Here is a 70601-nt window from a genome sequence, read left to right as displayed (position 1 = left end):
CACTGTCCCCCTACCTTGGGAACCTGGGGACACTGGTGGGGGGAGGGATGCTGGAATACTGTATGACTGAAGTCCAATCATGAACATCTTTGTAAGGGTCTATCGCACAGTGATTCAATTAAAAAGTTAAAGGGGCTGGAGCAATAGCACAGCGGGTAGGGCGTTTGCCTTGCATGCAGCAAACCCGGGTTTGATTCCCAGCATCACATACGGTCCCTCGAGCACCGCCAGGGGTAATTCTTGAGTGTAGAGCCAGAGCCAGGAGTGATCCCTGTGCAACGCCGGGTGTGACCCAAAAAGCAAAAAAAAAAAAAAAAAAGTTAAAAAAAACAACACACGCATCATATCATGACCTCAGATACAAACAAACAAAACGAAACAAAAAGCCTCATAAAAACAACAAGCTGTAATTGGAAGAGAATCTCTGTGTAGATCTCTGAGGCACAGGGACACCAATGCTCGGCCCTCTGGCCCCGTGACCTACACGTCCAACACTGGAGCTGGAGAAAAGAAACTCTCAGGTGCAGAGTCTAAGTGGGAGTCAGGTGCCGTCCTGGACACCTGCCTTGACCTTGCTGTAGACACATATTAGATCTCAGGCACCACAGTAACAGCCCCTGGCAGATGGTGCATCTTGGTGGCCTCTTGTGATGTGGAGAGCAGGGGAGGGCTGAAGGAAGGGGACTCACTGGAACTACGTGCAAGGCAACTATTCTACAGAGCTACATCCCTTTGGCTCTTGATGACATCTCTCTCTCTCTCAGTGTGTCTCTGTGTCTGTCTGCTCGCTCTCTCCCTCTCCCTCTCTCTCTCCCTCTCCCTCTCCCTCTCTCCCTCTCCCTCTCCCTCTCCCTCTCCCTCTCCCTCTCCCTCTCCCTCTCCCTCTCCCTCTCCCTCTCTCCCTCTCCCTCTCCCTCTCCCTCTCCTTCTCCCTCTCCTTCTCTCTCTCTCTCCCTCTCCCTCTCCCTCTCCCTCTCTCTCTCTCTCTCTCTCTCTCTCTCTCTCTCTCTCTCTCTCTCTCTCTCTCTCTCTCTCCCTCCCCCCACCTCTTGCTTGTTGTTTTTTGAGCTACACCTGTTTGTTCTCAGGTCTTACTCCTGGCCTCCTGGCTCTGCACTCAGGATCACTCCTGGCATGACTCAGGAATCATATAGGGTGCTAGGGATTAACTCCAGTCCTCTGTATACAAGGCCAGCACCTTACCCACTCTACCATTGCTCTAGCCCATTGGGGTGACCTCTCTTTATTTTCTTTGATTTCTGAACCATAGCAGCAGTGCTCAGAAATTCCTCCTGGCTATGCAGGCAGGAATCATTTCTGGTGAGCTCTGGGGACCATATGGGATGCTGGGGAGAGAACCTGGGTTCCATGTGTGCAGGGCAAGCACCCTGCCCACTGTACTATCTCTCCAGCCCACTGGTGACCTCTCTTAACTGGTGGGCCACATATTGATTTTTCAGTCTCCTTAGTAATGGACCCTGAGGACAGATTCCTGAGACAAGCTCCACCCACCCTTAGCAAACAGCTGGGCTAGTGGGGGGTAGAGAGGCAATCATCAAGATGTTTATTCTTGGTAGACAGATCTTACCTCTGTGGTTTCTAGCTGCACACTATGACCAGAAAACTTCCTGAAGATCTCCTAAAGCATAGTCAGTCAAGGGCCCCCACTTCTTGCTATGTTCCTTGTGACCCCCAAACTGTGTGATCTGTCATCAGCTGGTACTAAGACCCTGGTCTCTTTTATCCCCTCCCTTTTATTGCAATGCTGGTCCTTAAACATACAAGGCAAGTCTTACTGGTGGATGGCATTGCTAATACTGGCAAGTATTTGCTTTACTGCGAGTCCTTTTACAGGCCCCTGCCCCTGACCCCTCCCAGCCCCCACTCTTCTTAAACCCACTATGGAACAAGTTCTCCAGCCATTGCTCAGACCGGCAGGACTGAAGAAGACTGGTGGCTGCTGGGCACTGACAACCTCAAACTCCCAGACACTGCCCAGGCCCTCTCAATCAGGTCACACAGATGCTCCCAAATACTCACCACCTCACCCTCTCTCCTGGAGCACTGGACATAATAGGGAGATGAAAGAACTCACCCACCCTGATGGGCCAAGACAACAGCCTGAAAAGAACTCCCTGCTACAATGGAGCCACGCAAACCATCTGAAGAGGGTCCAGAGCAATAGCCAAGGATGCTCACTGAAACAAGATCAGTGGAAGAGAGCGTGAACAAAAGGGAGAAAAGCCTACCAGAAATCATTGGGACGCCTCAGAGGGGGCAGGGGAGAGCCCTCCCCATCCTAAGGGACCCAGCCCCGGCAGCTGACCTCCACAATACAACCGCTGCCAAGCTCCAGGCCACACCCCCACATGCTTGGGCCAACCCTCACATATGAGTGAACATATTCCCGGACCCTGCAGCTGCTTTCACAGCCGCGCAACACCTCATAAGACACTCCCTACCCGTTCTCCATAATTATCACACCACATTTGATGGGCTTCAGATAGTAGGCAACAAATCATAGAGGGAAATACATATATATGTATACGCATAAATACATATTTTCAGCTATATATACCAAAGCTCACATCACCCAAACTTTAACAACATGTTAGTGATATCATAAAGAATGTCTTAATAGCTCCTGCCAAAATAGAATAATATTCACACTGTTTCCTATATGAACACTTTTTTGTAAGCATGTTCAGCAGTTCTTCATAACAGGCAATACAAAATATATTCTCACAGTTTGCTTTGGGACAGGGATTGGGGTTTGTGATGGAAACATCCTGAATTTGGTGTGGTAAGGTGTAATGGTGGTGGGATTGGTGTTTGAATATTAAATGTAATGAAATGTTTTGAATTAACTTATAAAATTAAAAAAATATTTTTAAAAAGTCAGGAAAAAAATGAAATCATAGAGCTGAACTTTGGAAAATGCAGCAGAATGAAAAAAACTGGAAACCAAATGGTAAAGCAGCAGAAACCATCTGAAAAAACAAGCAAAATAGAAAAAATAATTCAAAACAATAAAGATATACAGGCAGGGCCAGAGCCATAGCACATCAGTTAAGGTACTTATCTTGCATGTAGCCTACCTGAGTTCAATCCCTGGCACCACATACGGTCCCCCGAGCACAGCCAGGAGTAATTCCCAAGTGCTGAGTCAGGAGTAAGCCCTGAGAAACACCTGGTGTGACCAAAAACGTTAAAATATATTAATATGGGGGCTGGAGTGATAGTACAGTAGGTAGGACATTTGCTTTGCACACAGCCAACCTGGGTTTTACTCCTGGCATCCCATATGGTCCCCCAAGCACCACCAGGAGTAATTCCTGAGTGCAGAGCCAGGAGTAACCCCTGAGCATCACTTGGTGTGATGCAAAAAGAAAAAAAATTAATATGAGGGCAGCAAGTAGCCTCTGCTACAGGGACTGACAGTGTTGACAATGAGATGCACCGAGGTCTCTCCACAACTGTCCACTGGCCTTGAGCTCTGGGTCTCCTTCAGCGAGGTCATCACGGCCAGGCCCCATTGGATTACACAGCCCACTCTCATTCCTACCTGTTTCAGAAAGTAGACACCGCCTGGGAAGAATTTATCATGCAGGGTTACTTTATGGAAGGGAATCCCTCCTACCTCCCTACCTCCCCCCCACCACTATTACACAAGCTAAACTCTAGGCTGGGTGGCGGAGTGGGTGGATAGTGGGTGGATTTCTGGCGGGCCAGCAGGTTCAGGAAGAGGTCCCACAACTCACACTGTCTCCACGACTCCCCCCTCTCTGCAGTGGACTGGCTGTGCTATTACCTGTTCCTGAGCCAGGCCAGGGTGGTCGCCAGCCAGGTAAACAGCAAGCAGTCTTATTTGGGCGACTAAGGAGCAATTTCCCACCAGATTATCTGACCCTCAGAAGGCCAAAACCAACACCAGCAGATTCCAGAGGCTGCGTCCCACCCATGTCTGGGCTACTCATCCCAGTGGAGCTGGCAGTGGCGCCCTGGCTGGGCCTCAGCCCTCCACTCCTGTTTTCTCTGAGCAGGACAGGGAGTACGTGTGAAGCAGGCTTTTAGACAATCAGGCTTCTCCATCCTCACACTCTTGACCTCTGAGGCTAAGTAGTTCTTTGTCATGGGGGCTGCTCTGTTTACTGTAGGAAGTTTGGTGATCTGTGACCTCTCCACGTCAGCAGCACCAATCCCTTCCCTCAATCTGCCAGATGTTTAGGACTGGGGAAGGTTGGGACAAGCCTACTTCAGAACTACCCGCATAGATTGTAGAGATCTGATCTACCAAAGGAAGAACCCAGGATGGAGAGATAGAGTATTGGGCAGAGATGGGAAAGGTAGGTAAAAAAAGAACAACAAAAAAAAACTCAGGTAAAATCAACAGAGAGAAGCAGGGCTAGGGGTGGCTTGAAGGGCTGGAGCACAACAATTGCATGCTGGAGTCCTGGGTTCAATTCTTGGCATCGCCCGGTGCCCAGAGTACCACCAGGAGATCACTGAGCTGGGAGTGAACCCTGAGCATTGCCAGGTGTGGTTCCTCCCACACCCTCTGCCCAAAAAAACGAAAGAGAGAGAGATAAGCAGATTTAGAGATAGAATGAGGGACAGACCCCAGAAGCAGAGCAGGGCAAACAGGAGAACCGACACCAAGGATTGTACTGGAGGTTGGACCAGTATTGTGAACATTGGGGGCTCACAGGAGTTGAACTGGGGACAAGGGGCCTTTTCAGAACTCAGATATTATGGTCAATTTAAGGGCCTGCTAACTCTACTGTCTAGAGGCCAGACCACAGAGCAGAGTTTATAGGGGTCAAGCTTTTCCCAGATCTTTGGCCAAGCTGCTTCCTTAGCAGGGTCAGAATTTGGATGTGGGATCTCCTTAAAGTTTCAGGGAATCTCATTTTTCACCTCCAGAGAATTGGACCTCAGTAAAGAGAAGCATGGAAAACAAACTGCTTTCAGTCTACTCTCTCCTAAAACCCCACTACGGTGACCATGACACGGCATAGCACACAAATAAAAGAAGAATAAAGTTACAGAATTGTCAGCACAACTCTAGAAGTTGAAAAGGGATGGATAGCTGGAAAGGCATGGAAAAAGCTGCACCTCAACTTCTTGGGGTGCCGAATGGGAGAGTGGGCAGAATAAGAGAAACAAAAAGTGAAATTTTGTTTCTATCTAAAGCGATATACATATTCAGTGCAATTCATCAAGCTCCCAATGGCATTCTTCAATTAATTAGAATAGACGTTATTAAAATCCATATGGAACCATAAATGACTCAAAATAAACCAAAGCAGTTCTGAGAAGGTGGGAGTGGGGGAGAAAATTAAGACAGTGGAGACGTCACAGCCCCCAAATCCAAACTATACTACAAAGCTATAGTAGTCAAAACAGTATGGTACTGGACTGGAAAATGGATGCTGAGATCTGTTGAATAGAATTGAGAACCCAGAAACAAATCCTCACATATATGGACTGTAAATTTACAACAAATGGAGACAAAAGCAGAATATAGGTAAAGGAAATTCCCTTTAATAAATAGTGCTCAGGAAACTGGATAGCCACGTGTGAAAGAATAAAACCATTCATTTCATGCACACCATGCACAAAAGTTAAACAAAAATGAATTAAAGATTTGGATGATAGACCTGAAATCATAAAATACATAGAAAAAATAAACACAAGCAGATTGATATTGGCTTCAGTGATGTTTTTGGGAGATTTGACATTAAGGGAAACAAAATCCAAAATAAACAAATGGTATTGTATCAAACTACATGACTTCTTCAGAGCTGGGGATATGGCTCGGTGATAAAGTACATGCCCTGCATGCATGAGGTCTGGGTTTCATCCCTGGGACTGCAAAAACAAAGCAAAAAATTTTAAACACCTATGCTCAGAAATCAAGTTTAAGCCTATAATTAAAACAAAAAGGTATCCTACTAAATAGGAGAAAACATTTGCATATCATACATTCAATGAAGGGCTAATATTCAAATGCATATAAAATTAGTAAAACTCAATAAATAGGAAGGGCTGGAGCAAGTATAGCAGGTAGGGTGTTTGCCTTGCACGCAGCCGACCTGGGTTTGATTCCCGGTATCCCATATGGTCCCCCGAGCACCTCCAGGAATAATTTCTGAATGCGGAGCCAGGAGTAGCCCCTGAAACTCACTGGGTGTGACAAAAAAGCCAAACTAACAACTGACTAAATAAGAAAACTAAATAAGAAAACAGAAGCTGGATAATTCTCTCAGGAGAGAGCATAAAACGACTTGCCATAGCCATGCCGCCAGACCCCGAGCCAGGCTGTTTCATTATGAGCACCCCTGGGGGGGCAGGGGAGGCCCCTTCCCGCCCCAAGGGACCCAGATCCCACAGCCAAAACCCTCCAGGACTCAACAGCCACCATGCTCATGGCCACTCTCCAGACACTCAGGCCCAGCCCCACCCATGAGTGAACCTATTCCTGGTTCTCGTACCTCACAATACTCATGTTCCAAGAGTAGTGCACTACACTTGATGGGGTTTAAAGTAGAAAACAGCCAATCTAGAGGGAAATATACTTTTACACACACACACACACACACACACACACACACACACACACACACGCATGCATACAAGGTTCAATCTTTAACAAGATGTGAGTGATCTCTTATTGAAGGGCTTAATGGTCCCTGGGTGAAATACAACAATCTTCACACACTTTGCTCTAATGAAACCTATTTGGAGCATTTTCAGTGGTTTATTCATAACAAACTATACAAAATAAATTATTTCAGTTTTGCTTTGGGGTTGGGGTTTGGGATGGAAACACCAAAATATGGTGGTGGGAAGGTGTAATGGTGGTGGAATTGGTGCTGGAATATTAAATATAATAAAATATTGTGAACTACTTTATAAAAATAAAATTAAATTAAAAAAATAAAAGAAAGGAAAACAGGCTGGGGGGGTGTAGTTCAGTGGTAGAGCACTTGCTCTGGGTTGAATTTTTTTTTTGCTTTTTTGGGTCACACCCAGCAATGCACAGGGGTCACTTCTGGCTCTGCACTCAGGAATTAACCCTGGCGGTGTTCAGGAGACCATATGGGGTGCTGGGAATCGAACCTGGGTCGGCCACGTGCAAGGCAAATGCCCTTGGGTTGAATCTTTGACAAGAAAAAAAGAAGGAAAAAGGAAGGAAAGAAGGAAGGAAGGAAGGAAGGAAGGAAGGAAGGAAGGAAGGAAGGAAGGAAGGAAGGAAGGAAGGAAGGAAGGAAGGAAGGAAGGAAGGAAGGAAGGAAGGAAGGAAGACCAACCACCAAAACATGAAAAGAGGTTGAAATGATAGTACAGTGGGGAGGACGTTTGACTTGCACACGGCTGATCTAGTTTGATCCCCACCATCCCATATGTCCCCTGAGCACCACCAGAAATTATTTCTGAGCACAGGCCAGGAGTAACCCCTGAGCATTACAGGGTTCCCCGCCCCTTCTACCACCACCAAAAAAAAAAATCCCTCAATATCATAGATTATCAGGAAAATGCAAAACAAAATAGCAAAGAGATACTACCTCTCATTAGTAAGAATAGCTTATCTTAAAATGATAGGAGGGCCAGAGAGATGGTACAGAAGCAAGATGCTGCTTTGCATCTAGCCAGCCCAGGTTCAATCCCAGGCATCCCATATGGTCCTCTGAGCATCACCAGGAGTGACTCCAAAGTCAGGAATAATTCCCGAGCCAAGTGTGGTCCAAACCTCAAACAAAACAACTAAACAACACCCCTCCCCGACCCCTGCAAAAAAAAAAAAAAAAAAAAGAAGTCAGGAAACAAATTGTGTGACTAGAAAAGATCTTAATTCACTTTTGGCAGAAATGGATCCAGCTCAATAGAAATAGTATGAAAATTTCTCAAAATATTAAAAATAGATCTGGCAAAACCAAAGTAAAACCCAAAGAGCTATTATGCATGCATTATCTGATGGAGGTCCAGGTCCTTGTGATGGAAGTCCCAACATAGATCTACAATTCTACTTTTTTTCAGAATTATTCTTTTACTTTTTATTTCATATCTACAATTTATTTATTAAATTTTTCATCTGGAAAATGGATGTTATCATCTTAAGTTTTTTATTTTTTAAATTAATTTATTTTTAATTAGTGAATCACCGTGAGGGTACAGTTACAGATTTACACATTATCGTGCTCGTGTTTCCCTCATACAATGTTCGAAAACCCATCCCTCCACCAGTGCCCATTCTCCACCATGAATAAACCCAGTATCCCTTCCACCTCCATATCCCATCTCCCCCCACCCCACCCTGCCTCTGTGGCAGGGTATTCCCTTTTGTTCTCTCTCTCCAATTGGGTGTTGTGGTTTGCAATAGGGATTTGAGTGGCCATTGAGTTAAGTCTCTAGTCTACTTTCAGCACACATCTCCCTTTCCGGGCGTGGTCTCCAACCACATTTTACTTGGTGTTCCCTTCTCTACCTGAGCTGCCTTTTCCCCAGAATGTGAGGCCAGCTTCCAAGCCATGAAGCCAACCTCCTGTTACTTATTTCTACTATTCTTGGGTGTTAGTCTCCTACGCTGTTATTCTATATTCCACAGATGAGTACAACCTTTCTATGTCTGTCTCTCTCTTTCTGACTCATTTCACTTAGCACGATACTTTCCATGTTGATCCACTTATATGCAAAGTTCATGACTTCATTTTTTCTAACAGCTGCATAGTATTCCATTGTACAGATATATCAAAGTTTCTTTAACCAGTCATCTGTTCTCGGGTACTTGGGTTACAATTCTACTTTTAGGTATCTATGCAAATACGAATTCAAAAAGATCTACACACTCCTATGTTTATTGCAGCAATAATCAAAATTTGGAAACAACCCAAGTACCCAATGACATGAGTGGGTAATGTTGTTATTATTGACATTCACAATGTAATGCAACTCGGCTACAAGAGGAGACAAAAACCTTGCCGTTTGTAACATGTATGGGATGGGAGGAGGTGAAGTTAAGTGAAATAATTCTGAAGGAAAAACACAAATACTGCATGTTTTTACTCATACTTGAGTAAAAATTTCAAAGCAAGAAAACAGGCAAGACAAATGAAAACAAATCCTTAAATTCTGACCACAGAACTGAGGTTACCAAAGAGGGAGAAAGAAGAAAGAAAATGAGAGGGGGCAAGAGTTCAGAGTGCTTAAAATAGCAGAATATCCTTACCTTTAGGACCTGTAGGTAGAGTATTCATGACACAGTGCCTTGAATGCAGAAAGCAACAACATCTGACGATGGTGCCAAGCACAGTCCTGGCAGCTCTGCTATTTGGGACCCTCGCACTGCTAACAGCGTGGGGTTGCTGTGGAGTATGCGTGTGTACTGCAACAACAGTATGTGACCCAATGAGGACTGCAGCTCAGGTGTGTGAGCAGGGCCAGGGAGCCTTGTGGCTCCAAGGGCTGGAATGCACTACATGCTGGAGATCTACATTCGAACCCTAGCACCATTGTACCCCTGAGAACAGACTCGAAAAACTGTACCAGGAGTAGCCACTAGCACTGTAGGGCATGGGCCCAGAAAGCAAAACAAAAATCTTTTAAGGAGATCAGGATATTACTCAGCAGCAGAGCTTTGACTTGTCTGTGAGAATCCCCACGACCATGTACATGAAAGATGTGAGCACTGCTTCCACATGCACCTGCCTGTCTGAGCAAACAGAGAGCCCCAGGAAACTATGTCCAGAATGCATGAGAACACCACTAAAGACTGCCCTTAGTGGGAGCATGCACCAGTCCCCAACTACATAGTTTGCTCCACAGGAGCGAAGAGATAGCTCAAAGGGCTAAGTGCCATTGGTTCTTGCCAAGTTTGCTTCCCTGGGTGGAGCAAACTGATATTTTTTTTTATTTTAATTTTTTGGGTCACACCCACCTGTGCGGAGGGCTTACTCCTGACTCTGCTAAGAGATCACTGCCGGCAGTGCGTGGAGTCATGGAGTAAGCCTGGCCTGGCCACGTGCAAAGCAAGCTCTCTGCCCTCTGTTCTTTCTCTTCCCATCTTTGATTTCCTTTTGTCCTGATGTTTCCCTTCACCCACTTCAGGAAACTACCTTGATTCTTCTCTTGGCAAGAATCTTGCCCTTTACTTGTTTGTTCACAGCATGCCAATAAGTTGCTGGTGAACATGGTAGAGTTTTTGCCCTGGTCACATCTGGCCTTCTTTTTTGAACCAAATTCATTCTTCTATGTCTAAAACACGCCTTTATTGTCGACCCACATGCATGTGGCCATGGAACAATGACATGTTTCTTCTCCCTGCTCTTTGTGTGGTCATCTGGAAGATTTCCAAGAAGTCTTATCTCCAAATGTGCCTTCTAGAAAGTCTAAATTTGTGGGCATGGCACACACACACACACACACACACACACACACACACACACACACATATTGGGGAGGGTGGTGGGAATGTATATGGTGGTGCTCAGGGCTTACTGCTGATTCTGTGCTCATTGGTCACTCCTGGAGTTGTGCTCAGGTGCTTATGTTTGTGAGTTTCAGTGAAGCTTGGGCACCCAGGACATGAGAGCTGCCTCCTCAGGCTGGTCAGTGGCGAGGGTTCAGCACTCTAGATTACTAGGAGATCTGCTCAGGGGAAGGGTTCCATCCAGGGTATATTGCTTTCTCCTTTTCTCAGCTGGTAATTCATTTAAACAATCATCGTGAATTTATTTCTTATAACGGGGCCTCCTCGGAGGGGATGGGCTCCAGCTTCCCTCCCCACCCCGAGCAGAACTCCCGGCGGTCGAAGACCTCCGGAACCTAGCCACAGCCATGCTAAAGGCCCCTCTCCACACGTTCGGATGAGCCTCACGCATGAAGAAACCAGCAGAGGAACCCAGGTGTGTGGAACCCGGAGCTGAGACCTCCAAGCCTGCCTGATTGGGACTGGGCCTCCTCTGCCCAGATTTCCCATCTCCCAGTAGCTAGGAGGTCACACCCAGGGACTGCCGCTGGCACTGCGTAATCCTGCCAACGACCAACATCCAGAGACTTAAAATCCAACTCCTGTAAGCTCCCAGATATCTCATAGCCTACTTCTCCCTCTGGGAGAAATTGGCAAACTACTGGGAGTTTCCTGCCTACTTGGGAGAGCCTGGCAAGGTCCCCATGGTGTATTAATATGCCAAAACCAGTAACAAGCTGGGTCTCATTCCCCTGATCCTGAAAGAGCCTCCAATATGGCATCGTTGGAAGGACAAGTAGAGAGAGGCTTCTAAAATCTCAGGGCTTGGATGAATGGAGATGTTAATAAGACCGCTCAAGAAATTCAACAATCAACGGGATGATGATGATGATGATGATGATGATGATGATGATGATGATGATGATGATGATGATGAACGTTTCCAGTCATTTTGTATGAACACAGTAAGAGATATATTAAGCTTATAGGTTGGCTCTTCCTGGGGACATCTCACCATATATTCCAGGCCACAGTCCTCAGGTCAGTTTAGTCTTTCCTAATCCCAGCAGGGGTCTTATTTAGTTACTTTTTGAGTCATGACAGAATTTGTTCCATGACCGTGCTCTTAACTTATTATACTTCTTATGGCACTTAGCTTGTCCCTTTCCAATGCCAAGGTAGCTTACAGCTTACTATGGGTCTACCCTTGTCCTTTGTTGGGATCCTCCTTTTGGGGATGTTAGGAAGTGCAACTGAGTCTTAAGTCAAGTAAATATGATGGCTTCTAAATTATTTATTAGTCCTAAATAATATTTAGGAGTAAATATTATTTGGAGTCAATTAACTTCCATGTTACAAAGGCATAGCATCAACTGCCTTCCTGTGTCTATACAAAAATAACGTTGTTAAACCATACAAATGACATAAAGGAAAGAGAAAAACATTATAGGATTATTAGTGCTTGATGGAATTGTGTGTGCCTCAGGAGCACTGTTGTGGGAGTAATATATGCTTATGCTCCGTGTGGAGGAGCAAGGACAATCCAATGTTATCCAACAGATGTGGTGTCATGGATTTGAATCCAGGTTGGCTACATTCTAGGCAAATGCCTTAACCCCTATACTATTTCACCCAAGCCATATATTATAATCTTATTAAACAGTGCAAAACTGGATGTAGGGGAATGTAAACAAACATATCTCCACCCTTCAGTATATTTTCAATTCTTTTAACAAAAAGTTAGAAAAAGAAGCAAAATGTAAACAAGGGGCTAAAGAGAGAGCTCAGTGCATGCTTTGCATGCTGGGAATTTGATTACTCCCTGGCACCAATGCATGGTCTCTAGAGCACCACAGAAAACCATGAGCACTGAGCTCTGAGTATCTCCCAAGCATCTCTGAAGGTAACATAAAAAAGCAAGATAGGTGAAATTCTTTTTGATTGGTGTGATTAAAGATAAAGTTTAGAAAAATCCCCTAGAAAGTAGGCTAGAAGACAAAAAAATAAAGATTAGAAAAATCTGAGAATGCATCTAAGAGGCCTAACTCAGCGACATTACATAATGCTCACAGAAAGAAGCCAGAGGTCATGAGCTTCCAGATTGAAGAGAAGCTCTGAACACCCAGCACAGTGAATGTGAAAATACACCACCCAATGCATGGTGACAGAAAAGGATCCTAAAATGTATCCAGGAGCTGAAGTGGCAGTACAGTAGGTAGGGCATTCGCCTGGCATGTGGCTGACCTGGGTGTGATCCCCAGCATTCCATATGGTCCCCTAATTTGTGAAGTGTACAGTCAGAAATAATCCCTGAGCATCTCCAGGTGTGACCCCCAAAATAAAAATAAATAAAATAAAACTTTTCCAGAGACAAAAAACAGAATTCATTGCCCTGAGTCATGATTTGCATGCAGGAAGCCCAGATTTGATCCCTATTAACACAGTCTTTTGAGCACCGCCAGGAGTAGTCCCAAGCACTGCCAGATGTGGCCCTGAGAACTTATTAATTAATCTTAAATATTTTCAAAGGGAAAGGGCATAAAATGGGTCACATACGAAGGCCCATAAATTAGAGGCTGGGATGTGATTCAAGAGGCAGAGTGCCTAGCCTGTGAAAGGTCCTGAGTTCAATCACCATCCAACCAGGAAGCACCTAGATCCCTGAGAATCTGTGTCTGATCCCTATTAAAAAAAAAAAGTTCAAGAGTTAGAATAACACTGAAAGTCCCCATGATCACACAGTGAATTCACACAAGAAGACAAATGGGGGAAAAGCTCTCAAAAATTCTTAAAAAAAAAAAAATTTTCAAAATTCTTAAGTGAAAAAAAAAATTCAATCTAAAATTGGATACCCAGCCAAACTATCAATCAAACTTGAAGGTAGAATAAAGATATTTTTAGTATCAAAGTTCTCATCTTACCTTCCTTGCACCATTTTTTGAAGAGCTTTGGAGGAAGTGCCTCATCAAGGGAGGAAATAAGGGGGCTGGAGCGATAGCACAGCGGGTAGGGCATTTGCCTTGCACGAGGCCAACCCAAGTTCGATTCCCAACATCCCATATGGTCTCCAGAGCACTGTCAGGAGTGATTCCTGAGTGCAGAGCCAGGAGTAACCCCTGTACATCGCCGGGTGTGACCCAAAAAGGAAAAAAAAAAAAGGAGGAAGTAAACTAAGAAATACTCTTGGACTTACAAAATAGGGTCTCCAGTGGGATTCCCTTACAAATGAAGGAACACTTCAAGATGCTGCCCATGAGTCGGCCTCTAGCCAGTAACAGAGAGGTGGTCAGTTCTGAAAGCAATGTCAACCAAAAAAGGGGGGAGGGTGACAGGCAGATTACTCTTCTGAATAGAGTGTTACAATCATAATAGGGAGCTTGGAAGTTAATTGGTAATAGAAGCATACAAAACAAGAAATTTTTAAGATGGAAATAAAAAAAGCTATTTCCTAAGTATGTATCCAATAACATTTACAAAATTATAGAAATTAAAACGCTAAAGGGGATCCATCTATAAATTGAGTTTGATCCAAATCTGAGAGGTAGGAAGTCTCTAGGTTTCAGGGCAGAATGGCAGTAACTGATTCTTTGATAGTACAGAGATCATCTACAGTAACTCAAGTGGGTTTATTCAAATCATCAAACAATAAAACTAGCTTCAGAGAGAGGTAGAAAGTCTAATGGAACTTGCCTCTAGGAGCCAGGGCGAGGGAGAAGGGGAAAGAGAAAGACTGCTACCAGTTACAGTCTGGGTAACACTTTTTGAGAGTATTCACAAATGGATATAACTTTACCAAAAATAAAAATTAAAAGAGAAAATGGAAAACCCAGGTCACTCAGGGCAGGGCCGTGCCCAATCAGAACTGGGGGTCACTCTTGGTGTCATTGCCTGGCAGTGGTCTACGTCAGCTCCTCCGGTCATGGTCAGAGGGAGTCTTTTTGGAGGAACGTTATCCTGTCTACCCCCATGACTCATAGGTTCCCATTGTTTGCACACCCTCGTCTCTCCCCCACCATGGGGACCTATGAGCTGGTGGGGGGGCGGGGGGGCGGGACTGAAGGAATTTTCTTGTGCTCTTTGTTTGCTGTGCCCAGGGGCATCCCCAGGGGCACAGGCTTCCTTGCCAGAGACCAGGTGTCAGGCATGGGGCACTGGTTATGACGAGAAGGGAAAAAAACAATCTTAAAATACCCCTTTTAACCATTGTGGAAACTCAGAATCATGTGGTTGAGCAGGATATTTGATTTCATCTTGCCAGGGTCTCTGAGAAGCAGACACCTACCTCACGCCTGAACACTTTGAAGACAGGGAACTCAGTCCCTCAATGGGACGCTGTTGGGGTTGGGGACAATGTGAGGGGGATGGGGCTGGGGAGGAGCATAGGGCACAAGGCACAACCTATGCATGTGCAGGACTCCAGTTTGATCCACAGCATCGGCTAACGGTCCCTCAGAGCACCAGTATGTGAGCCTGGAGGCCCTGCGCGCTGCCATGTGTGGCCCTCTAGGCAGCGCTCTAGGGCCAAGCGCCACTAGGGTAGCTCTGGACATCCCCCGCACCTCAGGGCTCAAGCATGTCGCACCCTTGGGCCTTTAGCATTGAACTCTCCAGATTGGTTGTCCAAATATCTCAGGAAGGCAGCCCCTCGGTCCCAGAACACTGCTTGGGAGGCCCCCTCACCACCCAAAACACCAATACACCCAAAGTGAGGGAAGTGTGTGTCATGGGTGCTAACAGGCTTTTGTCTGGGCTGCTCCCCACACAAATTGGTTCAGGCCCTTTGTCAAAGAAACCATTAGTTACAAAAGGTCAACATGAGGATACAGCACTCAGGTAACTGAGTCATACTCAGCTCTTTCTCTCTGCCTCTCCTGTGTTATGTCTGCTGGCCTCTGCTTCTCTCTGCATTTTCTTCTTCTCCCTCTGCAGTGGTTCGTGTAGGATCCGGAGTGCCTATCTCTGCTCCCAACTTCCATGGCTTCATGGCTCAGCTGCCCACAGTTCCTGGCTCAGTGTCTTAACAGTCTCATTTCAAATGCCGAGCCAGGCCATCTCACCAGTCCACCTCGGATTGTTTTCCTCTCCTACTCAGTTTGACTGGCTCTGTCAAGTTGGGTCCCAATATTAAAAGGCAGCCCCTGTGGCTGTCCCATCTTTAGGAAGGCCAGGAGAGAGGGGAAGCTCTTGACCGTCTCCACTACACTCCTCGTGCTTCTCCCACTCCCACTCTACATTGATCCCAGGATGCCTTCAGCAAGTGCTGACCAAGCATCTTCAGAGAGAATACTAGGAGTTAAAGGTCAAGGAGTCAGCTCCCATGTCTGAGTCTGGGTAAGACGCCACTTGGTGAACCTCAGTTACCATCTCTGTAAGGGTGACAGGGGACTAAGAGTTAACTAGATTGGAGGTTCTTAATCTTGAGAGAGCAATGGAATCATCTAGGGAATTTTAAAATAGATTTAATTGCTGACCCCAGCCACCCCCTCCCCACCATCCACTGTGAAGATGTTTATTTCATGGGTTGGAGTAGGACCTGGATGACAGCATTTGAAAAGGCTCTGGTGGTCATAATACATAGCCAGGGTTGAGAATCACTGGATTCAAATGAATCACTAGACTATCACTAATAGTCAGTGACTAGGCCTTATAATAGGTTCTCAAGAGAGTTTCCTTGAAAGAAGGATTTTTGTCAGCAACAGCTTTTTTGTTTCTTTTTGGGTCATACCCAAGAATGTTCAGGGCTACTCCTGGCTCAGTGCTTGGGAGTTGCTCATGATCATACTCAGGGGACTATATAGTGCCAAGGATCAACCGGGGCTTCCAGCATGCAAAACCTGCACTTCGGCCCTTTGAGCTGCCTCTTTGGCTCACAGGAGAAACCTTTGCTTTTTATAATTGAGAGGTAGATTTGGAGGTGCTGGGAGCTTTCGTTGGATGTAAATGAAGAGTGTGTTCCAAATCAGGAGCAGGAAGATGCTGGGAAGATGGGACATTGCCAATTAAGAAGGAATCTCAGAGTGACTCTTTGAAGATGGATCAAGCTGATTTATCTGACTCTATTGCAACTCAGGGTCCGAAAAATGCCCTTTGGTAGGATGAGAGCTTGGGGATCTGAAGTCCTGAACTGATGCTCCTTCTCATCAGCTCTGTGACCTCAGGCAAGTTCATGAACCAACAGATCTTCATAAGCAAAACAGGAATGCATAGTTTGCCTTCACGGGGCTGTTGGGAAGATTAAGAGAGACAAGAGACTGGAAAACAAAAGATGAATGTAGAGTCATTCTAACTAGGTTCAATCCAAGTAAATCCCGGGTAAATCACTGTGGAAAGTCTGCCCCCAGGAGCAGGAGAGGGCAGGCATCACATTGTCAGAATCTGACCCGGACAGTGACAGCAGTCCAGTCATCTAGAATGAGTCATTTTCAAGTGTTCCCTGAGGTGAAAGAAATGACATTTACATGAAGTCAGGCCAGATACCTGCATGCTAGCTTCTTTATTGTTTTCTTATTAGTTATTATTTTGTGGTGCCTTTCATCTCTGGAGATGCCAAACTTATGGTGTGTGTGAGTGAAATTTGTCTGTTTCCTTTAAGAAAAATCATATTCCATATTATATGGAATATACCTAATATTTAGCACCTAACATTTAGTATTTGACTTGGTATTTTTACCAAAAGCCCCTCCTGGGTTTTTTATAAAAATAAATGTCTTTATTTATTATTGAATAACTGTGAGATAGTTACAAATTTTCATGATTTTCAGTCATACAATGATCGAGCACCCATCCCTCTACCAGTGTGCATTTTCCACCACCACTGTTCCCAGTATCCCTCCCGCCATCCCCACCCCCTGCCTCTGTGGCAAGAACCTTCCTTCTTACTCTCTACTTTGGGGCATTATGGTTTGAGAAGGACCGTACTCATTTGTGGAATATAAAGTAACATAATATGAGACTAACACCCAAGGACAGCAAAGATAAGGGCCAGGAGGACTGCTCTACGGTTTGGAAGCCAACCTCACTTGCTGGGGAAAAGGCAGTTGGGATGGAGTACTGGGACTCTGAGAACCCCAGCGAAAGCTGGACGTCCCTCTGCACGGCCAGCGAGGATGCTTCCACTGCTGTCAGGCAGGATCACACTCTCTGCCAGAAGGTGCCACCTGCCTCCAGTACAGCCCCTTCTGGGGGACCCAGATAAGGCATCTGCTCCTTGGGGGGCGAGAAGCCCCCACCCTGCCGTGCTCACCCTGTGTGAGTTCCACTTCCATTGCTCATCACCAGCGTGCGCACAGGGCGCATGCATGGAAGAGAGCAGAGCATGTGCCCCACAAGTCAGGCAGTGCCTGGCCCCAAGCAAATGCCTGGAGAGAGTCACAGTTGGTAGGACAGCTGCATGTGAGTGAAAGCCAGCGCAGGCTTGTGACCTGCAGGACACTGGGACATGCCACTGATGCTGGGGTTAAGTACTGGACATCTGTGGCACCCACCTCTTTGGGTGGGGAGGGGGGTTGGGCCACACCGAGCTGTGCTCAGGGATCACGCCATGCCCTACCTGCTGTACTCCTGGGCATCCACTTCCGACAGGTCATGGACATCCTCATGGAGTCCTGTCCTCTCCTGTACAGTAGGTGGGAACTTTCTGGAAGACCTTAAACTCTCGCCTCTGTTGACTGATGTCAGGCGAAGGTGCCTCTGTGTCAGGCAGCGTTTGTGCTCAGCAATCTGACCCTAGCAGCCTTAGTCTGGATCCCAGCCACTCCATTGCCCTAGTACAAATACCTGACAGTGTAGGCCAGAGGGTCGCTCCTGTAATTATAAAGACAGAGTAGATGGGGACTTGGCAGAGGCCCCTACACACTCCCGGACAGGAATTTGAGTGCCCAGCACCCCAGCTGAAACGTCTTCCATGCTCACAAAGGCTCCCTTTCCGCCTCCGAGCATGACGCAGGGAGCTTCCTGGGGTGGCTGGGGACAGGTATGTGTAACTGCCCACCTGTTGCTATCACTTACCCTGGGATCAGGTACCTGCTACTGGTTTGAAGGGTCCAGAAGAGGACAGGTGACAACCTGAATATCCTCAATGCTGCCCAGTTACTGCCAGCTGCTTTCCAAGGAGGACCAACCTGGCTTTCCCCTACCCCCAAGGCCCACCGGTCAGTGCAGCGCCAATGCAGATCAAAGTTTCACACTTTCTCTGCGGGAGGGAAAATTCCTCATTTGTAGGGTTCGCCATATCCACGGGTGATGCAGACACCCACTCTGGCCAATTCTGAGCTGCCAGACGCAGAGTCTGGGTGAGAAAGCAAACACACTTCACAGACTGTTTCCTCTTTGCCCATAGTAGCTGCCGACGACCGCCAAGGCATGGCGAGTAGCAACGTGGAAAGCGGAGAGAAAGCTGCAGGGCTGCAAGTGCCCGTGGCCTTTGGTCCTGACAAAGTTCACTGCAGGTTAACATCATTTCATTTCTCACGCAACCAGTTTGCGAAATTCTGAAACTTGAACCATGGTTGCTCGGGAGCTGGTCTGTGCTTGTCTCCAACCCAGGGTGAGACCCTTTTCCAGAGCGAGTGGACTCTTGGGGAGAGGGGTTGGTGGGGGCAGAGAGGGGTTGTGCTGGTGGCGCTCAGGGTTACTCCTGGCTGGCTTGGGGGAGCGAACCCAAGTAAGCCGAGTACAAGGCAAACACCCACCACCTCATGGACAGCAGGAGTCCCCCAGGAGCTGACTCTAGAGCGTGAGGAGCCCGTGGGCAGAACGTCAGTGAGCCCAGAGCTGGGCGGGTGATTGCTCACTTTCCTTCCTCCTCAGTCATCACAATCAAGTGTCCCGGCTGACCCTGAGTCTCCGCAAACACAGGCCACTGGAACTGGACCCCTGTGGTGTCAACAGTCAGAGAGCAGCTTGGACAGCCAGGCCCACACGTGAAGGGGTCACAGGCAAACACAGGCAGGGAGGCTCAACAGAGAAGTCGAGGCAGAGGGGCCTGGCCTCAGGCCTCAGAACCTGCCCATTTGGGGTTCTACCTCAGATCGGCTGAGTCAGAGCCTCCTGAGGCAGTGCCCAGGAATGCCCTGGGGATTATGTGGATCACCACAGGGCAGAAACTCCTTTACTTCCTGGGTGTTACAGCTGAGGGTGGCAGGGAGCTGCCTGTCGGGGTCAAGAGCCGGGTCCAAAAGTGACCGGCACAGTTCTGGGCCCTGGACCCCAGGTCCAGGTAATGAGTGGGCTGACCCCCCAGTGTGGGGGGGGGGGGGGGGGTCCACGGCAGCCTGCTCCAAATCACAAGAGCTGGAGTGCCCTGAAGGGCAGACATGGCTTCTCAGCTTCGTGGCTGAGGGGCGAAGACCTCAAGCTTGCCAGTACCATTCACAAAGATTCTAGAGATGCCCACAGGGAAAGAACTTCAAAGCTGTGGATCTTGGCAAGAAAATACCCAGCAGAGGGCTCTGGGCACAACTCTGCCACTTGAAGGACTTGGAGAGGTAGTGCACGTGGCTGAGTGCATACTTCCAGGAAGGACTGAGTTCGATCCACTGCACCCTACGGTCCCCTGAACAGCCAGGGGCTGAGTGAAAACCAGGGGGGAAAATAGCTCTTTGAAGCAGAGCCAGGGGTAACCCTGAGCATTGCTGAGTGTGGCCCTAATACAAATACAAATAATGAATAACACATACACAGAAATTACCCTCCCTTTCTTGTTTTGGGCCACATGCAGCTGTGTGCAAGGCTTGTAAGCTGGGGAACCATGAGGTGCCAGGGATGGAACCGGGGCAGCCACATGCAGGCAATCACCCTACCTGCTGTTCTATCTCTCCACCCTCTACCTTTTTCCTCTTTCATGTCTCTCTGCCTCCATCCTGCCCTCCTCTCCTTCCTCATTTTTCCTGAATGAAATTTTCTTAAAGGGAGAAAAGAGAAAAGATGTCTTAGTTCTTGGGGTGGTGGATGGCAGCCACTCCCAGCCACACGCCAGGGGCAGACAGTCCCGAGCCCCTCCTCTCCTGGGCCCGGGTAGCCCTTGGCTCTCCTCCTCTGAACTTCTCTCGAGCCCAGCAGATGGTTGCTCAGCTGCTGGCAGGCCCAGCCGGTGTGATCAGCTGCCCCCAAACTGGAGTCCTAGAACAGTATCTCTCAAGCATGTGCTTGCATTCCAGAGCGTGGGGGCTGGCCGGGCTGGGCAGCACAGGCCTAGTGGGGCTGGAATGTTCCAGACTGGCCTCAGCCTCATCACTTTCTCCTCCATAGAACGAGCAAGCTCTTCCCAGCCTGGATTTCCACGGACCCGGGGCTGGACAAGAGCCCAGGTCACTTCCAGAGGATCCGCTGATCGAAGTCTGGGTGGGGCTGCGGGTCGGACACTTGCCTTGCCCGCAGCACACCGAGGCTCAATCCCCGGCACCCCATATGGTCTCCTGAGTCCCACCAGGAGAGATCCTTGAGCACTTCTGGGCGTGGCCCTGAGGTCAAAGATACCACACCTCCTGCTGAGGGGGGCGGGTAGGTGCAGAGAGCTCTCCTGCCAGGAGCATGTTAGAAAGGCCAACACCTGTGGATGGATGTCCAGCCCCAGGCCCAGGCCCAGGAGGGAGCTAACGGGCACATACAGGCCTCTTGGCAGGATGGGGGACAATCCTGGGGGTACTGACAGGGTCTGTGGGCATGAGCTCCGCTTTATCACACTCTCCTCTCCCCCCCACAGCCTAACCCCTTCCTTTCTGTGACTTCCTTTAACCCTTCGAGTTCTGGGTCTTCGTTGTGGGCCTTGCTGTCCAGGGGAAGCAAGGAGACACTGGCGCTCAGCGTTTCCTTGTTTGAAAGAATGAAAACCAGCACCACCATGAACTGGCACTATAAAATACGGCACCTGGCTCGCAGTAGGGTGAGTAATCCCCGAGGAATGGCCATGACGTGACTCGGTAAACAGGGAGCCTGGAATGGCCCCAGCAGTCCCCAGGAGGCTGGGGGAAGGTGGGGGCTGCTCAGGGAACCCAGGTGCTGTGGACGGGAGAGGTGAGGACAGAAGGGAAACCAGGTGAGTGGAGACGCTGCCGTGGCCGCTCAGGTGACTGACCAGGCCGCCAGGACGCAGCAGCCCCAGGCTCTGTTGAGAATCGCTCTCGGGAGGGCCCAGGAGCAGGGCTCATCTGCACTGCCCTGTGGAAAGGACTCTGGTGTCCTCCACACAAGGCCCGGGCAGGGCCACTGCGCCCTCACGACACCTCCACACAGGGCAGCGCCAAGCAGCCTCCCGCACAGGCACTGCACGGAGCCCAGGAGCCCACTGCGACCTTGGCCCTGAGAGCAGTGACTGACAGGGCTCGCAGGTGACACTGTTAGGATACTCGCATGCGTGCCTGCTGGGGTCGCCCCCGTTTAGCTGGGATACTCACTGGGGTCACACCGGACAGCAGAGCTGCCAGAACCTACTCAGTGCATGGGGTGGGCACTAGGAACTGAACTCACCACTTCATGGCCACTGATATCCACTTTTATTGTTATTGTTTTGGGGGCCATGCCCAGTGGTGCTCAGGGATCATATGGGATGCCTGGGACTGAATTCCCATCAACGGTGTGCGCTATCACTCCAGCTCCTGGAGAGATAGCTCCATCAGACTATGCAGTTCCGAGGGCGTGCCTCACCCCATCTGGTGCTTACAGAGGGCACAGTGAGGAATGTGGAAGCAAGCAGGAGAGCTGTTTGGCTGCTACCAGGTTTGTGGAAACCTCTTAGTTGCCTCAGCTCCCTCCGTGGTAAAATGAGGCAGGCTCACAGTAACTGCTGAATATGAAAAGACCTCAAGAGGAAGAGACAGTGCTGTCAGACTTCTGGGGGAACTGGCATGGACATCAGTCCTAAGACACTGGGGAAAAGGACCAGAAATATAAGCAAGGGGAACCAGTTTACTTTCATCATTTTCCTGATTTCCACGTACCCAGAACAGTGGGAATATAGCCTGGGACAAGCTGGGTGCCCTCTCGTGAGCTCATGGAAGACACAGGCATCCTGGGGGTGGGTGGGGAGCAGTAGGGAGCCCCCTGGCAGGAGGGCGCGTGGCCTCAGAGCCAGCCTTCCCAGGCCGCTCTCTAGACCTGGCCGAGGAACCGGCTTTCTGCCACATCCCTGCCAGGGCCGCGCCTCCTCTCCCAGATACTCCTCTGCTCCCACGCAGGCCCTAGACGCTCCCTCCCACCTCCCACGCCAGCTCCCATTGCCCCCACGTCCGGTCTAGAACCCAGGTCTGTCCGGGGTACCGGAGGAAAGCTCCTCGTCTGCTCCGTAACTGCAAGTTTCTTCACTCTCCCAGAGCAGCAGGGGGTGGGGTGCTTGGTCGCAACGTGAGAAATGGGTCGGTGCCAGCGAAAAGGCAGAACTCCATGGCCTCTGCGTCCCCACCCTCAGTCCCGGGCTAAGAGGGGCTAGTTTCCCACAGGGGGCTCCCTAGTGATTCAGCAGTCCCCCACTTACACCCTGGACTGTTCCAGGGCCTGGGTGGGGGGGCATCTCCCATACTCCCAGGTAGTGTTCAGGGGGCCCGTGGGAACACAGGATGTGCTCAAGGTCGTGATGCTGGGACTGCCTCAACGGTGTCTGGGGGTCTCCAAGGCCAAACTGAGCCATGCCTGGGGCACGTGTGGCACTGTCTGTGTGTCACCACGTGCCCTGCCCCTGCACTCTCCAACCCTCAACAGATCCTTCTGTGCTTCCCTTGGCCCGGTGCCCACTCCTTGAGCCCAGGCCTGCTCCTCCAGGCCTCTCCACCTCGCCATCCCGGCCCACGTGGGGGTCTGGACGAGCCACCTCCTCACCATGGTGGGGGGATTTTCTCAGGACCAGGAACACGTATGTGAATCCAGCCTGTTCACTGCCATCTCCCAAGAATCGCCTGTGCTTTCTGCCCGTATGGTGGGGTGCCACACCTACATGGGCGCCAACAGCCTGAGGGACAGGCCTTCCCCACCCCACTCCCACCTGTCAACCTGTCACCTGCTCCACAGGGACCCGGATGTGCCCACCCTCGGCTGTGCCCAACCACCTCCCCCAGACGTTCTGCCGCCCTCAGGCCTCCCCACAGCAGCACGCAGCAGGCTAGGCTCAGGTCTCTCATGTTTTATTGTAAAAATGTCAAAATAAATTACAAGGGCTCCGCGGCCAGAGGGGCATACAGTGTGTGCAGTTGCAGGGCCTCGGGGCAGGGGGCGGCAGAGGTATCCAGATGAGGGGGACGGCTCACCTCCTGCCCCGCATCTGAGGCGTGCCCACCCCACACTGTGTGGGGACCTAACCTTGTCCGAGGCCACCGAGGAAGGCCAGCTCTAGGAGGGCAACTGCAGGGCACCCCCCAAACCGTGGGGCCCTGCCTCACAGGGAAACAGCAGTTCACTCAGAAGTCACAACCAAACGGAGGCCGGGCAGGGCCAGCGTCCATCTCCGAGAAGCCGAGAGCTCAGCTGCGGTGAGTTCTGCCGGCCGCTGTGCGTGGCTCCACGTTGTCGTCTGCTCCGGCTGCGGACACACACCTCCACCTCCCTCTGCACTGTCTCTCCCTCCCACCTGGACACCAGGAACCAGGCGCCCCGCACAGCCAGCACCCCGTGGGAGGCCTGGCCGCCCGCACTCCCAGGGCCTGGCCCTGCCCGTCGCCCCTTCCTGAATGTGACACCGCCGGCCATGGGGGACCTGTCTGGGACAAGGTCCCAGGACCTTCAGGTTGGCTCAGACTGAGGAACCACGGCACCACTTGGTCACCCCAATCTCAGGCCTGTCTCGCCCCCGAGGACGGGGCTCAGGGAAGGGCCCATCAGCGGTTCCCGAGGCAGGCACTCCCACCTCACGCCCGCCCGCTAACACTGGTGAACCCAGGGGCCTGACTGCAGGTGGGTGACCACTGCCAGCCCACGAGTCTTTGAACCGTCTGCAGCGTGAGCTGAGCTCTGAACAGGGACCCCCTTTCCCACCAAGGGCCCCCATGCAGCTGGAGGAGAGTTCAAACTAGGGGGCCACGGAGGGTGTGGACGGTGAAGCAGGCCCCGGTCCCCCACCCCACATTCCAGGGCTATTCTCCCCATTCCCTGAACAGAACCAGGAGCCCTATCGTGGGTGGGCACCCAGAACGACAGGGACAACAAGAGCCCTCGGAGGCGGGCGGGGGGCCGGCCCCACCTCACGTGCCCTTGGGCCCGCCGGCCTGGTGGTACTCGTTCAGCAGCTGCTCGTAAGGCACGGAGAACTCCGACTCGGTGCTGGTGAAGGTGGACTCGTCCGAGGAGGGGAACTCCCCCAGGTTCAGGGGCGCCTCGGCCCCTGTCCCCTCGGCGGGCCTCTGCTCTCCTGCCAGGGGGTCCTCCAGGGAGGACTTGGAGGTCTCCTCATCTGAGAGGCCGGCCTCGCGCGCGGAGCTGGTGGCGCTCTGGGAGATGAGCGGGTCGTAGTCCTGGGCATCCCACACCTCGCCCTCCTCGCTGATGCGGTCCAGCTGGCCCGAGAGCCCCTCAGGGGCGGCGGGCTCGTCCCCAGGAGGGCTCTCCCCAACATCCTCACCGGGGGGCCGGGACACGTGGCCTTTGCTCCTCAGGGTCTGGGACACCTCCTCCAGGCTGGGTGCCCGGCTCTTGGAGTACATCACCAACGGGGCCAGGGAGGCGGGCACGCCGGGCAGCACGGGCCCCGGCGAGCCCAGGGCCGGCCCTGGGACCCTCTCTCCCGCCCCGCTCGTCTTCATGGCCTTCTTCCCGATCTGCTTGATCAGGTCATTGTAGGTCTCCTCCTTCTTGGAGAGGAAGCTCAGGATGTTGTTCTCCTTGGCCACTGGGCCCCCCGCCATCTGCAGGGCCTTCTTGGAGTGGGGGGAGCCCTCGAAGGACTCCTTCCGCCGCCGCCGCCGCTTCTTAATGGCCTTGTGCACCTCCACAAACATGCTCACCTTCCAGTTGACAAAGAGGGACAGCCAGGCCAGCCCCAGGTAGATCCAGAGCTCCACAAAGTAGCGGTACAGGGCGTGGTAGTTGGCGCTGGGGTTCACGCCTGCAGAGAGGGCAGTCAGAGCTGCGCCAGGGCAGGGGAGGGGAGGGACCCCAGGCAGCCCCTCTCCCGCCTCCTGCCCTCTGCATCCCCCGCCGGCCAGAGGCAGGAGGGCGCTAGGGACGAGGCTGCTCCTGTGACGGGTGCCAGGGTCCCGACCATGGAGCTGTTCCTGCTCCCCACAGCGCCTGCTGTCTGCTGCCTGCGTGCCGCACTCCTTGGGGTCTGTGAAACTAGGGCGGGGCCTGCTGACTTGGTGACAGGGACGGACTTGCTGGTTTGACACGAATGAGGCTGGTGTTTGGGTCCGAATGTGCAGGGTCAGGGGAAAGAACCTGAGCTGCCTTTTCTCTCTCCTGGAAGCTCTGCTCTACCTCACTGCCCCTCAGCCTCCCCCCAGCCCTTCAGTCGGCTCCTCCTATATTCTGCCAGGCTCGACTCACTGGGTGCCCCATCCTGGGAGGAAAGGAAGGAAGGAGAGAGGGAGTGAGGGAAGAAAGGGAGGGAGGGAGGGAGGGAGGGAGGGAGGAAGGAAGGAAGGGGAGGGACGGAAGGAGAAGAGGGGAGAGGAGGGGAGGGGAGGGGACGGGGGAGGGGAAAGGAGGGGAGGGTCATCTTTTCAGGTGTCCATCCCGAAGGCACCAAGACTCCTAGGCACGCACTGCAGCCCCCGGCCCCTAGCCCCGACTTTCCTGCCTCCCGCCAGTGACGGCCTATCTCACTACCTCACTTTTCTGGCCTTTTCACAGGCCAGTTTCCTGCCGCAAAGCCTGATGGTGAGGGCGGCGCCCTGCTGGGGCCAGGAGGGGGCTGGGCCTGCCTCTCCTCAGCCTGCTGCAGGCCCAGCAAGGCCAGTGGGGGGCGCTCAGGCCCATCTCCTCTGCCTCCCTCAGGGGAGAGCCCTGAGCCGGCCACCGCCAGCTGGCAGGGCAGCAGAGGGAGGGGACAGCACCGGACGCCAGACAGACACGAGAGTTCTGCCCAGTGCCACGGGCCGGCCAGAAGGAGCAGAGGCGGGTGCAGGGCTGGGGAGAAGGCGATGGCCAGGCAGACAGGAGGGCCCGGGCGGAGAGGGAGGGAAGAGAGAAGGGGAAATGCGCGTACAGGAGGCCCACTGCTGACCCTCAGGCCCGATTCCTTTCCTGCGCTGCTGTGGATTTGGGGCCACACGGTCTGTGCGTGGGAAACCCAGGAGCCAGGAGGACGAGCTGTGCTTCCCAAATGCCCCCATGCGCTCGGCCCCTTGAGCCACTGAGCCTGGTCCTGCATTCCTTTCCTGGCAGCAGCGGAGAGGGGACTGTTGTGGGCTACACCCGGCAGTGCTCAGAGGGCTGGACGGATGCGGGCCGCATGCAAGGCAAAGGCTCCCCCACTGCACCCTCTCCCCAGCCCCCGGCCACACAGGAGCAAGACCAAGGGAGCAGCGAGGAGAAAAGGGGGGCTGGGGGAGGACGCACCGGCCACGAAGTCCCCGAAGCCGATGGTGGAGATGGTGATGAAGGAATAGTAGAGGCCCTCGATGTAGCCCCAGTCCTCGGTGACCATGAAGACGAAGGGCGGGATGACCAGGTGCACCAGCACGCCCCACACGATGAAGATGGCCGTGCATGTGATCTGCGCCTTCCGCTGGGGGACACGGCAGTCAGTGAGACCCCCCGGAAGGCTGTCCCGCCGCCCCCCACCCCGCTGCTCTTCCCCGCCCCTACCAGGCTGACGCCTCTCCTGGTGAGGAACTGGCCCAGCCTCTTGGCTCTTCCCCCGAAGAACTTGCCCAGGGCACTGATCCAGGTCAGGCACAGAGGCACGCCAAAGAGGCCGTAGAAGACGCAGAAGAGACGGCCAGCCGGGGTCTTGGGGGCCACGTTGCCATAGCCTGAGGAAGAAGACGGGGGTCAGGACCTGAGTCCGCTGCCGCCTGGGGGCAACGAGAGCAGCCTGAGATGCTGGTCTCTGGGCAGGACCCGCTGTCCAGCCCCGAGGCTCCCTGAAGGGAGGACAGTCGCCCATCCCCCAGCTTGGGAGGAGCCCTGAGAGCCCACCGCCCACCCCGCCCCACGCGCTCTGCCCCTGAGAGCCTACTGCCCCCCGCCCCCACGCGCTCTGCCCCTGAGTGCCTACTGCTCCCCCGCCCCCACACACTCTGCCCTGGCGGCCAGCATGAGCACTGGGCTGGCTCCCACTTGGCTTTGTGGGTTTTCCTGGTTTGGGCCTGTGCGGCACGGATGGAACCCAGAGCCTTACCAGGCGAGGTGGGGGCCGTGCCCCTCAGCCGCCCCTCCCCCCGAAGCCTCCCTCCTAGAGCCTGCCCACCCCCAAGGCCCAACGCCCTGGCTGCCGGCCTCCAGCGCCCCTGTGGGAGAGCACCCTCCTGCCGAACCCACTCTGCGACCTTTCTGCTCTTAGCCCCTGCTCCCCTGTGACCCGGGCTGTGTGGCAGGGGTATACAACCCAGAAGCCACGAGGCTGCTTCAAACACATCCTTCACGACCTCTCTGACCTCTCCCTCCCGCTGCGTGGACCCCTCTGGGGCCTGGTTCGGAGCCTGTGAGGAGCGTGACTACCTCACCGAGGGCCGGGCGGCTGGTCAGGCAGCCCAGCCAAGCAGGACCGAGCCTGGCTTAGTGAGCAAACACGTGTCTGTCCGGCTGCTCACCAGGCTGTGTCGTTCCTGCTCCAGGAGCCCGAGGGACAGGATTTCTGGGAGACGGTCTGTGCCCACAGCCTACCAACCACAGGGCTACTGAACACCAGGACGCCCTAAGGACACACTCTGGCAACTTCCATTTATTTGGAAGAGGTGGCGGGGGGGGGGGGTGCTTGGGTGAGCTCACGTGGTACTCGGGACCACCTGGTGCTAGATCAAAGCGAGCGTGCCCCTCACCCTGTCTCTGTAGCTGGGCTCCGTGGAGGCTGGGAGGACGAGGCTGACAGCCCCGAAGACTCACCGATGGTGGTGATGACTGTGGCTGCGAAGATCATGGCATTGGGCCAGTTCCAGTTGTTGAAGGTCTGGTTCCCGGTGATGGCCACGCCCTGCTCGGCAGCATCTGACACTACCTGGAGACAACCCGTCACAGTGGTCAGGCTCACTGACGGCTAAGTGACGGCACAAAGTTAAACTGAGGCATAGGCAGGGATCAGCGCCACCGCCCTGTGAGCCTAGGGTCACGAGTACAAGTCCCTGGTGTCCCACATGTGCCGGTATGACCCAGCCGGGGCTGCTGTCTGGGATTCCGGATGCCACAATCTGTTTCAGGCTGGGCCACAGTGAAGTGTGGGAGCACCACAAAGAACATGCCTCATACTGCCCCCCACACACTCCACAGCTACGAGGGGCAGCTGTGGCGGGAAGTGTGGCTGAGCCACTGGGAGACGTGCAGCGGCCACGAGCGCTGGGCGTGTGGGCTACAGCCCCGGCGGATACAGCAGTGATGAGGTGGGGTGGGTGGGGAGCAAAGCACGCCGATTCCTTACAGGCCTCCCACCACTCATCTCTGCTATAAGGCGGTGCTTGAGAGCCTCCACTTTACAGATGCCGAAGCAGTGTTCCGGGCAGACGAGGACGGTCAAGCCCCTCGCCCACCTTCACTCCCCTCTCACCTGGAGAGTCCGTCACAGTCATGGCTGGGCCCTGCCCCAGCTCCTGATAGGGCAGGATGGAATGGGGTCCAGGAAGCAGAGCGCCTAACAAGCCCGTCAAGGTCGCCGTGGTCCAGGCGCACGCAAGGCCCACTAGTGGCCAGCTCTGAAGCAGACCACCAGAACCCGCAGCTGACCGGAAACGCTCCGCTCCACAGGGCTGTCGCAAAGGCCCTGAAGGCTGCTGGCCTCTCCCACTAAGCTCTCCGGGGTCCCGAGAGGGTCTGCGCACTCGCTGTGTCCTTGTCCTGGCCGAGCCTCAGCTCTGCGCAAGGTCAAGGTCTGCACCAAGAGCAATGAGGTCATCAGCCCAGGCTGGGCTACGGTCCCCAGGCAGACTCAGAATCCTACAGTCGCACGAGCTCCCAGCACAGCAGCCAGCAGGTGAGAGGTCACCATCCAGGGAGGCCGGAAGAGACCTTATCTCTCCAGGAACTCTGGGAGCTGCACAACCTGTTCCCGCCTGACCAGCTGCCGCCTCCCCAGACACCCTTTGACTCTACGACTGTCCACCCCCTGCTAGGGACATATCACAAGACCTGCCTGAAACCTGGGGTCCCAGGCCTGTACCCCAGGAGGGTCTCAGGAAGGACCATTATACGCGACTCAGTCAAATTCCCTGCAAAACTCCAGCCCAAAGGACTCGGCACCTGCTTTGCAGGGCAGATGCCTGGGTCTGATCCCAGCACTGCCAGGTGTGGCTCAAAATCTAAAGGACACAACAACAAAGGAAGTCCTCGGGCTGGAGTGCCAGTCCGGGGGACAGGGGTGAGGCACTTGCCTATGCACATGGCTGAGCTCAGCTGGAATCCTGGCACTGCATATGGTGCTCGAGCACCGTCGGGCATACACAGAGCCAGAGCAAGCTGGGTAGACCAAACTGCCCCCGTCCCCCGCCATGCCAAGAACTAACTAAAGCCAAAGAGCCAGCACAGGGGTTAAGGTGCTGGCCTTGCCTGAGGCTGACCCGAGTTCAATCCCCGGAACCATGCCAGGAGCCAGCCCTCAGCACCGCAGTGTGGCCCCCAAACCCAAACTAAGTAAGTGCCAAGTACTGAGGGAATAGAGCGAGGGCTGAATCAGGGGGAAGGAGACCTGCCTCCGTCTGGCAGGCGGGCGGGGAGGGAGGAACGACGGGGTAAGCGAGTCTGTAGTGCCGGAGAGGTTCCCAGGGTGCCACACGTCCACATGGGTCTCTGCCCGCCACCCTCTTGGGCGGAATCCCAGGGACAGTCAGGCGCTCAGGCCAGAGAGAGCATTTGAAACCACCGTCAAAGCCCACCCACACTCCCCAACTCCGCACTGGCAGCGGAGAACAAGGCGGCACCGGGGTTTGCGTGCAGAAGCCCAGCGTGGGGAGGCGCCGGCACGCCGTCCAGCGGGAGCCCCGGCTGGTGGGGGCAGCCCTGCGGGTCTCTGGAACGGCCTGATGGACTGTCTCACGGTGTCCCCGCGCAGAGGAGGTGGCTCCAGACCGACCTCTAACTGGCGCATCTGCGGAGGAAGTGGGGAACGGGCGCTGGCGGCCACCGCACGGGCTCCTCAGTGACCAGTCATGCTCGGCTGAGTGAAACTCCCTCTCCACAGGGCTTGCAAAACCTTCCAGTCTGGTGGAATGCAGCAAATCTAGATTTCAACCCAGCGACTGAACAGATGGGCTTGGAGATATTCGTGTGGACAAGACAGAGAAATGTGGGGTGGAGCTGGGACTAATTTGGGTCCATTTAGTAAAGGCCCATAAACAACCCAGAGTATTGATGTTTATCAGCCTGGCTTGAGGTCCCCATTATCATGCCAAAGGCCTCTGGCCTGTCAATAACTTAATCAACAACACAAGGATGTGGACTGCCATCCAATCTGAGACGCACAAATGGGGGGCAAGAACGGGGTGGGACAGCTAACAGCTGACAGGCACGCACGGCAGACGGGGACTCCAACTCATCTGGACGGCGACAAGGGACCCTGGGCGGTGAGGAAGGGCTGCAGGGAAGTGTCCCTGGGTCTCGCTGGACCACGATGCCATCAACACTGGGGAAGCTGCTAGGAGAAAAGTAAATACAATCTCAGGCAAGTCAGCACCTCAGCGTTCCAGGGCGGGGTGGCGACGGCCCATTGTTCTCTGCATTGCTCCACCTGGGAGTGGACCGCACAGGACAGGGTGCTGGGGGCAGGAGGGAACTGCCCCGAGCCCGGCCCCCTTGGCAGCGATCCACTTCTCACTTCTGGGTTCTCCTGCACTCACAGGGGCCGCCAGGGAGGCTGGATGGAGAAGGAAGACTACTCCAGTGCTCCGGAACAAGGTCCTGTATGTCCCCGGCACTGCCCAGGACAGAGTCGTCCTGCTCCTGTCCTCACAGATGGGAGAGGCCGTGTGTACTCCTAGACAGTGGGCAGTTCCAGCTGCCAGGGAGCGGAACTGACCGTGTCAAGGACCAAGTGGTCTGGCGATCACGGAGCAGGGGCTGGAGGGACCCCCAACCGCAGAGCTGGCCGATGGGGAGCTCTGCCAGGGAGGCTGCGGGGCCAGTGCACATGCTCCGACCCACAGCCCAGCACCCCGCGGCCCCCGAACAAACAAATGAAGTCATCAGAAAGGACGGGCACCCTGCCCTCCACGGCCAATGGAGGGCCCAGAGATAGGCCTGTATTCTGGCCCGGCTACCAGAGAGCGGTATTCCAGCCTTCCCCGTGGCATCCACGGTCCCCCCGGACAGGCAGGCAAAGGGGGGCAGTGGGAGAGCCCAGAGGCCCCCAGAGGCTGGAAGCCCCAAGGGCTGACGTGGCAGGAGAGGAGAAGCACCTCTGTCAGAAAGACCCCTGTGAGCAGCCGAACCTCAGAGCTGCACAGCTCTGCAGATGGCTCCGGGTCGCCAGGGCTCCCCGCACTGCTGCTCCTGGCTGCGGGTGGGCGGGCACATGCACACAGCTAGGGGACACTGAGCACGCACTGCACAGAGGAGTGCTTGGGCAGGGGGACGCGGCCCCTGAGACTAGGCTGCATGGGGCCACTCCAACTCCCACCTCTAGCTGGGCTCCGCCTGACCCCCTCAGTGCGGGTTCCAGTCAGGCCCCATTGTTCTGAGGTTGTGGAGGGGCCAGGCCAACACCCCAAGACAAGGCGTCCCATCCTCGGGGTTAGAGAAACAGCTTCCCAGGAGGAGGCGGCCCCCGCTCACTCCCAGGACTCTTTAACTTGGCTCCCAGCTTTATCCAAGATAATATTTTGGTTGTGCACATCCCCTGGCTAGCGGGATCCTGCACCCAGCCCTGGCCCAGGGCCCCTCACCTCCCACCCTCACTCACGCAGCCTGTGCGGCCTAGGCTCGAGCATCATGCTGGACGTGCTGTGCCCCTCGCTCCTGCCCCCAGCATATGGTTCTGCTGCCAAGGGGCCAGAACCTCTCCCACCTTGCAGATGAAGACGTAGGTCTAAGAGGGGGTCTGGGAGCTGGGTCTGGTCAGCACCTTGGAGCGAGAGACCCAGGAGGAGCCCCGTCCCTACCCACCCCCGGGACCACAGGAAGGAGGGTGTGCCCACTGCACCTCGGCGCCAGCTGCAAAAACACAACCCAGAACTGGCCCGTCCACTCTGGCCCCAGCTTGGTTCCTGGGATTCAGGCGACCAGTTTCTGCTCTCGCTGTTCCTGGATGCGGGGCAGCTCTTCAGCCCAGAGATCTGGGCGTTCCCACAAGGCGGCTGCCCACCTGCGCCTCGGAGTCAGCCAGACGACTGGCCAGTCTCAAGGGGACTGCCTTCTAACCTGGTCTACGGCAGGAGACTCCAGCCTCCACAGTGACCTCATGGGTGGACACACAGAGCTGCTGGCTCTGCAGTAACTTCTGGACCCCTGGTCTTCTGGGTGGACCTTCCTGGCCACCCCCACTACTTGGACCCCATCACCCATTCCACCCTGACCCAGGTAGCTCCAGCCCGGGAGGTGGACTCAGGCTGTGGGAGCTGGGAAGGTCCAGGCACACAGAGAAACTTGGTCACACCCTGGGGAGCGTCAGGGCGACTGCGCCGGCTTCCCTGACTGGTGGCTGGTGGCTGGTGTGGAGCCCGCGCGGGCAAGGGCTGATCTCCAAGGCAGTCAGCTTGCTGGCTTCTCCCTCACAGATGAGGGTAGTGAGGCACAGGCGTTGAGTGAGCAGTCCCAGGGCGGTGGGGCACCAGGGCTGCTGTGCCAGGGGAAAGGGATGAGGAGCTGGGGTGGGCAGGGTCAGAGGACACCGCGGGCCAGTGCCAGGGAATGCAGGCCGCCCCGGGCAGCTCCGTGCTGGATTCCCAAAGCCCACCACGCTGTCTGGGCACTTGGTAAGGAAGGAGCAGGCGGGCTTGGCGAGGGAGCTAGAGAGAGAGGGCACAGGCTCTGCATGGGGGCGGGTTTTGCTCCTGACTTTCTCAAGTCCCCAGCAACCACCTGGGGAGAGGTGACGCCCATTTAATGAGAGGGATAATAAAGCAAGCCCGCCGGCCTCCATGGTCGCTCTGTCCTTGGGTTCAACTTACCAGCAATGGCGCAGGGAGGTCTTCTCCGATTGAGGGATTGGGGAGCAGAGCGTGGGGCTGGGGCAGGACACGAGGCCCAGGGTGCAAGGGGAGGAGGAGAACCCGGCTGTGAGAGCAGAGGGGGTGAGCTGGGGAAGAGGTGCTGGGAACGGGGAGGCTGTGGGTGACCACAGGCGGGTCCTCCCTGAAGGAAACGGGAGTCTTGTCCGAAGAGCTGGAGCACGTGCTTCCTCGTGCCCTTGGGAGCAAAGGGACCCCCTACTGCAGGGCATGCCCCCAGGGGGACAATAACCTAGCCACCAGCCTCAGGTTGCCCATCTGCCCAAACCCACATGTCCAGCACAGCGTACGTCACACTGGCCACCCGCATCCACGTGGCGGTGCCCGTTCCTCTGCTGTTGCTAGGGGCGGGGAAGGAACCAGCTTATTCCTTTTTGCTTTGTTTTGTTTTGGGTCACACCCGGCGATGCTCAGGAATTACTCCTGGCAGTGCTGGGGGGGAGGGGGACCCTATGGGATGACGGGGATTGAACCTGAGTCGACCACATGTAAGGCAAACGCCCTACCCACTGTGCTATCTTCGCAACACTGGAACCAGCTTGTTCTGACAGTGTTCAGGGTCCTGGCAGTGCCTGTGATCAAACTCAGGTGGGCTGTGTCCAGGCGAGCACCCCACCCACTCTGCTCTCTCTCTGGCTTCCCCTTCCCGTCTCTTCCCAACACTGATAACTGCCCTTCATGGTCGGCTCAGCCTGCCTCTTTCCCGGGGGAAAACCCGCCGTGGGTAGGGCAGGAGCAGACTGTGCCGGACCAGGTGCTCCCAGACAGGGCAGCTGGGGTGGGGCGTGTGCTAAACCTCCCTCAGATGGAGGCAGAGGTGGGGAGCGGGCACACCCACGTCTCGGTTCTCACACTCCCCCGAGGCCAAGTGGGAGCAGTGTCACCCCAACACGGCGTGCCTACCCCACTCCATTCCCGGCTCCCTCGGGCCCACATCAGTCTGTCTGTCTAGTTTCACAGTATCCAAGACCCCCGGAGTGGTCCAGGCTCTAGTCCAGCTCATGGCCGAATGGGGCTCAATCCCGTATGGTGCCCAGAGTCACAGCCAAGAGTGATCTCTGAGAGGGAAGAGTGCCTGCCACAGGATGGGGGGTCACCTGGGGAGGGGCCTGGGGACTCTGGCGCTAGGAAACGTACACTGGTGGAGGGACAGGTGTTGGAACATGGCATGACTGGAACCTAACCATGAACAGCTTTGTAAGGAGCTGGCTCACATTGATTCCATGAAGAAAATAAAGTTATCTCTCGTACAGAGCCAGGAGCAATTCCTAAGCATCACCAAGTAAAATAAACAAAGACCCCACTGGAATGGGAGGCAGGGCTGGGTGGGTGTGAAATGAGACAGACGGGGAAGGGGTTAGAATGCCCCAGAGGGGCTGGAGCGATAGCACAGCGGGTAGGGCGTTTGCCTTGCACGTGGCCAACCCGGGTTCGAATCCCAGCAACCCATATGGTCCCCTGAGCACCACCAGGGGTAATTCCTGAGTGCAGAGCCAGGAGTAACCCCTGTGTATCACCAGGTATGACCCCCCCAAAAAAAAATAAAAAGATAATGCCCCAGAGTTTGTAGCTCAGCACTGGCCCCCTGGTATTGCTCTGAACATTCTTAAATCCTCTCACATTACTAACTTATAGAGGCGATGGGTGGAAATAGAGCACTGGACAATGGGCCTTCCCGTCTCAGGCCCAGCATAAGATGAGGGGCCGGGGCAGGGGCAAGTGGGTGCTGATTCCTGGTGGCCTTGGGTTGCTGGCGCCAGGGGGCGAAGCAGCCCCAGGTCTCTGAACCTGAGCACAGAATCTCCCCCACCCCCCACCCTGCCCTGTGGGTCCAGCTGATGCCCAGGGCCAGCTAGAGAAGTAAAGCTGATGGCTCAGGCCCCAGCTCTGCCCTTCTGGCCCAGATTCAACTTCTCCAGCTTTCTTTAATCTTGGGGGTTCACGAGTTTCCCAGAAAGGAAACCTGGGCCCAGACCCCTCGGACACAAGCTGCGGGGGGCTCCGCTGGGAGAGCAGAGACCCACTCCTGGAGCCCCAGCTGCCTCGCCGCATTCACAGCCTGACTGGAGGGCGCAGGCGCTGCACCGGGGGACTGTCTGTGGGCGCCGGGAGGGCTCTCTCCGCATGCTCGCGGCCCCCTGCCGGCCCAGAGACCAGGGCGGTGCAGGGAGGGCAGAGTGCGAGCAGGGTGCTGGCGCAGGCCCTGGGCCCCTGCTGGCTGACACAGAGTGGGGTCTGTGAGCAGAGACCCGCCCTCGGCCTCTGTGCTGGAGAGTCGCACAGTGACGCCAGACACTGGCATTTTTGTGAAGGAAGATATGGCGGAGTTTCTGCTGGCACCAGGATGTCAACAAAGGCCGAGGCAAGACGGGCTCAGCCCCTCGCGGAGACTCCCCAGAACCCCGTCTCTCTGCCCACTCCTTCCCACCCCGGACAGTGCAGCCACGCGCACAGCCCCCGTGGGCCTGGGGGAAACGTGAGCGTGCTGCAGACTCAGGCTGGCAATCAAGAGTGCAGGGGGCCCGGGGGAACGGCCCGCAGCCACCTCAACACCCAGCCCAGAGCCTGAGCTATGCTGGCTGGGGGGCCACACCCAGCAGTGCTCGGGGCTGTGCGAGGTGGCAGGAGCTAGAGTGCAGTTGGCCGCCTGCACTTCAAGGCACGCGCCTGACTCCAGCCTGCAGAACCCCGTGGGCCCCCCACCTGCTTGCCCCCATCTCTGCCCAGACCACGGCCCCCACTCCCCGTCCTCCCAGCCCCCACTCCCCAGCCCGCTGTCCCGTCCTGCACCCCCTCCTGCTCTCGCAGTCCTGCTGTGCCCCTGGACCCCACTCTCGAGCAAGCCTGCAGCGGAGACCTCCCGTTTCCGACTTTCTCAGGCCTGGCCTCCCAGGCCTTGCTCTGGAGGGACAATGAAAACAAGGCAGGTGACCCTGCCCCCCATTGTTCTCGGCCGGCCGGTCACCCTCTCCCAGCTGGGCAGCTGTCCCGTGAGAGCCAAGTGCAGGGCAGCGCCTCACCGGGACGGTGACCCAGAGGGCGGCAGGTGGGGCCTAAGCAAACAGGCGGCGCTGCTGGGGGCTGCGCTCGGGGTGGGGTCTCATCGGGGCTCCCTCAGTTCCCTCCCACTCCCACGTGTGCCCAGGTCACCCTCTCAGCTGTGCTCTCAGAGCTAACCTGCTTCACGGAGGGCAGGAAAAGGCGCGTGGTCGGCACAGGACCCTCCAGAGACTGGCATCCCCGACTCTCGGGACCACCTACCCCCTGCCTGGGCCAGTGGGCGGGGAGCGATGTGGTGAGGGTGGCCTGGGGCCAGCAGGCAGCTGCACCCCATCTCCCTGAGATCAGGTAGGATCCTCAAATGCGGGTGCTCCCTGCCCCCTCCCCCAGCACTGCAAGGTCACCCCGACCTTGCCGGAAGACGAAGGCGCAGGCACCAGCCCCAACACCGAGGTTTCTAAAAACAGCCCGAGCAGCCACAAAGCAGGTCAGCAGAAGTGCTGAGTGGTCGTCCCTGCGCCCAGCTCCGACTCTGCAGCCCAGGCAACCCCAGCCGCCTGCCCAGTCACCACGGGGCGGGGGACGGCCGGGCTGTAGGTGCACCCCAAGGGGGACTGTGGTCCTGGACCCCCAGCACGCCTCTCCAGGCCTCACAGGCCACACACCACGGGCTGCTGCCAGGACGAGGACGGGTGCTGGGCACGAGGCCACCTGCACCCCAGTGCTGGCGCTACTGTGGCCGAGAGCTGGGCAAACCCCCTTCCCGGCCAGCCCACAGGACACTGCACAGCAGCTCTGTCCCCGGGCGCCTCTGCCCTGACCAGAGGTAGGTCCACTAGCTGCCCTCAGCAGGGGGCCCCTCCCCTGCCATCAATGCTGTTTCCACCCGACCTCACTAACCAGTCCACGTGGAGAAGCTCCCAGGTGAGGGGCTGGAGAGCAGCTCTGGAACCACCCGGGGCACTCCCGGGGGAGGAGGCAGAAGAGCCCACACCTGCACAGCTGCACCCGGGCTCCCCCCTCCACGGCCGGGCACCTGCTCCTCCAGTTACTCCCGAGGGGAGGGGCCGACACCCCACGCCTGCTCCTCAGAGCGCCTGGGCTATAGGGGCTCTTCCTCCCTCAACGGCTGGCTCTGGCCACAAAGGACTCACCAGGAAGCCTGCCCATGGATTAGCAATTGTTCCAAGAGCACTGAGGTTTCGAAGATAAACCTCTTCACTGGCTGACCTGGGGAAAGCTCAGCGGCAAATGCGCCTGCTGTGTGAGCGCGAGGCTGTGAGCTGGATCCCGGCACCCCTCCCCACATGCTCTGAGCAGACAGCGCAGCCTGGTGCTCTGGGCAGGTTCTCATCAACACCTCCAAGGGCAGGGCTCACGAAGAGGTGGCAACCGGGGCCAGAGGGGGCTCAGAGGGCTGGCGCGCTGGCCTGGCACGCAGGAGCCCCGGGGTCGACCCACAGAACCACGGGGTCCCCTGTGCACTGAGCAGGACGTCAGCTCCAAACTCTGCCTAGTGTGGCCCCAAAATTGAACATCCTTTTTAAAAAAGCGAATTTGGTGTTGGGGCCCAAGAGATCATACAGCAGGGAGGGCATCCCACATGGTCCCTGAGCACTGCCAGGATGATTCCCAAGGGCAGAGCGCAGAGTAGTAACCCCTAAGCATCGCTGGATAGGACCCAAGAAGCACTGCCGCCCCCCCACCCCCAAAAAGGCACTTGGTCTGAAGAACAGCAAAAAAATAATCCAGGTGTTCTAAGTGATAGGGACCCTTGATCCCTCTGTGAGGTCACCACCTGCCCGGCCAGCAACCACCTCTCCACGGCAGAAGCATCCTCACCCCAGCCCTTAAGCCCCACACTGTCCTCGAGAGGGCACCCCCAACCCCAGACACACACAGCCATAAAGCCTTTCTTGTCTGATTTCATCTAAACTGGAAGCCCACTTCCTCTGCCGCAGCCTCCCGAGGGCGCCGGGAAGCAGCTGGCCTCCATCCTCTCCGAAATCCATCGACAGTAAGTCACCTCGGCCGGTGCGGTGTGCAGGGGGGGCCGCCCCTGCCCGTCGATGCCAGGTGGGCCGACAGGGAGAGCCGGGCACAGGCAGCTCCCCACAGCCAAAAGCACTGGGCAAGCAGCTCCAGCTGCCAGGGCACCCCCACACCCAGCCTGCCAGCGGGTCCAGCACAGAGACCCCAAGTAGTGTCCAGAACTGGGGTCCCGCTCCCCCGTGCCAGACCAGCAACCCAAGGAGGCCACCTAGGCAGAGTTCTGACCAGCACAGGGGCTGGCCTTGCCCACCGGCCAACTGGGTGTGGACCTGGGCAGGAGAAAAGCCGTGTTTTGAGCTGAAGGCCTGGAAAAGTACTGCCAGGCCCTCCCAGCAGAGGCTGGCGGAGGCGTGAGGTGAGGAAAACCCGCCCACCACCTCAGCCTTGGGCCCCCAGACCAGGTCAGGGTGGCGACAGGAAATGGAAACTCTCCCGCAGCCCCATGCCAAACACAGAAGCAGAAAGGACAGGGGGCGCTACGCTCTCTCTGACCCCCGCCGGGCTGGCGCTGGAGCAGCAGCTCTTTCCCAGAGGGGGGTCCTGTGCTCCTGCCCACCTGCAGCACCGGGAGGGGCTTGCCTGGCATGTGGCCACCCCAGGTCCCATCCCAGGACCACGTAACGTTCCCAAAGCACTGCCGGAGCAATCCCCGAGCACAGAGCCAGGACTCAGCCCCGAGCACCGCCGAGTCTGCCCCCTCCTCTCCACGGTTTGGTAACGCGGCCACAGCACATTCTGGTTTGGTTAAGTGAAACCACCACCAGTAGGGGCTGGGGAAGTGGGCTCATCGACAGAGGTGTGTTCGGTATGTATGTGGAGGCCCTGGGTTTGAGTCCAGAATCAAGACAAACTACACCAACAGCCACAATAATCCATAAAACCTACTAGCAGTAGCGGGTGAACACCACACTAGAGTCTGGGCCTTCCGGTTCACCCCACCTCTTACTCGCGTGGGTGCTTCGGCTCACTTAGAGGCCTCCCTGGGCCCCTGCAGGATCCGGCAGAGCGGAGGGCACACTGGGGCCCACATCCCCCTGCTCACTCTGAGTTCACGGGTCTGACCTCACACAGCTTGGTCTGCTGGCAAAAGCCCGCCCGAGCGCCCCTGTCCCTCAAATGTCCGGGGCCCCTCGGCCACCAGAAGGAAAGGCACGGGGACCGCACGCTGCCAGAGCATGCTTGCCAGAACAGGGTTTATCTGTGCTCCGTGTCCCTCGCACTTGAAACCCTGCCACGGCTGTCTTGCTTCCCCCACCTGAGGGGCAGGTCTCTGCACTCAGCGACGCACAAGCTTCACGGAAACCGTGGGGCAGAGACAGGCCTCGCGCCCTGCCTGCTTTTAGACCGAGTTCCCCTGGGTCAACGCAAATGCAGAATCAGCCACCCATGAACTACAGCTGTCCCCACCCCCCGTCTTGTTTTAGTACGACCTGGTGTTCTGACTTAAGAACTCAGAGCAGGAAACCACGCTACCGCGGGCTAGGGCATGCGTGTGCCTGGGCAGGGGAAGCAGCAGGTGTGCCCACTTTGGGTGGTCACTGGGTGCCCCTTTGGCATGCCCCAAGGGACCGGAGAGCCCCCTGCAAGCGTCCCAAGGCAAGGTCGACACTGCCGTGCAGGGTGGGGGGCGGGGAGCGCCGGGCAGGAAGCTGACCTCAGGAAAGGGACTCCTGAGCACGCAGGTGGGGAGACAGCACGCCGCTCTCGGCCTCCTGAGTCAGCAGGACCCCAGAGTGCCCTGCACTGCTGCTGGGAGCCTGTCCTAGGTCTAGACCAGGATGACCCCCACCAGCTGCCCCAGAGCGGGGCTGCAGTACCCTCAGATGCAAGTGGGAGGGGCACTTCCTATTTGTTTGCTTAAAGAAAGTAGACTGAGAGTTAGTGGAGCGGGGAGGACTCTTGCCTCTCATGCATGCCTGGGTCTGATTCCTGGAACCTTTATGAGGGCCTTTGGGCAACGCCACGAGTGATTGCTAGGTGCAGAGTAACCCCCTGAGCATGACCAGGGGTGCCCAAAAGACAGAGACGTAAGGAGGGGAAGAGGAGGGGAGGGAGGACACTGACTCCCCTCCCTTCCCAAAAAGGACGTGGTGGGCCTGGTAAGATTTGGGCAGCTCTGGGTGAGACAGAAGTCCACTGCAGGGGTGTGCAGCCCGGCTGTCCAGGGAGGGCAGGGAGTAGGGGACAGACAGGGTGGGTGGCTGGAGCAATCGCACGGCAACAGGGTCAGCCAGGTTCAATCCCAGGTACACCACACAGTTCTAGAGCCTGCCAGGAGTGATCCCTGAGCACCGCCAGGTGTGCGTGTGTCCCCCCCCACGCCGCCTGCATCTAGACCAGGACCCCGGGGCGGGCCACCCTGGGAGGTGGGTGCTCTCGTGTGGGTTCGTGTAGGCAGCCCCAGGGGACAGCAGCGCCCCCTAACTGGCCACCATGGCCCCATGCAACGCTCCAAGGCAGAAACCAAGTCTCACATGTCTCAGCATCAGCACACCGCCACCAGGAAAAATGGGGTCCTGGGGAGACGGCTCCAGGGCACGAGCCCCCGCGGGTGAGACCTCAAGTTCAGCTCTGAGCGCTCACTAGCTCCTGAGGTATCACAGGTGGTGGCCCCTGAGATCGGCCAGGGCCCCCCAGCTGCCCCCCACACCACCAGCTTGGTGAGTAGCCGAGGCCTGCGCCCCAGCTCTCTGCTCGGGCCTCGTCACACGGGCCGGGACAGACTCCAGGGCCTTCTCCTGGCAGGTCTGGGGACTGAGGGCTAGACTGGGGGTGGGTGGGGAGTGTCAGAGGTGACGGTGTTGAAAAGCTGATAACCAGGACACCTTCCCTCTTCCTGCTCCCCAGGGGTGCTGACAAGACACAATGGCACCGCGGGCCCATCAGCCCACTCAGCACTTCTCCTGGGGCGAAAAGCACCCGCCGGGAGGGAGGCCAGGGCGCCGCTCCAAAGCTAACAGGGTCAGGACACAGCCCGCAGCCGAGGGGAGCAGGTACGGGAACAGGGGCTGCCGGCAGCCGCCACTCCGTCTTCCTGGGAAAACGGGGCCAGGTCCACCCTGTGCCCAGGGCTGGGGGCAGACCCCGACCTGGGCGGGGCACAAGAGCCAACTTTCTGGCCCAGGGAAGACCTGCCGTGGGGTCCATGGCCAAGTGGCCGGCTTCATCCAACCCCCAGCAGTATACTAAGCTGTCCGTTGCTGGTTGAGGCTTCCGTGTTACTGTTTGTTTCCTGAGCTGAGTTGGCGTCTGTTCCTCCCCCCTTTGACGGTACTGGGCTGTGAGGGGCTCTCCCAGCGTCCATTACGGCGGTTGAGGGGTATGGGTGTGCCCGCCCGGGCTTCAGGAGCTCCAGGGAGAGGGATGTGGGGACGCCTGCTCGCGCTCTGGGAAGACCATAGTTCTCAGCCTGAGTAAGGATGTGCTGGAACTTTCTTGGCTTTGGTGTCTCTGTGGAGACGGGCTGTGAAGCAGGGGAGTGGGGCCATTGGCATGCCGGTGGTGTGACTGCCGGGGCTCTGTCCGGTGGGGACTTGCGTGCCCCTTACCCAGTTTTCCTCCTGGAGGCCTGTGCACCCATAAGGTCTTGCATCTGTTCTGAGACTCAGTTGTGGGTCTCGAGCTGGCCGAGAGCTGGGGGCGGGGCGGGAACCTCGCTTCTTTTGCAGTGGAGGCAGGTGGCGCCTTAGAGCAAGTGAGCGGCCCGAAGCCCCAGCCCTGAGGTGAGCCAGCCGAGGTGCGCCGCCGCCTCTTCTTCCCCTTCAACCCCCTCGGCACCCTTGGGCTCTCTCTGCTGTGGCTGGTGTCTCGGGCCTGGAGGTGGCCCCGCCAGCTCTGCTAGTGCTGGAGCAGGAGAGGTGGATCCGTGCCCCTGCCCCCCGCCAGGCTCCGTGGTGCTGGAAGTGGGGGTGTCCCAGCAGTGCCGGGGACCGTGTGGTGGGCTTCTGCGTGCATTGAGCCTCTTTCCGCTGGCTTCATCCTGCCAGGGCCCTCACTGCAGGGTCTGAGGGCCAAGAGTACAGAGACCCAGCCGTGGGCCGCCCCTTTGTGGGCTGTGGGCATCCTGTCTGCTTGTGCCCACATCCTGTCAGCAGCTGTCACCGATCCACACTTGGGACATTTGTGCCCCGGCCTGGTTCCGCCCGGCTCAGTCGGACTCTGGAGGGAGGGAGGAGCTTTGGTCCTGCTCCTGGGGTGCAGGGGGCCGACTGACACCCTGGTGAGATACAACCATTTCCACAACCTTTCTTTCACTCAAGTATGTATATATTTTTTAATAACACCATCAGGCACTAAGTTGTAACAAGCCATATAAGACGAAGTGTTTTGTGCGCGCTAAGGGGCCCGCCTTGGGGGCAGTTGGGAGAATGGGGACAGTGGTGGACAGGTCACTCTGCTGGTGAGACTGAAGGCCTGTAACAACTTTATCAGAAAAATGTATAACCCACAGGCTTCAAATAAAGTAGCAACGACAAAGAGGTGAGGCTCCGGCAGCGTCCCCGACGTGCCATTGTGCAACAGTGCCTGGCCCTGGGCCTGCCTTGCCACAGAGGCAGATGCAGTCACCAGCAGGTGAGTGACCGCAGGGCCACCTCCCTCTGCCACCACCCCCAATGGCAATCCACTTTATCAGTGGACCTGGACCTCGGGAGGAGGCAGGGCTGCCCGGGCCTCTCCACCCTCGTGTGCGCTGAGGCCGTGGAGGTCACGGGCAGGGGTCCAGAGAGAGGCGAGGCCAGCGAGAGGAGCCCACCTCTCCCCAGCTGCCCCCAATGACAGAAGCCCCGGGGTCATATCAAGGGAACCCCGACTGCCCGGCAGCCGCCAGGTGGCCCAGGAGGACGAGTGCCAACCCCCGTCCCACCTGCCCCCTGGGCTTCCCAACGGCCCTAACTGCCCCGCTGAGTCTGAACTGCTCCTTGATTGTGCCTTATTGTCCTGTGGGCGCAGCAACCTTGGGAAAGTTACATAACCTCCCGAGCCTGAGCCTTGGCTCCAGAACAATAAAGGGAGGCCGGTCAGATAACCACTAAGCACCCTTCCAGCCTCCCAGTTTATGGGGCACCAGCAGCTGAGGTGTCCAGAGCCCGATTCTCCTCCTCCGCCAGCCAGCCCTGCCTGCAAGGCTAGTACCTCACCCTCCGCCTGGAGCAAGCAGCCAAAGAACAGCTCCTGGGGCGCAGGCCTTGTGCGGGCAGGGCCCCGGACGGGGAGGGGCCGCACATCATTCCACTCCAGGCTCCGGATGGGCCAGGGATGTACGTGTGGGTGGGGGGGGGGGGCGAGGGGGAACAAACCAAACAAGAGAAAAACAAAACCGAGCCTTTCAATTTCAGACTTTTATCTCATCTCCCCAAAAACAAGATCCTGGTTAGTGGAGGAGGAAGCTGGCACTCAGCACAGGATGGGGTGCTGGGCGGCTGGGGAAGCTGGCGGCCACAGGGCGCTCGCCAGAGTGAGTGGGGGCACGCCTCGGTCTCTCCCACTTTCAAAGAGCTGCTCCTGCTTGTGCAGTGCCGGGCGTCCGACTCGGGCCTCCCTCTTGTCGGGAAGTGCGCCTCTACCGAGCGGCGTCTCAGACCCAGGCCTCGGCCTGAAGGTGGTTCCAGGGACGGGGATGAAGCTCTGGCCTCACCCACAGCGCCACAGAGCAAACGGGATAGAAGGCGAGCTGACAGAGCTCGGCCTGGACATGGGCAGGCTGCGGTGAACCTCCGCTGGGCTTCCGCACAGTCCCCAGCACAGCCTTGAGCTCAGTTTTCTGATCTGGCAAATGGGAGCAAGTGTGGCCCCCTGACCCATGATGAAGGCGTCTGCAGACTCAGGTGAGGGCCAGGGCAGGGGAAGTGTGCACTGCTGCAAGCTTCCCTGAAGTGCCCCAGATGCTGCTGGCACCACCTGCCCACCCCCCGCCCTCTGCGGGCCAGTCCAAGTGGCAGTGAGGGTGGGCGGGTAAGGCAGGGCCCCGACCCCCAGCGGAGGTCATGCTCAGATGCCTCTTCCTGCGACAGCTCAGCCCTCCTGCTCCTCCTCAGAAGGCTCTGAAGATCAAACGGCACTTTCCAGAGGAAGGGGCAGGGGGGTGCCTCCGTCCACCCCAGCACGTCCACTTGCCCTCTCAGTTTCCGTGTACGTGGTCAGGAGACAGTCCCCGAAAGGCAGGGCTGGGGCTCCTTCTCCGGGGCACGCAGCCCCTGCTCGACAAAGCCCATACAGGGTGTCTGCTCCCTCTTGGGAGCAGGGGCCGCACACGGCCCTGCTGCATGCAGCCTCCACTGGCTGGGGCGGGGTCTCCTCCAGGTGGAAGAGTTCGGAGCAAGAGTGAAGGGGACAGCTCCAGCAGTGAGGGGCCTGGGGAGGGAGGGCGGCCAACGCTGCGAGCTCAGCCAGGGGAGAGATGACCATGAGGCAGTCCACAGGCCGACTGGGAGCTGGTTCCACAGGCCTGGAGGGTTTTTTTTTTTTAGTTTTTTTTAAATTGACTCACTGTGACTGGAGCGATAGCACAGTGGGTAAGGCTTTTGCCTTGCACGCAGCCAGCCCAGGTTCAATTCTTCCATCCCTCTCGGAGAGCCCAGCAAGCTACCGAAAGTATCCCATCCGCACGGCAGAGCCTGGCAAGCTACCCATGGCATATTCGATATGCCAAAAACAGTAACAAGTCTCACAATAGAGATGTTACTGGTGCCCGCTTGAGCAAATCGATGAGCAATGGGATGACAGTGACACAGCACTACGCTGTGAGACAGACCCTCACAAAGCTGTTCAGTCATACAGTGTCCCAGCACCTTCCCTCCACCAGGGCCCATCTCCCAGCACCAGGGTCCCCAGGGTCCCGCCCATCATCCCCACCCCCACCTGCCTAAAGTGGCAAGGGATACAGGGGGAGGCAGGACAGTCCCCTGGGCCACTGGGGCCACCAGAAACAGCCAGGAGCAGGACGGGCAGCAGTTCTTTCAGGGTCCAAACAGCCTTTCAGGAACCTCTCAGGATTCGGGACACCCTTTCTGGATTCAAATTCAATTCCGGTTGGAGCCTAGGCCTGGGGTGAGTCCTTTGTGACCAGACACATCCTCGCAGCCCTCGGACCCCAGACCTCACAGACAAGGCGGGCACGGCCGGTGGTGCGTCGAAACCTAGCCTCTCTCGGTGGGCTTTCTTCCTGGGCTTGCCCAGGGGGGCCGGGGTGGGAGTGCAGCCGCCTGCCCACACAGGGCAATCCTGTGCCCCTCTGATGGATGGAAGCACAGGGACTCCTGCAAGGGGCGACTGTGCTGGTCTCGGCACACACCAGACAGGGCGAGGGGCAGGACCGGGCCGGGGCCGGGGCAGAATCAGCCCTGCCCTGCAGCAAGGCGGCATTAACACCAAGCCACATGTGCTGTGTTCCCGAGACGCACCTGCCATGCGGGGACCACCGGTGAACACAACGACCTCTGCAGGGGGCCGGGAGGGCACGCCTGGCGCTGTGCCCAGGGTGGAGCCAGGGTCGGCACAGGCAGAGTGAGCGCCTTCAGTACCTAAGTCTAACTTCAGAGAGAAAGACGGGCCCAGGCGCTGCCCGAGGCCCTGCTGTCCTGCTCCTGCGTCACCTGCATTCTCCCGTAAGCTGTGGGCGTCCTGCCTTCTGCGCGGGGCCGTGTGGCGGGCTCTCTCCAGAGAGCCGTGTTCTCGAGCGTAGTACTTTCTCCTGCCCCTTCCTCAAAACTGCCACATAAAATCGGTTAAGACTTTTAAAAGAACCGCAGGCCGGGATGGGATAGGACAGCGGGGAGGGCGCTTGCCTCGCATGTGACCAGTCCAGGTTCGATCCTCGGCATCCCATATGCCCCCCGAGCCCTGCCCGGACTCCTGGGTGCAGAGCTGGGAGTGATCCACGAACACTGCTGGTGTGGGCCCCAAACCAAAAGCCCCCCCAGAAAGATCTGTGCCTCACACAGCACCCAGACACTCCTCCCAGCTACGCACTGGCCGTCCAGACCCAAGGAGGGGCGCGACCATAGGGCCCGGGTGCTCCCCACCTCGCAGATGTGGCGGGTCCTAGAACACCACGGGAGGCACACAACCCTGCCCAGAGAGTTCAGCGGGAAACCCAAACATTTCGATGGGAGAGAGGAAAACTAGAATGCACACTTCAAGGCCGACCAGAGAGTTTCCCGGAGCCTTCAGAGGGGTTTGGAAAAGGGGGTGGACCTGAGCCAGGCGGGCACAGCTCGCCCCAATCTATCTGCACGACAGTCTAGGGTGGATGCCTGTCTGGCCATGCGGCCGAGGGCTCTACAGGGGGCAGCCAGGACAGAGCCAATGGCCCCAGACGACAGACCTTCCATCTTCTGACGTGTCGTTAACAAGTGGGGCCACAGAGCAACTCGACCAGGAATGGCGAGCATGGGTGAGCCTCATCCGGGGAATAGACCACCCCCCTTCGCAAGCTGGGGCGCAACTGAGACCCAGAGCCACTTACAGGTATTAGATTTGACATCGCTGGACTGGAGAGAGGGGTAATCTATTACCCCATTCCACAGGTAAGTAGACTGACATGTGAAATTCACTTGAGTAAGCACCTAAGGCTCTGAAGATGAACAAGTCCTGCCTGGCCCTTTCCCACTTCTCGCTGAGCCTATGCTGCTGGGGGTACGGAGGTGAGCATTTCCGGACAGCAGCGCGGCCTCATAGAACAGAATGGTCCAAGAGCAGGAGCCTTGGGTTCAAATCCCTGCTGACCGGGAGCCTCAAGGAGCCCATTTTCCCTCCGGTGCATTCAGAGGCTCCAGAGTGAAAACCATTCCCAGCTGGGCTGGGGAGAGGAGTGAACCCAAAGGTCCCATCCCAGCCCTGGGCAGGCAGCACGAACACACACAGCCTCTCTCCCATGACCCTTCTTTCAATTCAAAAGCCAACCACCGGGGCCAAAGTGATAGTACAGCAGGGGAGGGGGGCGAGGGCCTGGGTTCCGTCCCTGGTACCATTACGGTCCCCCAGCCCACCTGGACTGATCCCTAAGCCCAGAGCCTGGAGTAAGTCCTGAGCGCTGCTGGGTGTGGGCCCCCTCCCGCACCCAAACCCAAGAGCTGACCACCTTTCAGAGGTGCACACCCAAGAAACACCCACCTCGGACAACCAGGTATGGGCTGCAACCTTCCAAAAGGGAGGACGGGGCTGGGGCTGTTTTGTTCGGAGCTAGAACCCTGCTGGCCCAGGGGTTCCCCCCGCCTGAGAAACAGGGATTAAGCCCCGAAAGCCCCTGACCCTGGTCCATGTCTCCGGGCCCTGCCATCTGCAGCTCGTCACTCAACACTTGCGTCCACATTTCCCACATGTCACCACTGCAGCCCCGTCTCGCCCCCAGCTCCAGAGTTCCCAGGACTCCTGGCCTCTGGCTGACGTCTCAGCATCAACGAAACCAAGCAGCAGAGAGGCCCCCTGCGCGCCCCAGGAAGCTTTACCCAGGTCTCTGAGGTTTGGGGAGCCACTCACCTCCCAGCCCCAAAGCCCAGAAGCTCAGGATTCGGCAGGCATTAGAGCTGAGCGCACCACCCCCAGCTGACACAGGGAGGGAAGGGGGGAGGGCTGCGAGCTGTGTGGCCTTGGGTGGAAAAACCCACACTTCTCATCACAAGGAGAAAGGGAGGAGGCACTCTTATCAGAACACCCATGGGGTGAAGGGATCAGCCCACAGAAATGCCGTTGTTCATTTCGAGAATATTCTACTGCTTTGAAGTTGCAATGGGCCACAAAGCAAGAGGGAAACTTTCTAAAATGCTGAAAATTGCAAACACCTGGGGAGTTCAAATTCCTTGACTAAACCCAGAAGGGCTTAGTCATCTGACCCTCACCTTGGCTGTGGCTGCCTTCCTAGGGGCCTCGGGCCAGAAAGAGCCACCATCTGCAGCCCCCAAACCCTCCCCAAACACGCCTGCTCACGCTTGTCTCTTCCCAGAAGCGGGACTGCAAGACCCTACAGAACTTCCTTCTCTGACTTTTGGAGGAAACCTGACACTTGTCCACAGTGGTTGCACCATTTACACAAGACAAATTACTGGAGTGGTTCCTACAGCAGAGAATGTAGAGAAATCAGAGAGAAAAAAAAAAAAAAAAAACAGCCGTTATCAGGAGCCCCAAAGAGAGGAAAGGGAAGTTGTTTAATGAGTTTTGCAAGATGAAAAAGTTCTAGAGATCAGTTTTACCACAATGTGACTCAAAGCCACTGAACTTCTTGCTTACAGTTAATAAAATGTTGAAACATCACATGGTCTGTTTACTAAATAAATAAATAAATCAGGAAGCATATAGGGACAGGACAGAGTTAAGGCACATGTCAGCTACATGGCCCCAGTGCCCCACAGTTCCCCAAGCATGGCCCAGTGCAGCCCTGGAGCCACCCCCCAACCCCCTGGAGGCCCCGAGCACTGCTGGGGTGGCCCTGGTCATCCCAGGCACATTAAGGCCTCAAGACACCACATTCTCAGGCCTTCTCAGCCAAGACACCCTGCTGCCGAGAGGACTCCCCAATTCTTTTTTTATGAATTAAACAAAGATATTCATGGCTTGGTGGTGCCTGGCATACGTGAGCCTTTCCATCGGATTTCCGGAGTACCATCCAAGGGTGCTGATCTTTCTGTTCCGCCACTAAGGCGAGTGTGACACTTAGCACCACCCAGCAACAGCACCAGCCATGAGACCCTTAGGGAGGGGGACACTAAAATTCGGGTGACATCTCTCCTGCCACTTTTGTGCCTAGAGGGGCCTGGAAGGAGACAGCGGCACCCACCCCTCATGATGAGCACATCCCGAGCACCAACTGCCAGGGCCTCCCGTGACTGAGGGCGCTCAGGAACAGGTTTACGTTCCTGCCACTGGGGAGGCAGGTAGCACCTGATTCCAGGAATACTAGGGCACCCACTGAGCTCTCCAGGGAGATCGCCGGGACCTTCTCCACACCCCCCTCAAAAGGAACAGGAAAAAGAGGTAGCCCCAGCTCCCCCTGGCCCCTCACCACGCATTCTGGGGTCCCCACTTCTCCAGGAGCACCTAGCCACGGACACGGGTGTCCAGGGGGGCCCATCTCAGACAGAGCTCCTCTCCTTCCCCCAGCCTCGAGCGTCCTGGCCCCTCCCTCCCTCAGCACACACGTCAGACCCGCAGCAGAGAGCCAAGTCCGAGATGAAAGCCTTTGGCCGGAGGTCAGAAGCAGTGAAGCGCAGCATCCAGAACTGGGGGTTGTGTTTCTTTCCAACACTAGAAGCGAAATAAGGCCCCAGCCCCAGGAAAGTCCTCAGAAGCAACAACCATCACCTCCCTGGCCCCTCTACGGCACCCCCCCCCCCCCCCCCCCGCTCCCACGAGGACCTTTCAACGCCAGCTCATTGCTCTCCTCCCGGTCTCTCTCTTCCCGTTTCATCTGCAGCTCTCAAGTGCTCCAGTAAAACTCTCAAATGACTTGATGAAAATTCACTTTCACAGCTCAAACTCTCAACTGGATCAGTTAACAAAGGTGGGTTTGTGCGCTTGAGAATTTATGGGGGGGGGGAGCAGGAGCGGCCCTCAGCTCTGAACGAAACATAAAAAAGAAACCGTGAAGAAGGGTCTCTCTCTCTCTCTCTCTCTCTCTCTCTCTCTCTCTCTCTCTCTCTCTCTCTCTCTCTCTCTCTCTCTCTCTCTCCTCTGAGCAAAACATAAATAAGAGAAGAAACCGTGAAGAAGGGACTAGGACACTCTCTCTCTCTCTCTCTCTCTCTCTCTCTGAGCTCACTTCGCACATGTGCAGCCCTGGACGGTGGGTTCGAGTCTGGAGGGATGGTGGAGACCGCTGCCCCGTCCCGATTATCAAAAGCTCTATTGTGCGGCCTCCTCTCCTCACAAAGGCCGCTAAGTGCGCCAGGGCGCTTTACAGCTTCAACCAGGCTCATAACAAGAGGTTTTTCATGCCAACCCTCGATTCTCCAGAAAACTCCATTAACAAGCCCCATTCGCAGATGTAACTTTACCCGCTAAATCCACAGCGATATTCCTCAAAATCCAGGAGGGATGATTGGTATTGGCAGGAGCCTCAAGATTGGAATATGCCTTGCTGCTCTAAGGCTGCAGCCCGCACGGGAGCCATCGGAGCATCCAGGAAATAAAAGGAGGAGACCCCTGCCCGCAATCAAACAGCCAAACTCTGGTTAGGGAAGTGGTTTGGAGCTTAGGAGGAAGGAGGCCAGCAGAATGCAAGAGTCTGAGCCACTCTGAGAGCCTGAGAACCCCATTAGGAATGGTGGGTGCAAGGGACAGTCAGGGTCTCAGAAAGCCACAGCCTGAAACCTGCAGTCTCCACGGCGAGGAGAGCTCCCTGCCCCCTGCGAGGGGCTTCTGTCCCCTTTTCCTACCTGCTAAGCTCTCCAATTCTAAGACCCCTCTTGGGCCTGGGAAGAATCGCCTTGAACCTTCAGGCTGGGCCTGGGCCTCCTTCTGAAAATCTGTGTTTTAGTTTTAATTTTTCAGTGTTTTGTTTCTGATTTTTGTTTTGGGACCATACAGGGCAATGCTCGGGGATTACTCTTGGCTCTGCACTCAGGAATTACTCCCTGTGGTGCTCAGGAAGACCGTACAGTATGCCAGGAATTGAACCCGGTCAGCCACAGGCAAGGCAAGCACCCCAGCTGCTGTATTACCTCTAACTCTGTTGTGTTTTTGGAGGGTGGGTCAGGAGTGACCCCTGGCATGCCAGGACTCTGACCAAGCTCCAAGCAAGCTGCCTCACCATCTCCTATCTCTCCAGCCCCACCTCCACGTTCTATTTATTTAGGAGGTTCCACCCAGAGGTGCTCAGGGGACCCTATGCAGAGCCAGGGATTGAATCTGGGTTCGCCACGAACAAGGCAAGTGCCTTAGCCCCATACTTCTCTTCAGCACGACCTCTAGATTTTAATGTCTGTTCACCCTCTTCCCGGCAGCCCACCGGAGCAGTCTGTTGAACTCGTCACCCTCCTCCCTGCATGGCAGCCAGGCCCCACCCTATACGGCGCCTGGCACACAGTGGGCACCTGATACAAACATGCCTGTGCCGTAGACTTTGGAACACAGCACACGGTAATCTGAAGCCCGACCCTTACTGTAGGATCTTGGACAAGCTCTAAGCTGTCATTTTTTTTTTTTTGGAGGGGGGGGCTCACTGCTCTCACATCCGTAAAAAGGGGTGTCCAGATTCAACAAAAAGAAGACGGCAGCTATAAAGTGCTTATTCAGAGCTCCGGGCCATGGGAAACTCAGACCCTTCCTGTTTATGGTCACTGCACAACGGAGGTGAAGGTTGAGATGGGTTCACCCCTCCTCACCCCGTCCCTCTGCCTTTTGGGGTGGGGTGACGCAGTCTGCTGCATTCTCAGTGACCAGGAGGTGACGGGCTAGCCAGGCGCAACACAGGAGCAGTCTGTTCTAGGGGAAACAGAAAATAGAATTTCCCAGCAGACAGAGTCCAGCTGAACCAATTTCCTAAGTCACTTACAACAGACCATTCAACAACTTCACATGCCCCAGAGGGGGGGCAAGGGTGGCAAGGGAGGTGGCTTGGGAGACAGCCCAGCTCAGCCGCCTGCTAACCTAGGGGACTAGGGACTACCTGAGTACCTGAAATCCCAGAAGAGCCCCTACCAAGGTGACCTGGTCATTGCATGCTCAGCCACAGCAGCGGGGCCCAGAGGAAGCCCAGGTGCACCATGGCCAGCGCCATCATTCCTCGGCTCCCCACACTTAACTGCAGTTCAGACCCTCATTTTGCACAGGAGACAAAAGGAATCGTAATGAGGCAGGGGCCAAGACAGAAGACTAAAGTCTCTCTCCTGCAGTGGGGGTCGCCCCCCAGCCTCCTCCCCAGGTCTAGGCGGCAGCCCCCAACACCTGGAAGGGCAAGCTGCAGGGCAAGGGTTCAAGACAGTTGGGCAGGGAGGAAGGAGAGCGAGTATGGCTTTGGAGAGTAGGGTCCCAGCAGCCCGGCTTCAAGCGTAGCCAGAGAGAGGAAGCACCTGACAACCGGGGCGGCTTCCAGAGCCAGGCAAGGTGTGTGGGCTTTCTCAGGCATGGGAAGGCCAGGGGAAACCCCAACCCCTGGCTAGTCCCTCCTTCCCAACCACCCCTCACAGCCGACCAGCCCCCACCCCAGGAATTCAAGGGCAGGGGCTCCCTTCGGGTTACAAAAGGTGATTTGGAATCTGAAAAAATGCGGAACCTCAGGTGGAAACGGCTCCGGGCTCCCGCAAGGCCGAGAGGGTGATGGCGGGAGCTGTGGGGCTCCCTTCCCTCCACCCAAGTTCCCAGCCAGCAGGGCAAGGCAGCTTTCTGCAGCCGGCCAGAGGCGCTGACCCAAGGCGCCCGCTGCTATTTGGGTTTTTCCTCTGAAGCGAGAGGACGGGACAAACCTGGCTGGAGAGGGTTGGGCAGTATTTGTGGCAGAGCGGGGGGGGGGGGGGGGGGGGGGGGGGGGGGGGGCGCAGATCGGCTGATGCACACATCTTTTTTTCTAGAAGTTACCTGCCTGTCTTTTTTTTCAGGGGGAGGCAGGGTGGCAGAGGGCAAATCATGGATGAACCCAACAACAGGCTCCTTGGCACAGACCTCTAAAGAAAGAGGTCGTGGGTCCAGAGCTGCCCCCCCTCTCCCCACCCCTTTCCCTTCAACTCCTGTTTTGAAGTTTATTTTCCCACATTCAGCCTTGAATTCTTTCCTTCCTTCCCCTGCCACGGCGTGGAGGAGCAGGGGAAACACTTCGAGAGCAGCCGATTCTTTATCATCCCGGCAGCCTCTTCCCCTGCAAACAAAGCCCCTCGGCCCACAAACAAGTCCTCTAGAGAGCAATTGTTTCCTCAAGGGAAACTATAAAGTGACCCCCCACACACACAGGGCAGAGACGCGCAGCCTCTAACTGCCGCCAGTCCTCAGCTCAGGTACCTGTGCAGGAGGAAAGGCGTCTGTGTGGTACCTGGGATGCAACCCGGGTCTCCTCCAAGCAGGGCGGTCCACAGGCGCCAAGAAGCGCCATAAATTAGATACCCCACTGCTGTCCAGAAAGAAACTCCCCCACCCGCGAGGGCAAGACTCCCATGCTCGTCTCCGAGTGCCCATCCAATGAAGGACGAGAAGGGGGTGCTGGCCGACGCTCTTAGGCTGCCCAGTGCTCTCCATCGTCCGGCTGCCCGTGGCAGCAAGGGTAAAGGACTCCCTCCCACCCACATCAGCCCTGGGGGAAACTGAGGCTGGCCTACAGACGGTCTTGAGGGCGGAAGCTGGGGAGAGCTGCTGTAGGTGAAGCGGCACTCGGCCCACCTAGCTGGCATCTTTCTCCAAGAAACAACCTCGCGTCCGTGAAAAGTGCAGAACGCGCCGGGGCTCACGGGGCTGCGGGGCAAGAGCCGGAGCCCCCCGGGAGGGAGGCCACCGGGGCCCGTGGCGAGAGGTGGACGGTGCTTGCCGAGGCTGGGCGGAGGCCCCCCCCGGAGCGGTGCAAGGCTCCAGGCAGGTCGGTCAGCAGTGCCACTCCCAGGGTCGATGCCCGGACAGACGCCCGCGCGCTGCCCCGGACTCCGTCCCCGCCGCCCGGCCCGCGCCCGCCCCGCCCGCGCCCCGCGCTCACCTCCAGGATCCGGTCCAGGCCGTCCTGGCCCAGGCACGGGAACTCCCGGAGCAGATGCAGCCTCTGCGTGTAGTACTTCTTCTTGGCCTCCTTCCAGTGCGGCTCCTCCAGCACCTCGAAGATCGCCGCCCCGATGGCCAGGTAGAAGATGATGGCCGAGGTGAGCAGCGGGCCGCGGTCCACCATGGCTCCGAGCCTCCCGGCCGCGGCGCGCAGCCCCTGCCAACAGCTGTTTGAATTTGGAGCTCCGCATGCGCAGTGGCCCCGCCACCCACTCGCTACCGGGGCCCGGGGCGCGGGTCTGCGCGGGGCACGTGCGCGTGGGCAGGCCGGCCGGGAGGGGTGGGCGGGGCCGGGCGGCGGCGGGGGGACTCGGAGCCGCGGACACGTGCGCCGCGCCTGCCCGCTCCGCCAGTGCGCGCCGCGCCGCCCGGCCGCGCCTTTAACCCGCGCCGGACCCTCGGGGCGGAGCCCGAGCTGCCACGCCCCCGCCCGCCCCGCGGCCCCGCCCCGCCCACGAGGCCACGCCCCCGCCCGGTCCAGCGCACGCGGTGAGCCCCCGCGCCTGGCGAGGCCGCTGCGCTTCCCAGGGCCGCCGCCAGGGGGCGCCGCAGGAGGCGGTGGGCTCGGCTCTCAGCGCGGGGCTGTGGACCCCGCAGCAGGGGCGCCCACCTGGGGACAAGGTCGGGAACCTCTTCCGTAGCTCTTCTCACTGTGATTCAGTGTCACGTCCTGAGGTCCCTGCCGAGATTCCATTGCTTCTTGCTCTCTCCCGCCCCGCGCTTATCCCTGTAAAGCCGGGATCTGAAATAAGAAAAGTCGGAGGGCCCGCGCGGGACCCGCTCCCGGCCCCCACCCACCCCGGGACCCCGCTCCCGACACCCCACCCACCTTGGGACCCCGCTCCCTGCACCCCACCCTGGGAACCCGCTCCCGGCCCCGCGCACCCATCCTGCGACCCCGCTCCCGGCCCCCCCACCCACCCCGGGACCCCGCTCCCAGCCCCCACCCACCCAGGGCCCCGCTCCCGGTCCCCCCACCATGGGACCCCGCTCCCGGTCCCCCACCCACTGAGGGACCCCGCTCTCGGCCACCCACACACACCCGGACCCCGCTCCCGGTCCCCCACCCACTCAGGGACCCCGCTCCCGGCCCACACACACACACCCGGACCCCGCTCTCGGCCACACACACACACCCGGACCCCGCTCCCGGCCACCCACCCCGAGGCCCCGCTCCCAGCCCCCCCGCACACCGGGACCCCGCTCATCCCTATAAAGCCAGGATCTGAGACAGGAAAACTCGGCGGGCCCGCGCGGGACCCCGTTCCCGGCCCCCACCCACATCCGGACCTTGCTCCCGGCGCACCCCCTCCCCCACACACACACCAGGACCCCGCTTTTGCCCCCCCCCACACACACCGGGATTCCTCTCCCGGCTCCCCCCACACACACCGGGACCCCGCTCCCAGCCCCCCCACACACCGGGAGCCCCGTTCCACCCACACACCAGGACCCCTGCTCTAGCTCCCCTTGGGGGTACCCCGCTGGGCACCCGCACTCACCTCCAGGAAACTTGCGCACACTCTCGAGCCTATTTATTTAAACTTGCCATCCCCCCTCCCCGACACCCCACACCACCCCCATGTCCCACTCCCTCGGCTGATCCATTTCCTTAGCTAAGTTCTTCCTAACACCCTATTATTTTCATTTCTGTGCTTTCTGGGACATCTCCCCTGTGCCTGCTACAGTGAACACGGGCACAGATTCTGTGCAATTGTAGAGTGCGGGAATTTATCGGAAACGCATTTGTCAGGAGCGCACCCACGATAGTGCTCATTTACCGAGTGTCAATAAACCGCTGGCAGCCCGGCATCATTTCATGCCTCATGAGAAGCTTGAGTGGTTCGTTTATTCAAAGCCTCAGCCGGCCGCAGCCTGGAGGTCCGGGCCACTCCCGGCAGGGCTGCGGCCTGCCAGCCGGGCGGTTCAGACCTGGAGAAACGGTGCCGGTGCCCGAGTGCGGCTCTGGGTTTCTCAGCTGCAAGTCCCTTCTTTACAGAGCCTCGCGGTGCCCCGGGAGGCGGCAGCAGGAAGCAGGAGACCCCAGGATTCTTGACATTGGCTCTGCAAGCCTTTTCTGTGGAAGCCAGTTCCCCTGGGGCCTTCCTGGGTCCATGCTCACCTTAGAAAAGGGCTTAGGGTGTCCACTCTCCAGCCAGATCCCCTCCCCATGTCAAACTCACCCCGCTCCTGAGCAGAGGCAACTTCTGCCCCAGAACCACTCATCCCCCCACCCCCCACCTCCTGGGTGGAATAAGTAAGGGACTGTGGTGTGAAGAGTTCACCCCCGCCACCCGTGTGGGGCAGTTGGAGGCCGCAGGCTTTCTTGGTTTGGAAAATTCCCTACCATTCCCCTCCCACCTCCCGTCTGCGTTCTCTTCCTAAGAAAATAAAGGGCCTCTTCCTATTCCAGGCTCACTGTCTCAGTGCTGGACACTGTGCAACCAGCAAGTTTTATTCGAGGCTTTTAGAATTTCTAGTTCTCACTTCGTCTTTTTCTCCATCCCCTACCCTTTGCTTTCTTCTGCTTTCTGTATGGAAGGCCATGCCTGGCTCCCACCCCTCCGGTCCCCTCACCCACCTCTTACCTTCCTGTCTCTTCCCAAACCTCTTAGCCTTAGCTCCCATTCTCCCTGCCAGGCCTCTCTCTTTCCTTTGTCTCAGGATTCAATACGCTTCTCCCTCGTCTGTCCCTCCCTCCCAGGCCTCATCTGCACTCTGGAATCAACAATTTCCATGGAGATCAGGAGCTATGCCCGCTGGGGGGCTTTCGGAAATAAACACTGGGCTGAGACCAATGAATGCCTGGACTACTAGAGCCTCCAGATGAGAAAGGAGAAAGTAGGGAAATGGCTGGTAAGAGAAGGTTATGCATTTTCTTACTCTGCTGATAAATGTCAAAGGCTTCATCACTGTGCTTATTTATCACCTTGTGGCTGATAAATACTAATTTCAAAGGGCTATTTTTGGAAAGGCTTTGAATGAGTTTTGAGAAATGGAGTTTCACCTTGATAGTTTCTGACCATTAAACTTACCTGGGTTCCACCTGTAGCTCAGCAGTTCCATTGTTTATTTTCTTCAAGTTCACTTCAAAGAGAAAGTTTCCCACAGAAATTCACCTATGACATTGAAAAGTCTATAAAAAGCCTTTAAGAGGATATGAGTTCAACATTCTCATTGCAGCACTGTTTACAATAGCCAGAATCTGAAAACAACCTGAGTGCCGGAAAACAGATGATTGGTTAAGGAAACTTTGGTACAGCTACACAATGGAATACTATGCAGCTGTTAGGAAAGATTAAGTTATGAAATTTGCTTATAAATGGACGGTCATGGAGAGTATCATGCTAAGTGAAATGAGTCAGAAACAGAGGGACAGACATAGAATAACTGAACTCATTTATGGAATATAAAAATAACAAAATATGAGACTGACACCCAAGGACAGTAGAGACAGGGCCAGGAATATTGCCCCATAGTTGAAAGCCTGCCTCATGAGCTGGGGGAGAAGGCAGCTGGGATAGAGAAGGGATCACTAAGTCAATGATGGTTGGAGGATTGTTTGGTATAGATGTGTGCTGAAAGTAGATAAAGGACCAAACGTGATAGCCTCTGAGTAGCTTATTTCAAACCATAATGCCAAAAGTAGAGAGAGTATGGGGGAAATTGTCTGCCATAGAGGTAGGGGGAGGGTTGGGATGGGGGGGATACTGGGAACATTGGTGGTAGAAAATCTGCAACCCTGAGGGATGGGTGTTTGATCATTGTATGACTGAGACTCAAACATGAAAGCTTTGTAACTGTATCTCACAGTGATTCAATAAAAAAATAGAGTTCAATGTCCATTACTTAATAACCTTTTTTACTCACCAAAAAGAATTTATATCAATGCTAAAGGTCAAAAGGTTGTGTTTTCAGTTGTGTTTTTGTGATATTGCTGAAGGACAGACAGAAAACTGTTAAATGGCTATAAAATAGCTTATACGACAATTATCAGTTGCTTGATAAAGTTCTCTGTTTCTAATGACTCATTTAAAAACCAGGAGGACCTATTAAATTTTCAAGTCTACAAATCCTCTACTTATTTTTTTTTTATTTATTTTTTTTTTTGCTTTTTGGGTCACACCTGGCGATGCACAGGGGTTATTCCTGGCTCTGCACTCAGGAATCACCCCTGGCCGTGCTCAGGGGACCATGTGGGATGCTGGGATTCGAACCCGGGTCGGCCGCGTGCAAGGCAAACGCCCTACCCGCTGTGCTATCGCTCCAGCCCCTCCTCTACTTATTTTAACTAGATGGCTTTGAATGGTGAATTTAGTGTAAGTGATAAGACAATCTTGATTATTCATACCAGGAAAAACAACAAAAATCACACACACACACACAAAAAGACAAAAATTATTAAGGACTGGGGGACTAGCTTAAAAGACTAGAAGCACATGTATGAGAGACATATGAGAGACCTAGGTTATTTTTTTTTAATTTTTTATTAGTGAGTCACTGTGAGGTACAATAACAGACTTACAAACTTTTGTGCTTGCATTTCAGTCATACAATGGTCAAGTAACCATCCCTCCACCAGTGCCCATTTTCCACCACCAGTGGTCCCAGCATCCCTTCCACCACCCCCACCCCATTCCCCAGCCCCACCCCACCCTGCCTCTATGGCAGGGCATTCCCTTTTGTTCTCTCCCTCCTTTTGGGTGTTGTGGTTTACAATAGAGGCATTGAGTGGCCACTGTGTTCAATCTACAGTCTACATTAGGCATGCATCTCCCAACCCCAGTGGTTCCTTCAAACACCCTTTACTTGGTGTTCCCTTCTCTATCTGAGCTGGAGAGACCTAGGTTTGATTCTCGCATAGTTTCTTCCCCAATATGTGCTAGGAACAGACCCCCCATAAAGCAAACAAGTAAAATCAGAGGGCAATAATGTTCAATTTAGGGCCAGAGTAATAGTACAGCAGGGAGGGCACTTACCTTGCATGCTGCATCTGACTTGAGTTCGATCCCCAGCATCCCATATGGTCCCCCAAGCACCACCAGGATTGTCTTGAGTGCAGAAGCAGGAGTAAGCCCTCAGCACCGCTGGGTGTGAATGCCCCCACGAAAGAAAAAAAATGTTCAATTTAAAAATAAGTAGTGGAGGATCTGGACAGACAATGCAGAGAGTGGGGTGTTTGTCTTGCACACAGCCAACCCTGGTTTAATCCCTGGTACCTCATATGGCCCTCCAAGCCCTGCCAGGAGTGATTCCTGATCATAAAGCAAGGAGTAAAGGCTCGAGCACCACCAGGTATGGCCCCAAAACCTAAATAAATAAGTAGTACAAATGATACATGCATACTATGAAAGATAATTCAACCTTTAAAACACCGTCACGGGGCTGGAGCAATAGCACAGCGGGTAGGGCATTTGCCTTGCACGTGGTTGAACCGAGATTCGATTCCCAGCATCCCATATGGTCCCCTGAGCACCGCCAGGAGTAATTCCTGAGTGCAGAGCCAGGAGTAAACCCTGTGCATTGCCAGGTGGGACCCAAAAAGCAAGCAAGCAAACAAACAAACAAAAAACTGTCACACACTGCAACAAAATTAAGTATATTATGGAGGGTGGGGGGAGAAGGATGAGGGTCAGGAAGATAGTGAGTAAGAAGCTCGTTTTGGAAGTACACCGTGAACACAGCCAGGACTAAGCCCTGAGCAGTGCTGACTGTGCTCCAAAAACCAAAAGCAGATATGCTGCTTCCTTTTGTGTGAGGGGTCAAAAGTAGCCCAACACTGTGAACAACCTTATGAAAATAGAATTTAAAAAATTTTTTTTTTTTCAAAAAAGTAGCTTAACACAAAACGCAGCATTGAGTGGTCCTTACCGATGACTGTGGGCAGGCGCTCTTGCTGGGCAGGGAGGAGACAGGGTCAGTGATATTAATCAGTCAGCCAGCTCTCTGTGGCCTCGGCAGGACTTTCTTTCTTTTTTTTTTTCTTTCTTTCTTTTTTTTTTTTAATTTTATTGAATCACCATGAGATAGTTACAAGCTTTCATGTTCGGGTTACAATCTCGCAATGTTCAAACACCCATCCCTCCACCAGTGCACATTCCCCACCACCAATATCCCGGGTATATCCCCCCTTTTCCACCCTCCCCCTGCCTCCATGGCAGACAATATTCCCCATACTGTCTCTCTAATTTTGGGCATTACAGCTTGCAACACAGACACTGAGAGGTCATCATGTTTGGTCCATTATCTACTTTCGGCATGCATCTCCCATCCCGACTGATTCCTCCAGCCATCATTTTCTTAGTGATCCCTTCTCTATTCCATCTGCCTTCTTCCCTCTGCTCATGAAGCAGGCTTTCAGCTATGGGGCAACCCCCTGGCCCTTGTATCTACTGTCCTTGGGTGTCAGCCTCATGTGATGTTATTCTATACTCCACAGATGAGTTCGTTCCTTCTATGTCCGTCCCTCTCTTTCTGACTCACTTCACTTAGCATGATACTGTCCATGTCTATTCATTTATAAGCAAATTTCACGACTTCATCTCTCCTAACAGCTTCAGCAGGACTTTCTTCCTCTAACACCGAAGCCCCATACTCTAACTCAGTGAAGGTATGGAGAAATGAGTCCTTATAGGCTAAGAGCACTGATCCTGAAATATTTGTTTGAAGATTGTAGATAGGTCTCTATCACATTTCTTTTCCTTAAAAAGGAAATGTGATAAAATCAGAATTTCACCACTGTGTAGCAACATCTAAAATTTCTGCAGCCAGGGAAAATAAGAGAGGCCTCACCCTGACCAGGTCAGAGGCTGCCCCAAGTTACTCCTCAGACTGGGTCTTTAGTAACACAGCAGGTGGGATTTATGAGGTGCCCCAAGCCACCTTGTGGGATCCCTCACACATCACTGTCCAAACCACAAGCCTCTTCCTCTGTTGCCTGACTTCTTTCTTCGGGAGATTGTGGAGATTGTGGCCTGTCTCTTTGGTCTCTTACAGCGTACTCTCTTTGCTCACCACTTTTTTTTATTGAATCACCTTGAGATACATAAAGTTGTTCATGATTGAATTTCATTCATACAATGTTCTAACAACCATCCCTTCACTAGTGCACATTTCCTGCCACCGATGAGCACTCTTTTTTTTTTTTCAGAAGTTATATTTTTAACACAAACATGTCACCAAAAACCTAAAACCAGGGCTGGAGCCATAGCACAGCGGTAGGGCGTTTGCCTTGCACGAGCCTGACCTAGGTCCGATTCCCAACATCCCATATGGTTCCCTGAGCACTACCAGGAGTGATTCCTGAGTGCAGAGCCAGGAGTCAGCCCTGAGCATCGCTGGGTGCGATCCAAAAAGCAAAAAAAGAAAAAAATAAGAACAAACAAAAAAACACCTAAAACCATTTGCGCGACAGTACTATTGCTATACACAAAACCAAAAGCCCTTCCCCAATAAAGAACAAACAAGCAAACTAATAAAAAGACTGCAGATGGGGCTGGAGCGGTAGCACAGCAGTAGGGCATTTGCCTTGCACTCAGCCAACCCAGGTTCGATTCCCAGCATCCCATATGGTCCCCTGAGCACCGCCAGGGGCAATTCCTGAGTGCAGAGCCAGGAGTGACTCCTGTGCATTGCCAGGTGTGACCCAAAAAGCAAAAAAAAAAAAAAAAAAAAAAAAGACTGCAGGTGATGATCATTATTTTGCGATTAACTAGCACAAATTTATATTATATACCTGAATGTAGTATAACGAATACCAATTACACTCAGTAAATTGCCTGTTCATTACTATATATGAAATTACTATATATGAATTTTGTTTGTTTGTTTTTGGGTCACACCTGGCAATGCTCAGGGCTTAGTCCTGGCTCTGCACTCAGGAATTACTCCTGGCAGTGCTTGGGGGACCATATGGGATGCTGGGAATCGAACACAGGTCAGTCAAACCCAAGGCAAATACCATCCCTGCTGTACTAAGACTCTGGCCCTGAATTTTATTTTCAACTGAGGGATCATGGCTTATAATAGTATTGATGTTTATGGTTTTGTTTGTTTGTTTTTGGGACCGTACTCAGCTGTGCTCGAGGCTTACTGGTGACTTTGCACTTACTCCTACCTGGACTGGGAACCTTATGGGATGCCAGGGATCCAGCCAGGTCGGCCTCGCACTAGTGCACAAGGACTACAGAGATAGCATAAAGCGCTTTACCCTTTATGCTATCTCTGTAGTCCTTGATATTTATGTTTTAGGCATATGCTGTTACTGTCCAACATACAGCTAATTTTTTTAAAATTGTGTAGGCTAGAGCACAGGCCCGGCATGGGCAGCACCCTGGGACAGCCCAGCCTCTACCCTCCTCTCAGCTGTAGTCACAATACTTCCTAGCATAGCTGGGGAGGCCCTCCCAAAAATATTAAAACTTTGTTTCCAAAAAATGTGGGGATGCTCTTGGGGATGTAGCTCAGCAGTAGAGCACTTTCTTAGCAGTGGAAGACTCCCCATGAGAAAACTTCATAAGATAATATTTGTGGTCAAGCACCTACTTCATATATGTGAGTCCCGGGGCTGGAGAGATAGCACAGCTGGTAGGGCGTTTGCCTTGCACGCGGCCTACCCGGGTTCAAATCCCAGCATCCCATATGGTCCCCTGAGCACAGCCAGGGGTAATTCCTGAGTGCAAAGCCAGGAGTAACCCCTGTGCATCGCCAGGTGTGACCCAAAAAGCAAATATATATACATATATATATATATATGAGTCCCTGGATTTTTTCTCCAGCAGTAAAATTTATGAGATAATGTGTGTTTTTATATAGCATTGTAACCATGTACTTTATTTACATAATGCATTATTAGAGTAGCCACACTAGGAAAAGGTTCTCAAGCTTCACCAGGCAGCCACAGAGGTGTTTCAAGCAGACTCTGTCCTGGTCCCTGTGCCTCGTCAAGAGTTCACTGGGGTAACTGAGCCCTTGAGGAGGTGCTGGCAGCACTCCAGCAGCGAGATAACTGGGAGGAAGATGGGAGCAGAGGTGAGTCTGGAGATGTTCAAGCACTCTGCTACGCCACTCTGCAGTTCGCAGGGCCTGCTTGCTGTGGAGTTTGGCCTCAGGAGTGATCAGCCCTGTCTCACTGCCTGAACACTTGGCCCACACGGCAGCTTCTCTCTCCACCTGTCTCCCTGAGCTCCCTCACCCCTGGCAGCCCCAGGCAGCCCTCAGAGTCCTCTTCCAGACCCACAGCTTATTGCTCACAATAACCCCATCTGGTCCCAATGTGGCCGCTCCCAAGAGACATGAAGATCCCATAAACAATTGGCCACTTGTTCACAAATGGGAGAGGGGCCTGAGGGTTGGATGAGAGTGGGTGGGAAGGGAGGAGGAGGAGGCCCAGTGGAAGGAGGAACCAAGATTCCTGGAATTGCTGCCTCCAGAGCTTGTGACCAGGAGCCAGGAGCTGTCCAGTGAGCAGGATCTGAGCACGTACAGATCTCTGGTCTGGGAGGCCAAAGGCATTTCTGGATGAGCGAAGCCAGCACAGGGACTCTGGGGGCTTGAGCCCATTCTCGTGGGACTCAGAACACTCCTATCATAAAGGCAGATGGGGGAGAGGGGGTGGTGCAGACATAGTATAGGTCAGCATGCAGCTGACCTGGGTTCTATCGCTGATACCCAAATGGTCCCCTGAATGCAGAGCCAGGATTAAGCCCTGAGCACTGCCAGGTGTGACCCCCAAATCATAAATTTAAAAAGACTGGAGGTCCTGAGAGATAGCACAGGACTCTTGCCTTGCATGTGGCCGGTCTTGGTTCGATCCTTGGCAAGACAAGCTCTCCCAAGGACAGCTGGGAGCGGCCCACGGTTAGTTGGGGGTGACCAGCTCGACCCACCAAATTAAGAAACAAAAGGATTCTTGACCCAGGTCACCAAGCATGTCTTTTCTCAAACTACCCCCCCCACCCCAGTCAGTTCCCATCTTTTTGATAGGGACCTAACCTGACCTGATGTGTAAGAACCATTGATTAGGGGACTTGCTATGGGGTCCTACTGAAAGGGGAGCATGTGGGACTGAGTGGTCTGGCCACTTCCTTCTTTATCCCTTACTGTTCAGGCAAGGAGGGACTCCTCTCTGCCGTGTACTGCTCACCAGGTAGGCACCTCACTCAGCACTTCCTGCACATTACTGCCTTGAATTTCACAGCGCCCCGGAGAGACCTTCTCATAATCCCTGGTTCACCTGTGAGGAAACTGAGACTAAGGGATGGGAAGTCACTTGCCCTGTTGGCTGCAGGGGAAGGTCGTGGGACAGAGGCCAGGATGAGGCTGCTTCTGAGCTGTCCTCCCCGTTCCTTCCAGAACCAGGCCTCTGGCTGCCACTCCGTTGCTGAGTTAAAGCGAGAATCCCAGGGCTGGAGAGACATGACAGTGGGTGAGGTGCACTTGCAATGCACAGGCTTGGGTGCTATTCCCTGTACCTCACCAGGAGGTGATTCCTGAGCTCAGAGCTAGGAGAAAGCCCTGAGCACCTCCAAGTGTGGCTCAAAACCCAAAACCAAACAAACAAAAAGGACAAAATGAGAATCCCAAGGCAGAGGAACACCCCGGTGAGGGTGCCAGGAGAGGCTTTTCACTCAGGGCTGTCAGGGCACAGGGGGGTGGGAAAACAGCCCAGGGTGCTCCTTCCTACTGCAGCTCCTCCCTTGCATGATCAGGAAGGCCCTGGGTCCCAGGCCCGCCACCACCACACCTCCCACCCCACCTCCTGCAGCTCTCGGCCCCTTTCTCTGCACCCGCAGCACCCAAAGACTAGAAATCCTGGATGAGATCCCCAGGGCTGAGGTGAAGCCCTGCAGGAAACACACCCCAACAGCTGAACTTAAATCAGAATCTGTCCCATTCATCTGCAATGCAGGGTGTGGGGAACATATAAAGTTATCCCTCAGGGAAGTGAGAGCAATAGTACAGCAGGTAGGAGACATACTTTGCACATACTTTGACCCAGGTTTGATCCCCAGCATCCCACATGGTCCCCTGGGCCTACCAAGAGTGATTCCTGAATGCAGAGCCAGAGCACCACCACCAGGTGTGGTACAAAAAAACACCAAAAAAACTATCTCCCAGGAATAGATGAAGTTGACCCAATGCAAGTCAAATGATTGGGTTTCCTTAACAAATAAATAGCAAGGAAAACAAACAAAAAACCAGAGGGAGAGGGCTGGAGAAATAGTACAGAGGCTAACTGAGATTCCGTCACGGACACTGATTTTGGTCCCCTGAGGACAGAGCCTGAAGCAAGCCTAGAACGTTGTGGGCATGACCCCAAAACATACAAACAGATGGACTTAGATAGGGAGAAATATGGAGCACAACCTATAGGCTACAGGAAGCTTAAGAGAGTCATCAGTCAGGTCTGGAGGGATAGTACATGGAGAGGGCATTTGCTTTGCATGCGGCTGTGCTGGGTTCGATTCCCAGCATCCCATATGGTGACCTGAGCACCACCAGGAGTAATTCCTGAGTGCAGAGCCAGGAATAACCTCTGTGCATTAACAGGTGAGATACCAAAAGCCAAATAACTAAAACACAAATAAAAGTTTTGATTAAAAATAAGTGTAGCAGGGCCAGAATGATAGTACAGCTTGAAGGGCATTTGCCTTGCACGTGGCTGACCCAGGTTCAATCCCCAGCAACCCACATGGTCCCCTGAGCACTGCCAGGAGTAATTCCTGAGAAATGATACATATTTTGGGTGTGGCCCAAGAGGGAAAAAAGGTGAGGGAGGAAAGAAGAGAAAGAGAGAGTGAAAAGAAGAGAGAGAGAGGGAGTCTCAGAAAGTCAAATGAGAGAAATGATACACCCCAAGATGGCATGTACATGATGCAGAATGGACCGAGCAAATAGTATTTTCTAAATAGTAAATATTAGTAAATAACGTAAAAGACTTAGAGAATCTGATCACTTTCCTGTCGTTCTGTAGCTTGAGGATAAAGTCTTAAATTCTTCCTGTGGTCTCTGCACCAGCACCCCTGCAATCCCCTCTGCATGGCCTCCCAAACCCTGCCTGCCTTTCCCCTGCTTCTCTTACAAACCTTCTCATGCCACACATCAGGATTTACACTCCATTTTCACTTCCATGGGTGCCTTTGCCTTTGCAGGTTTCTTTCTCTAAAAATAATATTTATCAGCTATTATAATTGCTATTATTGGTTTTAAGGTTTACATTTAGCTGTACTCAGGGTTTCCTGGCTCTGCACTCAGGGATCACTCCTGGTGACACCAAGGGGACCATATGTGTTACTGGGGATTGAACCAGGTCAGCTACATACAAGGCAAAGAACTTAACCCGTGTATTATATCACTGGTCCAAGGCCAGGTTTTATATATTTTCAGCACAAAAATGAGGGGGAAGGGCTGATGATAAGTATGTGATCAATAATCTGTAAATACATTGCAATCTATTGAATGCATTGAATAGAATCATACATGCATTGAATCCTCACACTGAATCTATCTATGTATCTATGTATGTATGTATGTATGTATGTATGTATGTATGTATCTATCTATCTATCTATCTATCTATCTATCTATTAGCTTTTTGGGTCACACGCGGCAATGCACAGGGGTCACTTCTGGCTCTGCACTCAGGAATTACCACTGGCAGTGCTCAGAGAACCATATGGGATGCTGGGAATCACACCTGGGTCAGCCCCGTGCAAGGCAAATGCCCTACCCACTGTGCTTTTGCTTCAGTCCCATGAATCTGTATATATTTTTTATTTTCATAAAAGTAGTTCACAATAGTTCATTACAGATAATATTCAAACCCCAATCCCACCACCGAGCACCTTCCCACCACAATAAGCTGGAAGTGTGTGAAGGTTGTTGTTTTTCACTTTGGAGCCATTCAAGCCCATAGATAAGAGAATACAAGCAAGTATGTTAAAGCCAAACAAATGTGAGCTACTTTTGATAAGTAAGTGAGATAAAGTGTAAGAGGTCATGTGCTCCAGGAAATTCTGCTCTTCTCTTCCAGAGCTTTAGTTTACAGTCTCTGGGTCTTGGCCATTGATAAGATTACATGGCACTGGGGGCAGTTTGTGGGTGTGACTGCCAAGCTACTGGAAAACTGGGGAACTGGGGGGAAGAGGCCCAGTCCCGATCTGAGCGGGCTTGGAGATCTCAGTCACGGGTTCCCTCATACCTGGGTTTTCCTGCTGGTTCCCTCTTGGGTGAGGTTCATCCGTGTGAATCCTCACACTGAACACTTTATATGTAGATCATCTGGACTGGAGAGATAATACAGAAGGCTAATACACTTGCTTTGCATGCAGCTAACCCAGGTTCTATTCCCTGGCACCACAGATGGTCTCCCAAGCACTGCCAAGTGTAATTCCTGAGCACAGAGCCCTCAGCACCCCTCAAGTGGCCCCAAAACAAACCAAAATCCACAATTTATATTTGTCAGATCAATTTCAATTAAAAAATGATTTGCATTTTTTTGCTTATGTTTTTATGCTTATTTTTCTCAATAAACATTTGTTGCTTGTGTATCAAAAATAAGAAAACCATGGTGCAGGGGATGTGGCTTAATGGTAGAATATTTACCTGGCATGTGTGATGGCCAGGTTGAATTCCTGGCATTTACAATGTACTGCATGATGCCAGAACACCTTCAGGAGCAACCTCCAAACACTCAGCTGGTATAAGCCTGCAGTATTGTCAGGTGCAGACTTAAAACAAAACAAAATAAATAAAGAAAAAATATGAAAAAGTATATGATCAATTGAATATGTACAAAAAGCATTGATACAGCTATTAGCTCTGAATGATAACTTTTTCTTATGAAATGTTATTCCCAATTTCCAGATGAACAAATATTACTTTCGCAAACCCAAAGTAAACATGATAGTTGTGCAATGTGGGAGGATTAGCAAAGGGGGGGCAGAGATAGTTAGGGAGGGCAGAGATAGTTAAGGGGGGCAGAGATAGTAAAGGGGGGCAGAGATAGATAAGGCGGGCAGAGGTAGTTAAGGGGGACAGAAGTAGTCAAGGGGGAGGTCAGAGACAGTCAAGTCACTTGCCTTTGGGTCAGAGAAACAGTACAGTGAGTCAGGCACTTGCTTGCTGTACTGGATTGACCCAGGTTGACTCCAGCACCAGATGTGGTCCCCTGAGCACCGCTAGGGTGACCCCTGAAAAAAAAACCAGGAGTAAGCCCTAAGCACAACCAGCTGTGGCCCCTTAAAACTCCAGGACCCTACAACACCAACCAAAAAAGTTCTTGCCTTACATGCCACTTCCTCTGGTTTGATCCTGCAACTGCATGGGATCCCTTGACCATTGCTAGTGGTCACTCCTAAGTCCAGAATCAGGAGTGGACATCTCTAGGTGTGACCCCAAAACCTACATATATTTGTGTATCTCCTCCTTAGTGGCTATCTCTTGTGACAGGCGTGCCACAGTGATCAATCAATGTTTGTCGCTGGCTGGATATTGACCTGGGGGTCTGGATGGACATAGGGGTCAGAGATTAGAGGGTTAAGGCACTTGCATGCAACCCATTTGGGTTTGATCCGCAGGACCACGTGTGATTCCCTGAATACCCCCAAGAGCGACCCCTGGCCATAGAGCTAGGCGTAGCTCTTGAGCATTTCCAAGTGTGGCCCAACTCCCACCCCTTTCAGACCCCCATATAAGGACTGGAGATGGGTGTTGAGGCCAGCAGGAAGGAGGCTGCTGCCTTGTGTGTGTGGTAGGGATGACGTGGGGGTGCTACCTATGCTTCAGAAAGACCCTCCAAGGACTATCAGGGCCAGGGAGGAAGGCTGGAACAACTCAAAGCAGGAACCAGGGCAGTCAGAGGCAGTAGAGGGAAGGCCGAGCTCTCACCCAGGCGCTTTCTCCCGTCAGGTGCTCTGAGCAAACTCAGAAGCGCACAAAGGGCAGTGGGATGGAGGTGGGAACCCAGCAACCTGAAGATATCAGGACAGGACCACTGGCATCCATGAGGCACTTGTCTTCTTTCCAATAGATTTCACCTCCAGCTCCTGTTCCCAGGCTGCAAACCAAGACGCTCTCAGCCAGGGCTGGCTTCCGAGTTCCAGGGAGGAAGAGCAGGGAGCCAACAGCACCAAGAGTGGAATAGGCGCCGGAGAACACTGGAGGTGACACAGCCGTTGGTCATGTGTGCTGAGTCAGAGTCCATGCTCAGGTTTAAGAAAATATCAGCTCAGGGGCTGGAGTGATAGCACAGCGGGTAGGGCGTTTACCTTGCACGCGGCCAACCCAAGTTCGAATCCCAGCATCCCATACGATCCCCTGAGCACCGCCAGGAGTAATTCCTGAGTGCAGAGCCAGGAGTAACCCCTGTGCAATGCCGGGTGTGACCCCAAAAAGAAAAAAAAAAAACAAAAAAAAAACAGCTAAGAACCCATCAACTTCAGTAACTACTATTGGCAGACCAACAGAATGTTTGTTCAGCTCTTGCCCAGACTGGAACCTTCTTATTCTGGGTGTGTCTTCTCTGTGGAAAAGTCACAGGAGTGACTGGAGAAAGAGGATTTGAGGAGCAGAGAGATTCCACCAGAGAACATCTATGACCCCAAAGTGGGACCCATCCGTGGTGCAAGCCTTGTGTCCCAGTCATCATGCTGGTGGCCACTGGGTCCAAGTGTCTTTGGGTGGAGGCTGCTTCCAGTCTTATTTCACAAATGTTCCTTCTGGGTAGCACATTTCAGTTGCTAGGAACTTGCTGCAAATTAGTTTTTTTTCCCTTGAGGGTGAGTTAGTATTAGGACCCCAAAAGAAGTTTGGATGAGAGGAGGGAAGGACAAAGGCAGCTGTGTAATTGGGTATGACGTATGGGTCGGGGGATGGCTGAAGGTCGTGTGCATGGTGGGACAGGGTAGGCCACAGGAGGGTCCACATGAAGTGTCCCAGATAAGAGTGAAGAACAGACACAACAGGGCTGGTCTTGGGCTGGAGCGATTGTCCAGCAGGTCATTTGCCTTTCCCACGGCTTACCTGGGTTCAACCCCCAGCACCCCATCTGATCCCCAGAGTCCCACAAGGAACGATCCCTCAGTGCAGAGCCAGGAGTAAGCCCTGAGTATCACTAGGAGTGGCCTCCAAAAAGAGAGGGGATCTGGTCCTAGAGCTAGACATTTAGCCACACTCCAGGA

General features: G+C 54.8%; 1 protein-coding gene across 1 annotated transcript; it reads right to left on the bottom strand.

Moving 5' to 3' along the window:
- Positions 1-23570: 23570 nt before the first annotated feature.
- On the bottom strand, positions 23571-54748 carry KCNK5 (potassium two pore domain channel subfamily K member 5). Its single transcript, XM_004619332.2, has 5 exons — positions 54359-54748; positions 28436-28547; positions 27197-27363; positions 26948-27116; positions 23571-25493 (listed from the first exon to the last, which is right to left on the bottom strand). The coding sequence occupies exons 1-5, from the start codon at positions 54542-54544 to the stop codon at positions 24634-24636; spliced, it is 1494 nt and encodes a 497-aa protein (XP_004619389.1). The 5' UTR covers positions 54545-54748; the 3' UTR covers positions 23571-24633.
- Positions 54749-70601: the final 15853 nt, after the last annotated feature.

Source organism: Sorex araneus, chromosome 5, assembly GCF_027595985.1.
Source record: "Sorex araneus isolate mSorAra2 chromosome 5, mSorAra2.pri, whole genome shotgun sequence".
NCBI classification, from domain to species: Eukaryota; Metazoa; Chordata; class Mammalia; order Eulipotyphla; family Soricidae; genus Sorex; species Sorex araneus.
This window is presented reverse-complemented; position numbering and strand designations above follow the sequence as displayed.

What these genes read in the sequence shown, in the direction of transcription:
- KCNK5 (XM_004619332.2), bottom strand. Translation starts at nt 54,544, where the DNA reads ATGGTGGACCGCGGCCCGCTGCTCACCTCGGCCATCATCTTCTACCTG. An exon ending in CACAGTCATCACCACCATCG is followed by an intron (nt 27,364 to 28,435) that starts GTGAGTCTTCGG and finishes CTTCTTCCTCAG; the next exon opens with GCTATGGCAACGTGGCCCCC. An exon ending in CTTCGGGGACTTCGTGGCCG is followed by an intron (nt 25,494 to 26,947) that starts GTGCGTCCTCCC and finishes CCCTCTCTGCAG; the next exon opens with GCGTGAACCCCAGCGCCAAC.